Source organism: Sinohyriopsis cumingii, chromosome 12, assembly GCF_028554795.1.
Source record: "Sinohyriopsis cumingii isolate HCF-2022 chromosome 12, ASM2855479v2, whole genome shotgun sequence".
Classification (NCBI taxonomy): Eukaryota; Metazoa; Mollusca; class Bivalvia; order Unionida; family Unionidae; genus Sinohyriopsis; species Sinohyriopsis cumingii.
This window is the reverse complement of record NC_142972.1, coordinates 83,099,661-83,171,749: the sequence shown is the minus strand read 5'-3', so window position 1 is coordinate 83,171,749 and position 72,089 is coordinate 83,099,661. Positions and strand designations below refer to the sequence as shown.

The following is a 72,089-nucleotide window of genomic DNA, read 5'->3' as shown; positions in this document are numbered from 1 at the left end:
TACTGTTCATTTGTATTATTCATCTTATTAATTTTTAATAGGCTTTTCTTAATTTTCTTGATATTTTTCTTCTTGTAGTTATCCCTGAGTACCAAAAGTTGGGGGGTCATTATGTCTTATCTTTGTGTTTTTATTGTGTTTCCTTTTTTTTGATAGCTAATTTAATTTTCATTATTTTCATTATTATTATTATTATTATTATATCCATTACCCTGTTCGCTTGATCTTCAGTATATCTCTTCGATATAGAGAATCTTGGAGGGTGGTGGTCTTAGTTATTATTAAGAACTATTTCTCAACGTGGCGGTACTAGTACTAGTCCCCTCTCGCTCGGGTCTGATTTATTTATACGTTTTCATCTTTATCGTTTTTTATTTCTGCATTGTGGCCATTTTGGGTCTATATTGACTGCTCGATGAACTATAATTTGGGTTATTATGTTTAAAGTGTGGGTTCTATTTGTTTATCTAATTTATATTCCCCCCGTTTCTTGACCTTCCTTCTGTCTCTTTGACATTGCGAATCTTAGGTTCATTAGGTTAAGTAAAAATGGGAGAGGTCTGTATTTTTGACATAGCGATTCTTACGGTTATTAAATTGGGGTGGCTCTATATATTGTTATTAAGAATTAGTTCTCATCTCGTGGCGGTACTAATATTACCAGTCCGGGGCCGGATCAGGTCAAGTGTTGGGGGAAGTGGCAAAATTTCAAAAGGGTACTGATTTTCCTCCAAAAGACATCAAAGCCAAAGTCTTTCAATTTGTGGCAATGGAACGTGCGCGGACTAGAAGCCAACGCCGACTAAATAAATATTAAACTGCTAGAATCTACGAAACTGCCAGATATAAAATGTCTTCATGAAACAAACCCGAACGGCATTACAAGGGTCCGTAATATTATAGGATATGATACAAAATATCTAAAACATGGCTTCCTCACCGCTAAGAGCCATGCGACCTGGAAATTGAAGCAATTAAAATCCACACACAGAATCTCACTGTAGTCATCTTCACCATATATGAAAGAACTGATGTATACAATTCTACAATGGAAGACGTAACTAAAATAACAAATAATCTCGACGAATGTGTAATAATATGCGGGAATTTCAAAACCCACAAAGAACTATAGAGAAGTATAAAGCTGACTAAAGAGGCATGACTATCGAAAAATGGCCTAAACATACAGCATGGTCATCATAAATAGCGCGGCTCCAACACCAGTATCGACCATATTACAGGTTAAACTCAGATACAGACCTGTCACTTTGTGCACCCAAAATAGCATAAATAAACGATTGCAAGTCGATGATACTGATACTAAGGGAGCGACCACTTTTCCATAAAAGTACAACACAAAGCCACCACCACTACCACCTCCTATCGATACGTCACTCCCGTCAAGGTGGGCTGCGAACAAGCAAACTGGAAACAGCTTAGGGGAAACAATCGGCATCAGACTAATATACAATCAGGACACCGACATCCTTAATGACAACCTAATCGAAACCTTAGTTATATTAGCAAAAGCTGCAATACCCCAAATAAAAGGGTCAATTGACAAACCATCCATGCTGTGGTTTAATAAAGAATGTCATGTAACGACTAAATATTTATATAAAAAATAAGCCCAAAGAACTAAAAATGCCGTTGACTTCACAACTGACAAAGAAGAAAACGCAGCTTAAACCATAATTCAAGTAGCAAACACAAAATCCCAGAGAGAGAGAGAGAGAGAGAGAGACAGACCACTGCTCAAAATTGTATTTCAACACTAACTCGACGGGGTGGGTATGGCAACGCAATAAATAAATGAGAGGAAAAACGAGTCGACTACCCCGAAGATACTTGGAAATAATAACAAAACTAAAGTAGTCCAATCAGTGTTGTATTAAGAGTAACTGGCGCCCGGGTCGACGATCAAGGCCAAAAGGAGATTCTGGCCCCTAAATAACTTTGGCGCATATGGTTTTGGCACTGCAAGATATCTGGCACCCGTCCCCCCCCCCTCATTTGTAAGCTACTGAATCTAGAACGAGTATCAACGATAAAATTAAATACGTCTTTAAAAGGCACAAAAAAATGAATAAGGCATTTACAATGGTATTTACTTGTCTGGGAACACTAGCAGTCCATTGAACCTACGATTTGTAAAAGCCGAATGGTCCAAGGCCTTAAACGGCAATGCCTTCTCCTACATTCCCTGAAGAAGTTATACTAGGCCACGAGATACAGAAAAATGTACCCAACAACCTCGTAATAGTGTTATGAAATAATTTTCGTCATAACTTAAGAAAAGGCGTCACTCCTAACGGTGCAGATGCGTCTACATCTTGGGGAAAATGGCGATGAGAGGTACGTAATCGCTGTAAGGAAAAACAGAGTCCTCTGATTCTCGATGAACGAATGTTATTTAAATAATTGATATATTTAGAGATACATCTATAAAACTTTATATTTTAAAATACATGAAATACATATAAAATTACACTTTTCCTTCGAGCTTACCAACTTCATACATTTGTATAATTTCTGCCTTTTAGAATACAATACAGCTAATTAGATCTCGACTAAATTCATGATAGCCAAAGAGTATACAATTCAATAGCTGTGATATAATGCAACAATCGTTTTGAATAAATGTATTTTCCTAAATTTAACATAGAATACTAATTTGGAATAGGTTACTGAAACATCATTCTTTTATTACTTCAAAAGTCTTTTATTTCCAAATTAAATCTAAACATGAAGTTTGTAGCGAATTCGTCATTTCCGATGGTATATACCATAAACACAAACGAATATAAATTCTTTGAAACGATTAAACATTCCATTACATTATAATATAAAATAGAAAGAACTCACAAAAATGTTACACAAATATCAAGACTAGATTGAAATTTGTCGTGAAAATGTCAACATTAAAAAGTCCTTATACTTTAAAGAAGTTTACGAACACAGACGATTCTTACTTGTAAGAAAAGAAAGAGTCCTCTAATTCTCGATAGAGGAATTGATTTTGCGCAAGCTTGCTCTGAATTTATACGCAGTACTTCTGTACGTCCATTTCGAATCAGAACAAGGCTCTCGTCCTTTCCCACGGGAAACGCGTGAATCATCTAGCGTGCTAATCCATTAGGAAATTAGAAATTTACCTGTTCAGCAGCTTCCCACCAAGTCTAAAATTTGCTGACCTTTGGATACTAGAGAAATGTATTTTATGGGGTTTTGCACTTGCTTGTAAAAGCAAAATCTTTATTAAAATAGTATACAGTAGTAGTACAGAAATAGATCAAATTAATCTCAATATATTTTAGTGGGAAATTACTTTCAATATAATTTAATGAAAAATTACTTTTAATACAATTTATAGAAAACTTCAATCTTAATACTTTTACTCAAAAATTCTGACCTAATATAGTAATTGACCTTAATAAGAAAATCTGGGACACAGACAAAATCCCGAAAAGTTCGAAAAATAAGAGACTTTCTTAGGTATGTTACTCAGTGAAGTGCAAATCGCGACCAACATCAAAGAACTCATAAAACGGTACAATCGAGATGTCAACTTGTTCCGCAACCTTGGAGGGGCTAACTTTTGGGCCATCTCCCTCCTCATGAAACTGTTAAGAGTCAAACTTAACTATCACATTTAGTTAAATGCTAGACGAAACTTCATTTTGGCCACAAACATCCAAAGTTCACCCTGAATCACTTGGGCCTTTATCCAACACAACAGTGCCATCTTCCGGCAACTCACCTCCCGCACCAAGTCCAGACATGTCAAATCGTAAACATGTGATGCATACAGAAATGGTCGTGTAGTTTCTCCTGTTTCCCAGTAAATAAACAGTTCAAAGTGCGCACAAAGAGATCCCCGAAATGGGTGCTCTTTAAGGCACATTAATTAAGGGTAAAATCTTGTTAAGTGCTGGCTCTATCCCCCATGGTTAAACGACCGCACACGTTAATGATGCAAGCTCATTCAGGGAGCGATTCGCGCAGCCTTCCTACAATCCTTGGTATCCGACGAATAAAAAAAAAAGCACACCCAATATGATAACTCAGGCCAGATATAAACGTAAACAAATATGGCAATTCCATTTCTTTTAAAATTGAACTCGATGAAAAGTTGATCCCTTCCCACATCCTAATTCCGGGAAATGAAAAAGTTGACACCGAGGCGAAAAGCAACCTCAACGAACTCGTTCTCAAAAACTTTGCCTACAGCGTCACAGAAATAAATAACACCGTCCGCCCTTCTGATCAATAACGCAGCCATTTATATACTATCAGTACTACTAATCACCTGCTATAGATTAAATGCTAGTTATCCCGATATAATAAAATATGACGTCTAACCATGCTATCTTTAATTTGTTAAGAGTTAAGTCCCTTACGTTCACCATGAAACAATTGTCATTCGTAATATTTGCTCATTATCGTTACCATTTCAAAGGCAAGTGCAGAAACATGATGTGTTTAACTTTACAAATGTCGTTATCAACAATGAATTTTTGGAAAATGACGATTTATTAGAGTATGTGTAAAACAACACGAAATAAATTGATAACTCTATTTTTGAAACACCTTGAAAAATCAGGAAATTATTTGATATAGTCTGGTGAAAATCATTAAATTGTTAAGATCATACTCTTAGGGATCATTTCTATAGTATGATGCGCCAGGTCGTCGGGTAAAACTGACGAGAGCGAAAACCATGAGGAGGAGATATAGCGTCCCCTTCTGAGCGTGAAGCGGGTAAGAACCAGTACACCCAGCCGGGGGTGTCAAGTTCTTACTATTGATGACCGTTCCTCTGCTCCCTAAGTGGAGAGTTGGAGGAAGGGGACGCATTCTGAGTGGTTTTCCTCTATACAAACAAACGAAAATTAATAAATGATAGTAAAGCAGGAATTCCAAAGACGCGGCCAGCGTATTGTGACCGAAAAACAATTGGTGTCACAAGATGTCGAGAGATAACCAAGGTAGTGCAGGACATGGGCCAGCGAAAATGTCCTCAGGGTGGTTGGAGTTTGAGACCCTTGGTGTAAAAAGTGTGGCTACTAAAGTAGATAACTTCCATTACTAGTAATAACTGAATATAACAAACTGGGAAACTTCTACAATTTATAATATGCAATACATTTATTGATGAAAGTGCTTTAAGCGGCCCATTTCTTCGTCTTTCAGAAACATTCTAATGTAACAAAAACCCCTTACAACATTAAATTACATACATGAACTATTCATTTTACAGTATTCATTCCATTTATGCCGTTCTTCATTTGCGTAAACATCCATATAAGTCACTTCAGATAAACCCAAGCGACCTAACCTTGATGATGGTTAACAAACCTTCTGATAAACTGGTAACTAGTGAGTACGTATTAGTGCAGTTGTAATTTGTGGTAATGTTTATATTGGCAATGAGTGTCATCGAAAAGGAGAAAACCGCTGAGAACTTCCTCAAGCTTTGCACGTCCTAGAATAAATATAACTAAATTTAACTAAACAAATGTAATAGAAAATGTATAACTCTTGATCAACAGGACAGAAAAGTAAAGAGAAAAAAATCTTTTTTCTATTACCCACTCTCTAAGTATTATACAACCTGATCAACACTTAACAAGCTGTAACATCTAGGCTGTCATTATTACATTTACAACGGGTAATTAACGAATGACTAGGAAAGTTCAGATCAGGGTCAGCTAATGCATACAACATTGTTACAGAAGCTATTCAGCTTATTGTATATTCAAAGAAATTTAGGATTCTACTCGATTTTTCCGTGACTAACAGCTCTCTGCCCGTTGGATAGTTTTATAGTTTTGCCCTTCCTCTGGGTTTATCGTTGAAAATCATTCCAGATGATCAAAAGTGCAAATATAGGATATCTGCTTCCAGTACTACACGACTTCTTTGATCTATGCCTAATTATGCAAGTGATAAGTACAAAACGGACTTCATTCTTTTATGATTATATGACAAGAGAAATCGTTATTGATATAGCTGATACAGATGGAGTAAAGAAACGTATGTGATCAACAATGAGTATTCAGATATATAGGCAGAAAAAGAGACGTATATGCACACGCAATGTATATTTATCTTGTTTCTGATGCACGTATGAATATTTAGAAGTATCGATTAAACTGTTTCCTCTTCTAGAGACTTGCACGTTTGACAACCTGGCGTTCCATTATGCAGTTAGTAAATGTACCTAAATGATCTTCACGGTATGATTATATATGGTGTTACAAATTTGCGAATAGACAAATTTTGTACTAGAGTTCATTTAAATCGATATATGAAATATTTTTTTTTTTATCTTATCATAATTGTCAGTCCAACTGTTAGGAACAATAAGGCTTCCAACAGAAAACGATATTTTAGGGACAAAACTGTAATCTTAACAAATCTTGGTGAAAATAAATCCATATTTGTAATCTCTTGCTGCATGCACACTCATCCAAAACACCTGTTTACCACTCTTTTTCTTTGAACTGAAACAGTGTGGTTGCATAGTCTTTCCCTTCTGCTGCTTTCAATTAAGGTTGCTTTGCGCCTGTCGGCATGCAAGTCCGTTTAAAATCACTCTTAGTCTTCATTGCCTCCTTCCGCCTTCCAGCTGGTTGTTATGCCAAATCTATGCCCATTCGTCTATATTGCGTCGTCACTCCTTATCCTAACATCGAACAATGCAGTGGTTACATGCCCTGATCCAATAACTGAGCATCTTCGCTAACCAAGGTTCTGATATGATAACCCTATCTGCATAATTTATCATATCGGAACCTTGTCTAGCGTATATGATAGCAGTGAGTTTTAAATTTTCCTATCGGTCAGTTTGTTTTAATGTACTTGTTTACCAAAACATTACCAATGAAGATGACTCATGTTGACCGCATGATTTTTATGATCTTTATTTGGTTTTCGCGTCGCCGTTACTTCACGACACCAGCATGCTGATCCGGTTAGTCTTTTCAGGGCCCTAATTTTCGCCTAGAGAGGGCGTTCTTGGGTGAGAACGAAAGTCCTATTTGATGATTGTGTTGTGTTTGCCATATTTGTTTAAAGTGGGGTAGGGGCGGTACATGTACTGCTATGTTTTGCATGTGGGTGACATAAGGTGTGTAAGCTATAGATGTATATTTTCTTTCCTGGGTGCCATGTTATGTGTGCTATACTATGCGTGAATTGTAGATAAGTATGATTCACTTGGGTTCCAAGGTGGGGGATGGGTAGATTATTTCCCATGTATGGGGTTTGGGCATTGCACTTTTTTCTTCTTTTGGGTAGAGTATTTGGGATGGCAATTTCCTTTTGCTTTATTCCTAAGATAGACTTTAGACTCATCTTTTTACTTGGTGTTGTCTTTCCCGATGTTCATTCTGTTTTCGTTATTAGTTGTCATCTCCCATCTTCTTCCCTTGTGGGGTTCATTTTTGTCTCCCCAATAGCTTCGTTATTCTCTTCCCTGGTGGCCTCTAGACTTGTGATTTATCCGTATTGATCTTCGTTATTTATGTTCTTTGTCGCCTTGTTTGCCTCTTTTTCCAGCGTTATTGTTATCTGTGTTTCCTTCTCGTTACTGTTCATTTGTATTATTCATCTTATTAATTTTTAATAGGCTTTTCTTAATTTTCTTGATATTTTTCTTCTTGTAGTTATCCCTGAGTACCAAAAGTTGGGGGGTCATTATGTCTTATCTTTGTGTTTTTATTGTGTTTCCTTTTTTTTGATAGCTAATTTAATTTTCATTATTTTCATTATTATTATTATTATTATTATTATTATTATATCCATTACCCTGTTCGCTTGATCTTCAGTATATCTCTTCGATATAGAGAATCTTGGAGGGTGGTGGTCTTAGTTATTATTAAGAACTATTTCTCAACGTGGCGGTACTAGTACTAGTCCCCTCTCGCTCGGGTCTGATTTATTTATACGTTTTCATCTTTATCGTTTTTTATTTCTGCATTGTGGCCATTTTGGGTCTATATTGACTGCTCGATGAACTATAATTTGGGTTATTATGTTTAAAGTGTGGGTTCTATTTGTTTATCTAATTTATATTCCCCCCGTTTCTTGACCTTCGTTCTGTCTCTTTGACATTGCGAATCTTAGGTTCATTAGGTTAAGTAAAAATGGGAGAGGTCTGTATTTTTGACATAGCGATTCTTACGGTTATTAAATTGGGGTGGCTCTATATATTGTTATTAAGAATTAGTTCTCATCTCGTGGCGGTACTAATATTACCAGTCCGGGGCCGGATCAGGTCAAGTGTTGGGGGAAGTGGCAAAATTTCAAAAGGGTACTGATTTTCCTCCAAAAGACATCAAAGCCAAAGTCTTTCAATTTGTGGCAATGGAACGTGCGCGGACTAGAAGCCAACGCCGACTAAATAAATATTAAACTGCTAGAATCTACGAAACTGCCAGATATAAAATGTCTTCATGAAACAAACCCGAACGGCATTACAAGGGTCCGTAATATTATAGGATATGATACAAAATATCTAAAACATGGCTTCCTCACCGCTAAGAGCCATGCGACCTGGAAATTGAAGCAATTAAAATCCACACACAGAATCTCACTGTAGTCATCTTCACCATATATGAAAGAACTGATGTATACAATTCTACAATGGAAGACGTAACTAAAATAACAAATAATCTCGACGAATGTGTAATAATATGCGGGAATTTCAAAACCCACAAAGAACTATAGAGAAGTATAAAGCTGACTAAAGAGGCATGACTATCGAAAAATGGCCTAAACATACAGCATGGTCATCATAAATAGCGCGGCTCCAACACCAGTATCGACCATATTACAGGTTAAACTCAGATACAGACCTGTCACTTTGTGCACCCAAAATAGCATAAATAAACGATTGCAAGTCGATGATACTGATACTAAGGGAGCGACCACTTTTCCATAAAAGTACAACACAAAGCCACCACCACTACCACCTCCTATCGATACGTCACTCCCGTCAAGGTGGGCTGCGAACAAGCAAACTGGAAACAGCTTAGGGGAAACAATCGGCATCAGACTAATATACAATCAGGACACCGACATCCTTAATGACAACCTAATCGAAACCTTAGTTATATTAGCAAAAGCTGCAATACCCCAAATAAAAGGGTCAATTGACAAACCATCCATGCTGTGGTTTAATAAAGAATGTCATGTAACGACTAAATATTTATATAAAAAATAAGCCCAAAGAACTAAAAATGCCGTTGACTTCACAACTGACAAAGAAGAAAACGCAGCTTAAACCATAATTCAAGTAGCAAACACAAAATCCCAGAGAGAGAGAGAGAGAGAGAGACAGACCACTGCTCAAAATTGTATTTCAACACTAACTCGACGGGGTGGGTATGGCAACGCAATAAATAAATGAGAGGAAAAACGAGTCGACTACCCCGAAGATACTTGGAAATAATAACAAAACTAAAGTAGTCCAATCAGTGTTGTATTAAGAGTAACTGGCGCCCGGGTCGACGATCAAGGCCAAAAGGAGATTCTGGCCCCTAAATAACTTTGGCGCATATGGTTTTGGCACTGCAAGATATCTGGCACCCGTCCCCCCCCCCCCTCATTTGTAAGCTACTGAATCTAGAACGAGTATCAACGATAAAATTAAATACGTCTTTAAAAGGCACAAAAAAATGAATAAGGCATTTACAATGGTATTTACTTGTCTGGGAACACTAGCAGTCCATTGAACCTACGATTTGTAAAAGCCGAATGGTCCAAGGCCTTAAACGGCAATGCCTTCTCCTACATTCCCTGAAGAAGTTATACTAGGCCACGAGATACAGAAAAATGTACCCAACAACCTCGTAATAGTGTTATGAAATAATTTTCGTCATAACTTAAGAAAAGGCGTCACTCCTAACGGTGCAGATGCGTCTACATCTTGGGGAAAATGGCGATGAGAGGTACGTAATCGCTGTAAGGAAAAACAGAGTCCTCTGATTCTCGATGAACGAATGTTATTTAAATAATTGATATATTTAGAGATACATCTATAAAACTTTATATTTTAAAATACATGAAATACATATAAAATTACACTTTTCCTTCGAGCTTACCAACTTCATACATTTGTATAATTTCTGCCTTTTAGAATACAATACAGCTAATTAGATCTCGACTAAATTCATGATAGCCAAAGAGTATACAATTCAATAGCTGTGATATAATGCAACAATCGTTTTGAATAAATGTATTTTCCTAAATTTAACATAGAATACTAATTTGGAATAGGTTACTGAAACATCATTCTTTTATTACTTCAAAAGTCTTTTATTTCCAAATTAAATCTAAACATGAAGTTTGTAGCGAATTCGTCATTTCCGATGGTATATACCATAAACACAAACGAATATAAATTCTTTGAAACGATTAAACATTCCATTACATTATAATATAAAATAGAAAGAACTCACAAAAATGTTACACAAATATCAAGACTAGATTGAAATTTGTCGTGAAAATGTCAACATTAAAAAGTCCTTATACTTTAAAGAAGTTTACGAACACAGACGATTCTTACTTGTAAGAAAAGAAAGAGTCCTCTAATTCTCGATAGAGGAATTGATTTTGCGCAAGCTTGCTCTGAATTTATACGCAGTACTTCTGTACGTCCATTTCGAATCAGAACAAGGCTCTCGTCCTTTCCCACGGGAAACGCGTGAATCATCTAGCGTGCTAATCCAGTAGGAAATTAGAAATTTACCTGTTCAGCAGCTTCCCACCAAGTCTAAAATTTGCTGACCTTTGGATACTAGAGAAATGTATTTTATGGGGTTTTGCACTTGCTTGTAAAAGCAAAATCTTTATTAAAATAGTATACAGTAGTAGTACAGAAATAGATCAAATTAATCTCAATATATTTTAGTGGGAAATTACTTTCAATATAATTTAATGAAAAATTACTTTTAATACAATTTATAGAAAACTTCAATCTTAATACTTTTACTCAAAAATTCTGACCTAATATAGTAATTGACCTTAATAAGAAAATCTGGGACACAGACAAAATCCCGAAAAGTTCGAAAAATAAGAGACTTTCTTAGGTATGTTACTCAGTGAAGTGCAAATCGCGACCAACATCAAAGAACTCATAAAACGGTACAATCGAGATGTCAACTTGTTCCGCAACCTTGGAGGGGCTAACTTTTGGGCCATCTCCCTCCTCATGAAACTGTTAAGAGTCAAACTTAACTATCACATTTAGTTAAATGCTAGACGAAACTTCATTTTGGCCACAAACATCCAAAGTTCACCCTGAATCACTTGGGCCTTTATCCAACACAACAGTGCCATCTTCCGGCAACTCACCTCCCGCACCAAGTCCAGACATGTCAAATCGTAAACATGTGATGCATACAGAAATGGTCGTGTAGTTTCTCCTGTTTCCCAGCAAATAAACAGTTCACGGTGCGCACAAAGAGATCCCCGAAATGGGTGCTCTTTAAGGCACATTAATTAAGGGTAAAATCTTGTTAAGTGCTGGCTCTATCCCCCATGGTTAAACGACCGCACACGTTAATGATGCAAGCTCATTCAGGGAGCGATTCGCGCAGCCTTCCTACAATCCTTGGTATCCGACGAATAAAAAAAAAAGCACACCCAATATGATAACTCAGGCCAGATATAAACGTAAACAAATATGGCAATTCCATTTCTTTTAAAATTGAACTCGATGAAAAGTTGATCCCTTCCCACATCCTAATTCCGGGAAATGAAAAAGTTGACACCGAGGCGAAAAGCAACCTCAACGAACTCGTTCTCAAAAACTTTGCCTACAGCGTCACAGAAATAAATAACACCGTCCGCCCTTCTGATCAATAACGCAGCCATTTATATACTATCAGTACTACTAATCACCTGCTATAGATTAAATGCTAGTTATCCCGATATAATAAAATATGACGTCTAACCATGCTATCTTTAATTTGTTAAGAGTTAAGTCCCTTACGTTCACCATGAAACAATTGTCATTCGTAATATTTGCTCATTATCGTTACCATTTCAAAGGCAAGTGCAGAAACATGATGTGTTTAACTTTACAAATGTCGTTATCAACAATGAATTTTTGGAAAATGACGATTTATTAGAGTATGTGTAAAACAACACGAAATAAATTGATAACTCTATTTTTGAAACACCTTGAAAAATCAGGAAATTATTTGATATAGTCTGGTGAAAATCATTAAATTGTTAAGATCATACTCTTAGGGATCATTTCTATAGTATGATGCGCCAGGTCGTCGGGTAAAATTGACGAGAGCGAAAACCATGAGGAGGAGATATAGAGTCCCCTTCTGAGCGTGAAGCGGGTAAGAACCAGTACACCCAGCCGGGGGTGTCAATTTCTTACTATTGATGACCGTTCCTCTGCTCCCTAAGTGGAGAGTTGGAGGAAGGGGACGCATTCTGAGTGGTTTTCCTCTATACAAACAAACGAAAATTAATAAATGATAGTAAAGCAGGAATTCCAAAGACGCGGCCAGCGTATTGTGACCGAAAAACAATTGGTGTCACAAGATGTCGAGAGATAACCAAGGTAGTGCAGGACATGGGCCAGCGAAAATGTCCTCAGGGTGGTTGGAGTTTGAGACCCCTGGTGGAAAAAGTGTGGCTACTAAAGTAGATAACTTCCATTACTAGTAATAACTGAATATAACAAACTGGGAAACTTCTACAATTTATAATATGCAATACATTTATTGATGAAAGTGCTTTAAGCGGCCCATTTCTTCGTCTTTCAGAAACATTCTAATGTAACAAAAACCCCTTACAACATTAAATTACATACATGAACTATTCATTTTACAGTATTCATTCCATTTATGCCGTTCTTCATTTGCGTAAACATCCATATAAGTCACTTCAGATAAACCCAAGCAACCTAACCTTGATGATGGTTAACAAACCTTCTGATAAACTGGTAACTAGTGAGTACGTATTAGTGCAGTTGTAATTTGTGGTAATGTTTATATTGGCAATGAGTGTCATCGAAAAGGAGAAAACCGCTGAGAACTTCCTCAAGCTTTGCACGTCCTAGAATAAATATAACTAAATTTAACTAAACAAATGTAATAGAAAATGTATAACTCTTGATCAACAGGACAGAAAAGTAAAGAGAAAAAAATCTTTTTTCTATTACCCACTCTCTAAGTATTATACAACCTGATCAACACTTAACAAGCTGTAACATCTAGGCTGTCATTATTACATTTACAACGGGTAATTAACGAATGACTAGGAAAGTTCAGATCAGGGTCAGCTAATGCATACAACATTGTTACAGAAGCTATTCAGCTTATTGTATATTCAAAGAAATTTAGGATTCTACTCGATTTTTCCGTGACTAACAGCTCTCTGCCCGTTGGATAGTTTTATAGTTTTGCCCTTCCTCTGGGTTTATCGTTGAAAATCATTCCAGATGATCAAAAGTGCAAATATAGGATATCTGCTTCCAGTACTACACGACTTCTTTGATCTATGCCTAATTATGCAAGTGATAAGTACAAAACGGACTTCATTCTTTTATGATTATATGACAAGAGAAATCGTTATTGATATAGCTGATACAGATGGAGTAAAGAAACGTATGTGATCAACAATGAGTATTCAGATATATAGGCAGAAAAAGAGACGTATATGCACACGCAATGTATATTTATCTTGTTTCTGATGCACGTATGAATATTTAGAAGTATCGATTAAACTGTTTCCTCTTCTAGAGACTTGCACGTTTGACAACCTGGCGTTCCATTATGCAGTTAGTAAATGTACCTAAATGATCTTCACGGTATGATTATATATGGTGTTACAAATTTGCGAATAGACAAATTTTGTACTAGATTTCATTTAAATCGATATATGAAATATTTTTTTTTTATCTTATCATAATTGTCAGTCCAACTGTTAGGAACAATAAGGCTTCCAACAGAAAACGATATTTTAGGGACAAAACTGTAATCTTAACAAATCTTGGTGAAAATAAATCCATATTTGTAATCTCTTGCTGCATGCACACTCATCCAAAACACCTGTTTACCACTCTTTTTCTTTGAACTGAAACAGTGTGGTTGCATAGTCTTTCCCTTCTGCTGCTTTCAATTAAGGTTGCTTTGCGCCTGTCGGCATGCAAGTCCGTTTAAAATCACTCTTAGTCTTCATTGCCTCCTTCCGCCTTCCAGCTGGTTGTTGTGCCAAATCTATGCCCATTCGTCTATATTGCGTCGTCACTCCTTATCCTAACATCGAACAATGCAGTGGTTACATGCCCTGATCCAATAACTGAGCATCTTCGCTAACCAAGGTTCTGATATGATAACCCTATCTGCATAATTTATCATATCGGAACCTTGTCTAGCGTATATGATAGCAGTGAGTTTTAAATTTTCCTATCGGTCAGTTTGTTTTAATGTACTTGTTTACCAAAACATTACCAATGAAGATAACTCATGTTGACCGCATGATTTTTATGATCTTTATTTGGTTTTCGCGTCGCCGTTACTTCACGACACCAGCATGCTGATCCGGTTAGTCTTTTCAGGGCCCTAATTTTCGCCTAGAGAGGGCGTTCTTGGGTGAGAACGAAAGTCCTATTTGATGATTGTGTTGTGTTTGCCATATTTGTTTAAAGTGGGGTAGGGGCGGTACATGTACTGCTATGTTTTGCATGTGGGTGACATAAGGTGTGTAAGCTATAGATGTATATTTTCTTTCCTGGGTGCCATGTTATGTGTGCTATACTATGCGTGAATTGTAGATAAGTATGATTCACTTGGGTTCCAAGGTGGGGGATGGGTAGATTATTTCCCATGTATGGGGTTTGGGCATTGCACTTTTTTCTTCTTTTGGGTAGAGTATTTGGGATGGCAATTTCCTTTTGCTTTATTCCTAAGATAGACTTTAGACTCATCTTTTTACTTGGTGTTGTCTTTCCCGATGTTCATTCTGTTTTCGTTATTAGTTGTCATCTCCCATCTTCTTCCCTTGTGGGGTTCATTTTTGTCTCCCCAATAGCTTCGTTATTCTCTTCCCTGGTGGCCTCTAGACTTGTGATTTATCCGTATTGATCTTCGTTATTTATGTTCTTTGTCGCCTTGTTTGCCTCTTTTTCCAGCGTTATTGTTATCTGTGTTTCCTTCTCGTTACTGTTCATTTGTATTATTCATCTTATTAATTTTTAATAGGCTTTTCTTAATTTTCTTGATATTTTTCTTCTTGTAGTTATCCCTGAGTACCAAAAGTTGGGGGGTCATTATGTCTTATCTTTGTGTTTTTATTGTGTTTCCTTTTTTTGATAGCTAATTTAATTTTCATTATTTTCATTATTATTATTATTATTATTATTATTATATCCATTACCCTGTTCGCTTGATCTTCAGTATATCTCTTCGATATAGAGAATCTTGGAGGGTGGTGGTCTTAGTTATTATTAAGAACTATTTCTCAACGTGGCGGTACTAGTACTAGTCCCCTCTCGCTCGGGTCTGATTTATTTATACGTTTTCATCTTTATCGTTTTTTATTTCTGCATTGTGGCCATTTTGGGTCTATATTGACTGCTCGATGAACTATAATTAGGGTTATTATGTTTAAAGTGTGGGTTCTATTTGTTTATCTAATTTATATTCCCCCGTTGCTTGACCTTCCTTCTGTCTCTTTGACATTGCGAATCTTAGGTTCATTAGGTTAAGTAAAAATGGGAGAGCAATGTATTTTTGACATAGCGATTCTTACGGTTATTAAATTGGGGTGGCTCTATATATTGTTATTAAGAATTAGTTCTCATCTCGTGGCGGTACTAATATTACCAGTCCGGGGCCGGATCAGGTCAAATGTTGGGGGAAGTGGCAAAATTTCAAAAGGGTACTGATTTTCCTCCAAAAGACATCAAAGCCAAAGTCTTTCAATTTGTGGCAATGGAACGTGCGCGGACTAGAAGCCAACGCCGACTAAATAAATATTAAACTGCTAGCATCTACGAAACTGCCAGATATAAAATGTCTTCATGAAACAAACCCGAACGGCATTACAAGGGTCCGTAATATTATAGGATATGATACAAAATATCTAAAACATGGCTTCCTCACCGCTAAGAGCCATGCGACCTGGAAATTGAAGCAATTAAAATCCACATACAGAATCTCACTGTAGTCATCTTCACCATATATGAAAGAACTGATGTATACAATTCTACAATGGAAGACGTAACTAAAATAACAAATAACCTCGACGAATGTGTAATAATATGCGGGAATTTCAAAGCCCACAAAGAACTATAGAGAAGTATAAAGCTGACTAAAGAGGCATGACTATCGAAAAATGGCCTAAACATACAGCATGGTCATCATAAATAGCGCGGCTCCAACACCAGTATCGACCATATTACAGGTTAAACTCAGATACAGACCTGTCACTTTGTGCACCCAAAATAGCATAAATAAACGATTGCAAGTCGATGATACTGATACTAAGGGAGCGACCACTTTTCCATAAAAGTACAACACAAAGCCACCACCACTACCACCTCCTATCGATACGTCACTCCCGTCAAGGTGGGCTGCGAACAAGCAAACTGGAAACAGCTTAGGGGAAACAATCGGCATCAGACTAATATACAATCAGGACACCGACATCCTTAATGACAACCTAATCGAAACCCTAGTCATATTAGCAAAAGCTGCAATACCCCAAATAAAAGGATCAATTGACAAACCATCCATGCTGTGGTTTAATAAAGAATGTCAAGTAACGACTAAATATTTATAATAAAAAAAAGCCCAAAGAACTAAAAATGCCGTTGACTTCACAACTGACAAAGAAGAAAACGCAGCTAAAACCATAATTCAAGTAGCAAACACAAAATCCCAGAGAGAGAGAGAGACAGACAGACCACTGCTCAAAATTGTATTTCAACACTAACTCGACGGGGTGGGTATGGCAACGCAATAAATAAATGAGAGGAAAAACGAGTCGACTACCCCGAAGATACTTGGAAATAATAACAAAACTAAAGTAGTCCAGTCAGTGTTGTATTAAGAGTAACTGGCGCCCGGGTCGACGATCAAGGCCAAAAGGAGATTCTGGCCCCTAAATAACTTTGGCGCATATGGTTTTGGCACTGCAAGATATCTGGCACCCGTCCCCCCACCCCATTTGTAAGCTACTGAATCTAGAACGAGTATCAACGATAAAATTAAATACGTCTTTAAAAGCCACAAAAAAATGAATAAGGCATTTACAATGGTATTTACTTGCCTGGGAACACTAGCAGTCCATTGAACCTACGATTTGTAAAAGCCGAATGGTCCAAGGCCTTAAACGGCAATGCCTTCTCCTGCATTCCCTGAAGAAGTTATACTAGGCCACGAGATACAGAAAAATGTACCCAACAACCTCGTAATAGTGTTATGAAATAATTTTCGTCATAACTTAAGAAAAGGCGTCACTCCTAACGGTGCAGATGCGTCTACATCTTGGGGAAAATGGCGATGAGAGGTACGTAATCGCTGTAAGGAAAAACAGAGTCCTCTGATTCTCGATGAACGAATGTTATTTAAATAATTGATATATTTAGAGATACATCTATAAAACTTTATATTTTAAAATACATGAAATACATATAAAATTACACTTTTCCTTCGAGCTTACCAACTTCATACATTTGTATAATTTCTGCCTTTTAGAATACAATACAGCTAATTAGATCTCGACTAAATTCATGATAGCCAAAGAGTATACAATTCAATAGCTGTGATATAATGCAACAATCGTTTTGAATAAATGTATTTTCCTAAATTTAACATAGAATACTAATTTGGAATAGGTTACTGAAACATCATTCTTTTATTACTTCAAAAGTCTTTTATTTCCAAATTAAATCTAAACATGAAGTTTGTAGCGAATTCGTCATTTCCGATGGTATATACCATAAACACAAACGAATATAAATTCTTTGAAACGATTAAACATTCCATTACATTATAATATAAAATAGAAAGAACTCACAAAAATGTTACACAAATATCAAGACTAGATTGAAATTTGTCGTGAAAATGTCAACATTAAAAAGTCCTTATACTTTAAAGAAGTTTACGAACACAGACGATTCTTACTTGTAAGAAAAGAAAGAGTCCTCTAATTCTCGATAGAGGAATTGATTTTGCGCAAGCTTGCTCTGAATTTATACGCAGTACTTCTGTACGTCCATTTCGAATCAGAACAAGGCTCTCGTCCTTTCCCACGGGAAACGCGTGAATCATCTAGCGTGCTAATCCAGTAGGAAATTAGAAATTTACCTGTTCAGCAGCTTCCCACCAAGTCTAAAATTTGCTGACCTTTGGATACTAGAGAAATGTATTTTATGGGGTTTTGCACTTGCTTGTAAAAGCAAAATCTTTATTAAAATAGTATACAGTAGTAGTACAGAAATAGATCAAATTAATCTCAATATATTTTAGTGGGAAATTACTTTCAATATAATTTAATGAAAAATTACTTTTAATACAATTTATAGAAAACTTCAATCTTAATACTTTTACTCAAAAATTCTGACCTAATATAGTAATTGACCTTAATAAGAAAATCTGGGACACAGACAAAATCCCGAAAAGTTCGAAAAATAAGAGACTTTCTTAGGTATGTTACTCAGTGAAGTGCAAATCGCGACCAACATCAAAGAACTCATAAAACGGTACAATCGAGATGTCAACTTGTTCCGCAACCTTGGAGGGGCTAACTTTTGGGCCATCTCCCTCCTCATGAAACTGTTAAGAGTCAAACTTAACTATCACATTTAGTTAAATGCTAGACGAAACTTCATTTTGGCCACAAACATCCAAAGTTCACCCTGAATCACTTGGGCCTTTATCCAACACAACAGTGCCATCTTCCGGCAACTCACCTCCCGCACCAAGTCCAGACATGTCAAATCGTAAACATGTGATGCATACAGAAATGGTCGTGTAGTTTCTCCTGTGTCCCAGTAAATAAACAGTTCACGGTGCGCACAAAGAGATCCCCGAAATGGGTGCTCTTTAAGGCACATTAATTAAGGGTAAAATCTTGTTAAGTGCTGGCTCTATCCCCCATGGTTAAACGACCGCACACGTTAATGATGCAAGCTCATTCAGGGAGCGATTCGCGCAGCCTTCCTACAATCCTTGGTATCCGACGAATAAAAAAAAAAGCACACCCAATATGATAACTCAGGCCAGATATAAACGTAAACAAATATGGCAATTCCATTTCTTTTAAAATTGAACTCGATGAAAAGTTGATCCCTTCCCACATCCTAATTCCGGGAAATGAAAAAGTTGACACCGAGGCGAAAAGCAACCTCAACGAACTCGTTCTCAAAAACTTTGCCTACAGCGTCACAGAAATAAATAACACCGTCCGCCCTTCTGATCAATAACGCAGCCATTTATATACTATCAGTACTACTAATCACCTGCTATAGATTAAATGCTAGTTATCCCGATATAATAAAATATGACGTCTAACCATGCTATCTTTAATTTGTTAAGAGTTAAGTCCCTTACGTTCACCATGAAACAATTGTCATTCGTAATATTTGCTCATTATCGTTACCATTTCAAAGGCAAGTGCAGAAACATGATGTGTTTAACTTTACAAATGTCGTTATCAACAATGAATTTTTGGAAAATGACGATTTATTAGAGTATGTGTAAAACAACACGAAATAAATTGATAACTCTATTTTTGAAACACCTTGAAAAATCAGGAAATTATTTGATATAGTCTGGTGAAAATCATTAAATTGTTAAGATCATACTCTTAGGGGTCATTTCTATAGTATGATGCGCCAGGTCGTCGGGTAAAACTGACGAGAGCGAAAACCATGAGGAGGAGATATAGCGTCCCCTTCTGAGCGTGAAGCGGGTAAGAACCATTACACCCAGCCGGGGGTGTCAAGTTCTTACTATTGATGACCGTTCCTCTGCTTCCCTAAGTGGAGAGTTGGAGGAAGGGGACGCATTCTAAGTGGTTTTCCTCTATACAAACAAACGAAAATTAATAAATGATAGTAAAGCAGGAATTCCAAAGACGCGGCCAGCGTATTGTGACCGAAAAACAATTGGTGTCACAAGATGTCGAGAGATAACCAAGGTAGTGCAGGACATGGGCCAGCGAAAATGTCCTCAGGGTGGTTGGAGTTTGAGACCCCTGGTATAAAAAGTGTGGCTACTAAAGTAGATAACTTCCATTACTAGTAATAACTGAATATAACAAACTGGGAAACTTCTACAATTTATAATATGCAATACATTTATTGATGAAAGTGCTTTAAGCGGCCCATTTCTTCGTCTTTCAGAAACATTCTAATGTAACAAAAACCCCTTACAACATTAAATTACATACATGAACTATTCATTTTACAGTATTCATTCCATTTATGCCGTTCTTCATTTGCGTAAACATCCATATAAGTCACTTCAGATAAACCCAAGCAACCTAACCTTGATGATGGTTAACAAACCTTCTGATAAACTGGTAACTAGTGAGTACGTATTAGTGCAGTTGTAATTTGTGGTAATGTTTATATTGGCAATGAGTGTCATCGAAAAGGAGAAAACCGCTGAGAACTTCCTCAAGCTTTGCACGTGCTAGAATAAATATAACTAAATTTAACTAAACAAATGTAATAGAAAATGTATAACTCTTGATCAACAGGACAGAAAAGTAAAGAGAAAAAAATCTTTTTTCTATTACCCACTCTCTAAGTATTATACAACCTGATCAACACTTAACAAGCTGTAACATCTAGGCTGTCATTATTACATTTACAACGGGTAATTAACGAATGACTAGGAAAGTTCAGATCAGGGTCAGCTAATGCATACAACATTGTTACAGAAGCTATTCAGCTTATTGTATATTCAAAGAAATTTAGGATTCTACTCGATTTTTCCGTGACTAACAGCTCTCTGCCCGTTGGATAGTTTTATAGTTTTGCCCTTCCTCTGGGTTTATCGTTGAAAATCATTCCAGATGATCAAAAGTGCAAATATAGGATATCTGCTTCCAGTACTACACGACTTCTTTGATCTATGCCTAATTATGCAAGTGATAAGTACAAAACGGACTTCATTCTTTTATGATTATATGACAAGAGAAATCATTATTGATATAGCTGATACAGATGGAGTAAAGAAACGCATGTGATCAACAATGAGTATTCAGATATATAGGCAGAAAAAGAGACGTATATGCACACGCAATGTATATTTATCTTGTTTCTGATGCACGTATGAATATTTAGAAGTATCGATTAAACTGTTTCCTCTTCTAGAGACTTGCACGTTTGACAACCTGGCGTTCCATTATGCAGTTAGTAAATGTACCTAAATGATCTTCACGGTATGATTATATATGGTGTTACAAATTTGCGAATAGACAAATTTTGTACTAGATTTCATTTAAATCGATATATGAAATATTTTTTTTTTTATCTTATCATAATTGTCAGTCCAACTGTTAGGAACAATAAGGCTTCCAACAGAAAACGATATTTTAGGGACAAAACTGTAATCTTAACAAATCTTGGTGAAAATAAATCCATATTTGTAATCTCTTGCTGCATGCACACTCATCCAAAACACCTGTTTACCACTCTTTTTCTTTGAACTGAAACAGTGTGGTTGCATAGTCTTTCCCTTCTGCTGCTTTCAATTAAGGTTGCTTTGCGCCTGTCGGCATGCAAGTCCGTTTAAAATCACTCTTAGTCTTCATTGCCTCCTTCCGCCTTCCAGCTGGTTGTTATGCCAAATCTATGCCCATTCGTCTATATTGCGTCGTCACTCCTTATCCTAACATCGAACAATGCAGTGGTTACATGCCCTGATCCAATAACTGAGCATCTTCGCTAACCAAGGTTCTGATATGATAACCCTATCTGCATAATTTATCATATCGGAACCTTGTCTAGCGTATATGATAGCAGTGAGTTTTAAATTTTCCTATCGGTCAGTTTGTTTTAATGTACTTGTTTACCAAAACATTACCAATGAAGATGACTCATGTTGACCGCATGATTTTTATGATCTTTATTTGGTTTTCGCGTCGCCGTTACTTCACGACACCAGCATGCTGATCCGGTTAGTCTTTTCAGGGCCCTAATTTTCGCCTAGAGAGGGCGTTCTTGGGTGAGAACGAAAGTCCTATTTGATGATTGTGTTGTGTTTGCCATATTTGTTTAAAGTGGGGTAGGGGCGGTACATGTACTGCTATGTTTTGCATGTGGGTGACATAAGGTGTGTAAGCTATAGATGTATATTTTCTTTCCTGGGTGCCATGTTATGTGTGCTATACTATGCGTGAATTGTAGATAAGTATGATTCACTTGGGTTCCAAGGTGGGGGATGGGTAGATTATTTCCCATGTATGGGGTTTGGGCATTGCACTTTTTTCTTCTTTTGGGTAGAGTATTTGGGATGGCAATTTCCTTTTGCTTTATTCCTAAGATAGACTTTAGACTCATCTTTTTACTTGGTGTTGTCTTTCCCGATGTTCATTCTGTTTTCGTTATTAGTTGTCATCTCCCATCTTCTTCCCTTGTGGGGTTCATTTTTGTCTCCCCAATAGCTTCGTTATTCTCTTCCCTGGTGGCCTCTAGACTTGTGATTTATCCGTATTGATCTTCGTTATTTATGTTCTTTGTCGCCTTGTTTGCCTCTTTTTCCAGCGTTATTGTTATCTGTGTTTCCTTCTCGTTACTGTTCATTTGTATTATTCATCTTATTAATTTTTAATAGGCTTTTCTTAATTTTCTTGATATTTTTCTTCTTGTAGTTATCCCTGAGTACCAAAAGTTGGGGGGTCATTATGTCTTATCTTTGTGTTTTTATTGTGTTTCCTTTTTTTGATAGCTAATTTAATTTTCATTATTTTCATTATTATTATTATTATTATTATTATTATATCCATTACCCTGTTCGCTTGATCTTCAGTATATCTCTTCGATATAGAGAATCTTGGAGGGTGGTGGTCTTAGTTATTATTAAGAACTATTTCTCAACGTGGCGGTACTAGTACTAGTCCCCTCTCGCTCGGGTCTGATTTATTTATACGTTTTCATCTTTATCGTTTTTTATTTCTGCATTGTGGCCATTTTGGGTCTATATTGACTGCTCGATGAACTATAATTAGGGTTATTATGTTTAAAGTGTGGGTTCTATTTGTTTATCTAATTTATATTCCCCCCGTTTCTTGACCTTCGTTCTGTCTCTTTGACATTGCGAATCTTAGGTTCATTAGGTTAAGTAAAAATGGGAGAGGTCTGTATTTTTGACATAGCGATTCTTACGGTTATTAAATTGGGGTGGCTCTATATATTGTTATTAAGAATTAGTTCTCATCTCGTGGCGGTACTAATATTACCAGTCCGGGGCCGGATCAGGTCAAGTGTTGGGGGAAGTGGCAAAATTTCAAAAGGGTACTGATTTTCCTCCAAAAGACATCAAAGCCAAAGTCTTTCAATTTGTGGCAATGGAACGTGCGCGGACTAGAAGCCAACGCCGACTAAATAAATATTAAACTGCTAGAATCTACGAAACTGCCAGATATAAAATGTCTTCATGAAACAAACCCGAACGGCATTACAAGGGTCCGTAATATTATAGGATATGATACAAAATATCTAAAACATGGCTTCCTCACCGCTAAGAGCCATGCGACCTGGAAATTGAAGCAATTAAAATCCACACACAGAATCTCACTGTAGTCATCTTCACCATATATGAAAGAACTGATGTATACAATTCTACAATGGAAGACGTAACTAAAATAACAAATAATCTCGACGAATGTGTAATAATATGCGGGAATTTCAAAACCCACAAAGAACTATAGAGAAGTATAAAGCTGACTAAAGAGGCATGACTATCGAAAAATGGCCTAAACATACAGCATGGTCATCATAAATAGCGCGGCTCCAACACCAGTATCGACCATATTACAGGTTAAACTCAGATACAGACCTGTCACTTTTGTGCACCCAAAATAGCATAAATAAACGATTGCAAGTCGATGATACTGATACTAAGGGAGCGACCACTTTTCCATAAAAGTACAACACAAAGCCACCACCACTACCACCTCCTATCGATACGTCACTCCCGTCAAGGTGGGCTGCGAACAAGCAAACTGGAAACAGCTTAGGGGAAACAATCGGCATCAGACTAATATACAATCAGGACACCGACATCCTTAATGACAACCTAATCGAAACCCTAGTTATATTAGCAAAAGCTGCAATACCCCAAATAAAAGGGTCAATTGACAAACCATCCATGCTGTGGTTTAATAAAGAATGTCATGTAACGACTAAATATTTATATAAAAAATAAGCCCAAAGAACTAAAAATGCCGTTGACTTCACAACTGACAAAGAAGAAAACGCAGCTTAAACCATAATTCAAGTAGCAAACACAAAATCCCAGAGAGAGAGAGAGAGAGAGAGACAGACCACTGCTCAAAATTGTATTTCAACACTAACTCGACGGGGTGGGTATGGCAACGCAATAAATAAATGAGAGGAAAAACGAGTCGACTACCCCGAAGATACTTGGAAATAATAACAAAACTAAAGTAGTCCAATCAGTGTTGTATTAAGAGTAACTGGCGCCCGGGTCGACGATCAAGGCCAAAAGGAGATTCTGGCCCCTAAATAACTTTGGCGCATATGGTTTTGGCACTGCAAGATATCTGGCACCCGTCCCCCCCCCCCCTCATTTGTAAGCTACTGAATCTAGAACGAGTATCAACGATAAAATTAAATACGTCTTTAAAAGCCACAAAAAAATGAATAAGGCATTTACAATGGTATTTACTTGTCTGGGAACACTAGCAGTCCATTGAACCTACGATTTGTAAAAGCCGAATGGTCCAAGGCCTTAAACGGCAATGCCTTCTCCTACATTCCCTGAAGAAGTTATACTAGGCCACGAGATACAGAAAAATGTACCCAACAACCTCGTAATAGTGTTATGAAATAATTTTCGTCATAACTTAAGAAAAGGCGTCACTCCTAACGGTGCAGATGCGTCTACATCTTGGGGAAAATGGCGATGAGAGGTACGTAATCGCTGTAAGGAAAAACAGAGTCCTCTGATTCTCGATGAACGAATGTTATTTAAATAATTGATATATTTAGAGATACATCTATAAAACTTTATATTTTAAAATACATGAAATACATATAAAATTACACTTTTCCTTCGAGCTTACCAACTTCATACATTTGTATAATTTCTGCCTTTTAGAATACAATACAGCTAATTAGATCTCGACTAAATTCATGATAGCCAAAGAGTATACAATTCAATAGCTGTGATATAATGCAACAATCGTTTTGAATAAATGTATTTTCCTAAATTTAACATAGAATACTAATTTGGAATAGGTTACTGAAACATCATTCTTTTATTACTTCAAAAGTCTTTTATTTCCAAATTAAATCTAAACATGAAGTTTGTAGCGAATTCGTCATTTCCGATGGTATATACCATAAACACAAACGAATATAAATTCTTTGAAACGAGTAAACATTCCATTACATTATAATATAAAATAGAAAGAACTCACAAAAATGTTACACAAATATCAAGACTAGATTGAAATTTGTCGTGAAAATGTCAACATTAAAAAGTCCTTATACTTTAAAGAAGTTTACGAACATAGACGATTCTTACTTGTAAGAAAAGAAAGAGTCCTCTAATTCTCGATAGAGGAATTGATTTTGCGCAAGCTTGCTCTGAATTTATACGCAGTACTTCTGTACGTCCATTTCGAATCAGAACAAGGCTCTCGTCCTTTCCCACGGGAAACGCGTGAATCATCTAGCGTGCTAATCCAGTAGGAAATTAGAAATTTACCTGTTCAGCAGCTTCCCACCAAGTCTAAAATTTGCTGACCTTTGGATACTAGAGAAATGTATTTTATGGGGTTTTGCACTTGCTTGTAAAAGCAAAATCTTTATTAAAATAGTATACAGTAGTAGTACAGAAATAGATCAAATTAATCTCAATATATTTTAGTGGGAAATTACTTTCAATATAATTTAATGAAAAATTACTTTTAATACAATTTATAGAAAACTTCAATCTTAATACTTTTACTCAAAAATTCTGACCTAATATAGTAATTGACCTTAATAAGAAAATCTGGGACACAGACAAAATCCCGAAAAGTTCGAAAAATAAGAGACTTTCTTAGGTATGTTACTCAGTGAAGTGCAAATCGCGACCAACATCAAAGAACTCATAAAACGGTACAATCGAGATGTCAACTTGTTCCGCAACCTTGGAGGGGCTAACTTTTGGGCCATCTCCCTCCTCATGAAACTGTTAAGAGTCAAACTTAACTATCACATTTAGTTAAATGCTAGACGAAACTTCATTTTGGCCACAAACATCCAAAGTTCACCCTGAATCACTTGGGCCTTTATCCAACACAACAGTGCCATCTTCCGGCAACTCACCTCCCGCACCAAGTCCAGACATGTCAAATCGTAAACATGTGATGCATACAGAAATGGTCGTGTAGTTTCTCCTGTTTCCCAGCAAATAAACAGTTCACGGTGCGCACAAAGAGATCCCCGAAATGGGTGCTCTTTAAGGCACATTAATTAAGGGTAAAATCTTGTTAAGTGCTGGCTCTATCCCCCATGGTTAAACGACCGCACACGTTAATGATGCAAGCTCATTCAGGGAGCGATTCGCGCAGCCTTCCTACAATCCTTGGTATCCGACGAATAAAAAAAAAAGCACACCCAATATGATAACTCAGGCCAGATATAAACGTAAACAAATATGGCAATTCCATTTCTTTTAAAATTGAACTCGATGAAAAGTTGATCCCTTCCCACATCCTAATTCCGGGAAATGAAAAAGTTGACACCGAGGCGAAAAGCAACCTCAACGAACTCGTTCTCAAAAACTTTGCCTACAGCGTCACAGAAATAAATAACACCGTCCGCCCTTCTGATCAATAACGCAGCCATTTATATACTATCAGTACTACTAATCACCTGCTATAGATTAAATGCTAGTTATCCCGATATAATAAAATATGACGTCTAACCATGCTATCTTTAATTTGTTAAGAGTTAAGTCCCTTACGTTCACCATGAAACAATTGTCATTCGTAATATTTGCTCATTATCGTTACCATTTCAAAGGCAAGTGCAGAAACACGATGTGTTTAACTTTACAAATGTCGTTATCAACAATGAATTTTTGGAAAATGACGATTTATTAGAGTATGTGTAAAACAACACGAAATAAATTGATAACTCTATTTTTGAAACACCTTGAAAAATCAGGAAATTATTTGATATAGTCTGGTGAAAATCATTAAATTGTTAAGATCATACTCTTAGGGATCATTTCTATAGTATGATGCGCCAGGTCGTCGGGTAAAACTGACGAGAGCGAAAACCATGAGGAGGAGATATAGCGTCCCCTTCTGAGCGTGAAGCGGGTAAGAACCAGTACACCCAGCCGGGGGTGTCAAGTTCTTACTATTGATGACCGTTCCTCTGCTCCCTAAGTGGAGAGTTGGAGGAAGGGGACGCATTCTGAGTGGTTTTTCCTCTATACAAACAAACGAAAATTAATAAATGATAGTAAAGCAGGAATTCCAAAGACGCGGCCAGCGTATTGTGACCGAAAAACAATTGGTGTCACAAGATGTCGAGAGATAACCAAGGTAGTGCAGGACATGGGCCAGCGAAAATGTCCTCAGGGTGGTTGGAGTTTGAGACCCCTGGTGTAAAAAGTGTGGCTACTAAAGTAGATAACTTCCATTATTGGTAATAACTGAATATAACAAACTGGGAAACTTCTACAATTTATAATATGCAATACATTTATTGATGAAAGTGCTTTAAGCGGCCCATTTCTTCGTCTTTCAGAAACATTCTAATGTAACAAAAACCTCTTACAACATTAAATTACATACATGAACTATTCATTTTACAGTATTCATTCCATTTATGCCGTTCTTCATTTGCGTAAACATCCATATAAGTCACTTCAGATAAACCCAAGCGACCTAACCTTGATGATGGTTAACAAACCTTCTGATAAACTGGTAACTAGTGAGTACGTATTAGTGCAGTTGTAATTTGTGGTAATGTTTATATTGGCAATGAGTGTCATCGAAAAGGAGAAAACCGCTGAGAACTTCCTCAAGCTTTGCACGTGCTAGAATAAATATAACTAAATTTAACTAAACAAATGTAATAGAAAATGTATAACTCTTGATCAACAGGACAGAAAAGTAAAGAGAAAAAAATCTTTTTTCTATTACCCACTCTCTAAGTATTATACAACCTGATCAACACTTAACAAGCTGTAACATCTAGGCTGTCATTATTACATTTACAACGGGTAATTAACGAATGACTAGGAAAGTTCAGATCAGGGTCAGCTAATGCATACAACATTGTTACAGAAGCTATTCAGCTTATTGTATATTCAAAGAAATTTAGGATTCTACTCGATTTTTCCGTGACTAACAGCTCTCTGCCCGTTGGATAGTTTTATAGTTTTGCCCTTCCTCTGGGTTTATCGTTGAAAATCATTCCAGATGATCAAAAGTGCAAATATAGGATATCTGCTTCCAGTACTACACGACTTCTTTGATCTATGCCTAATTATGCAAGTGATAAGTACAAAACGGACTTCATTCTTTTATGATTATATGACAAGAGAAATCATTATTGATATAGCTGATACAGATGGAGTAAAGAAACGCATGTGATCAACAATGAGTATTCAGATATATAGGCAGAAAAAGAGACGTATATGCACACGCAATGTATATTTATCTTGTTTCTGATGCACGTATGAATATTTAGAAGTATCGATTAAACTGTTTCCTCTTCTAGAGACTTGCACGTTTGACAACCTGGCGTTCCATTATGCAGTTAGTAAATGTACCTAAATGATCTTCACGGTATGATTATATATGGTGTTACAAATTTGCGAATAGACAAATTTTGTACTAGATTTCATTTAAATCGATATATGAAATATTTTTTTTTTTATCTTATCATAATTGTCAGTCCAACTGTTAGGAACAATAAGGCTTCCAACAGAAAACGATATTTTAGGGACAAAACTGTAATCTTAACAAATCTTGGTGAAAATAAATCCATATTTGTAATCTCTTGCTGCATGCACACTCATCCAAAACACCTGTTTACCACTCTTTTTCTTTGAACTGAAACAGTGTGGTTGCATAGTCTTTCCCTTCTGCTGCTTTCAATTAAGGTTGCTTTGCGCCTGTCGGCATGCAAGTCCGTTTAAAATCACTCTTAGTCTTCATTGCCTCCTTCCGCCTTCCAGCTGGTTGTTATGCCAAATCTATGCCCATTCGTCTATATTGCGTCGTCACTCCTTATCCTAACATCGAACAATGCAGTGGTTACATGCCCTGATCCAATAACTGAGCATCTTCGCTAACCAAGGTTCTGATATGATAACCCTATCTGCATAATTTATCATATCGGAACCTTGTCTAGCGTATATGATAGCAGTGAGTTTTAAATTTTCCTATCGGTCAGTTTGTTTTAATGTACTTGTTTACCAAAACATTACCAATGAAGATGACTCATGTTGACCGCATGATTTTTATGATCTTTATTTGGTTTTCGCGTCGCCGTTACTTCACGACACCAGCATGCTGATCCGGTTAGTCTTTTCAGGGCCCTAATTTTCGCCTAGAGAGGGCGTTCTTGGGTGAGAACGAAAGTCCTATTTGATGATTGTGTTGTGTTTGCCATATTTGTTTAAAGTGGGGTAGGGGCGGTACATGTACTGCTATGTTTTGCATGTGGGTGACATAAGGTGTGTAAGCTATAGATGTATATTTTCTTTCCTGGGTGCCATGTTATGTGTGCTATACTATGCGTGAATTGTAGATAAGTATGATTCACTCGGGTTCCAAGGTGGGGGATGGGTAGATTATTTCCCATGTATGGGGTTTGGGCATTGCACTTTTTTCTTCTTTTGGGTAGAGTATTTGGGATGGCAATTTCCTTTTGCTTTATTCCTAAGATAGACTTTAGACTCATCTTTTTACTTGGTGTTGTCTTTCCCGATGTTCATTCTGTTTTCGTTATTAGTTGTCATCTCCCATCTTCTTCCCTTGTGGGGTTCATTTTTGTCTCCCCAATAGCTTCGTTATTCTCTTCCCTGGTGGCCTCTAGACTTGTGATTTATCCGTATTGATCTTCGTTATTTATGTTCTTTGTCGCCTTGTTTGCCTCTTTTTCCAGCGTTATTGTTATCTGTGTTTCCTTCTCGTTACTGTTCATTTGTATTATTCATCTTATTAATTTTTAATAGGCTTTTCTTAATTTTCTTGATATTTTTCTTCTTGTAGTTATCCCTGAGTACCAAAAGTTGGGGGGTCATTATGTCTTATCTTTGTGTTTTTATTGTGTTTCCTTTTTTTGATAGCTAATTTAATTTTCATTATTTTCATTATTATTATTATTATTATTATTATTATTATTATTATATCCATTACCCTGTTCGCTTGATCTTCAGTATATCTCTTCGATATAGAGAATCTTGGAGGGTGGTGGTCTTAGTTATTATTAAGAACTATTTCTCAACGTGGCGGTACTAGTACTAGTCCCCTCTCGCTCGGGTCTGATTTATTTATACGTTTTCATCTTTATCGTTTTTTATTTCTGCATTGTGGCCATTTTGGGTCTATATTGACTGCTCGATGAACTATAATTAGGGTTATTATGTTTAAAGTGTGGGTTCTATTTGTTTATCTAATTTATATTCCCCCCGTTTCTTGACCTTCGTTCTGTCTCTTTGACATTGCGAATCTTAGGTTCATTAGGTTAAGTAAAAATGGGAGAGGTCTGTATTTTTGACATAGCGATTCTTACGGTTATTAAATTGGGGTGGCTCTATATATTGTTATTAAGAATTAGTTCTCATCTCGTGGCGGTACTAATATTACCAGTCCGGGGCCGGATCAGGTCAAGTGTTGGGGGAAGTGGCAAAATTTCAAAAGGGTACTGATTTTCCTCCAAAAGACATCAAAGCCAAAGTCTTTCAATTTGTGGCAATGGAACGTGCGCGGACTAGAAGCCAACGCCGACTAAATAAATATTAAACTGCTAGAATCTACGAAACTGCCAGATATAAAATGTCTTCATGAAACAAACCCGAACGGCATTACAAGGGTCCGTAATATTATAGGATATGATACAAAATATCTAAAACATGGCTTCCTCACCGCTAAGAGCCATGCGACCTGGAAATTGAAGCAATTAAAATCCACACACAGAATCTCACTGTAGTCATCTTCACCATATATGAAAGAACTGATGTATACAATTCTACAATGGAAGACGTAACTAAAATAACAAATAATCTCGACGAATGTGTAATAATATGCGGGAATTTCAAAACCCACAAAGAACTATAGAGAAGTATAAAGCTGACTAAAGAGGCATGACTATCGAAAAATGGCCTAAACATACAGCATGGTCATCATAAATAGCGCGGCTCCAACACCAGTATCGACCATATTACAGGTTAAACTCAGATACAGACCTGTCACTTTTGTGCACCCAAAATAGCATAAATAAACGATTGCAAGTCGATGATACTGATACTAAGGGAGCGACCACTTTTCCATAAAAGTACAACACAAAGCCACCACCACTACCACCTCCTATCGATACGTCACTCCCGTCAAGGTGGGCTGCGAACAAGCAAACTGGAAACAGCTTAGGGGAAACAATCGGCATCAGACTAATATACAATCAGGACACCGACATCCTTAATGACAACCTAATCGAAACCCTAGTTATATTAGCAAAAGCTGCAATACCCCAAATAAAAGGGTCAATTGACAAACCATCCATGCTGTGGTTTAATAAAGAATGTCATGTAACGACTAAATATTTATATAAAAAATAAGCCCAAAGAACTAAAAATGCCGTTGACTTCACAACTGACAAAGAAGAAAACGCAGCTTAAACCATAATTCAAGTAGCAAACACAAAATCCCAGAGAGAGAGAGAGAGAGAGAGACAGACCACTGCTCAAAATTGTATTTCAACACTAACTCGACGGGGTGGGTATGGCAACGCAATAAATAAATGAGAGGAAAAACGAGTCGACTACCCCGAAGATACTTGGAAATAATAACAAAACTAAAGTAGTCCAATCAGTGTTGTATTAAGAGTAACTGGCGCCCGGGTCGACGATCAAGGCCAAAAGGAGATTCTGGCCCCTAAATAACTTTGGCGCATATGGTTTTGGCACTGCAAGATATCTGGCACCCGTCCCCCCCCCCTCATTTGTAAGCTACTGAATCTAGAACGAGTATCAACGATAAAATTAAATACGTCTTTAAAAGCCACAAAAAAATGAATAAGGCATTTACAATGGTATTTACTTGTCTGGGAACACTAGCAGTCCATTGAACCTACGATTTGTAAAAGCCGAATGGTCCAAGGCCTTAAACGGCAATGCCTTCTCCTACATTCCCTGAAGAAGTTATACTAGGCCACGAGATACAGAAAAATGTACCCAACAACCTCGTAATAGTGTTATGAAATAATTTTCGTCATAACTTAAGAAAAGGCGTCACTCCTAACGGTGCAGATGCGTCTACATCTTGGGGAAAATGGCGATGAGAGGTACGTAATCGCTGTAAGGAAAAACAGAGTCCTCTGATTCTCGATGAACGAATGTTATTTAAATAATTGATATATTTAGAGATACATCTATAAAACTTTATATTTTAAAATACATGAAATACATATAAAATTACACTTTTCCTTCGAGCTTACCAACTTCATACATTTGTATAATTTCTGCCTTTTAGAATACAATACAGCTAATTAGATCTCGACTAAATTCATGATAGCCAAAGAGTATACAATTCAATAGCTGTGATATAATGCAACAATCGTTTTGAATAAATGTATTTTCCTAAATTTAACATAGAATACTAATTTGGAATAGGTTACTGAAACATCATTCTTTTATTACTTCAAAAGTCTTTTATTTCCAAATTAAATCTAAACATGAAGTTTGTAGCGAATTCGTCATTTCCGATGGTATATACCATAAACACAAACGAATATAAATTCTTTGAAACGATTAAACATTCCATTACATTATAATATAAAATAGAAAGAACTCACAAAAATGTTACACAAATATCAAGACTAGATTGAAATTTGTCGTGAAAATGTCAACATTAAAAAGTCCTTATACTTTAAAGAAGTTTACGAACACAGACGATTCTTACTTGTAAGAAAAGAAAGAGTCCTCTAATTCTCGATAGAGGAATTGATTTTGCGCAAGCTTGCTCTGAATTTATACGCAGTACTTCTGTACGTCCATTTCGAATCAGAACAAGGCTCTCGTCCTTTCCCACGGGAAACGCGTGAATCATCTAGCGTGCTAATCCAGTAGGAAATTAGAAATTTACCTGTTCAGCAGCTTCCCACCAAGTCTAAAATTTGCTGACCTTTGGATACTAGAGAAATGTATTTTATGGGGTTTTGCACTTGCTTGTAAAAGCAAAATCTTTATTAAAATAGTATACAGTAGTAGTACAGAAATAGATCAAATTAATCTCAATATATTTTAGTGGGAAATTACTTTCAATATAATTTAATGAAAAATTACTTTTAATACAATTTATAGAAAACTTCAATCTTAATACTTTTACTCAAAAATTCTGACCTAATATAGTAATTGACCTTAATAAGAAAATCTGGGACACAGACAAAATCCCGAAAAGTTCGAAAAATAAGAGACTTTCTTAGGTATGTTACTCAGTGAAGTGCAAATCGCGACCAACATCAAAGAACTCATAAAACGGTACAATCGAGATGTCAACTTGTTCCGCAACCTTGGAGGGGCTAACTTTTGGGCCATCTCCCTCCTCATGAAACTGTTAAGAGTCAAACTTAACTATCACATTTAGTTAAATGCTAGACGAAACTTCATTTTGGCCACAAACATCCAAAGTTCACCCTGAATCACTTGGGCCTTTATCCAACACAACAGTGCCATCTTCCGGCAACTCACCTCCCGCACCAAGTCCAGACATGTCAAATCGTAAACATGTGATGCATACAGAAATGGTCGTGTAGTTTCTCCTGTTTCCCAGCAAATAAACAGTTCACGGTGCGCACAAAGAGATCCCCGAAATGGGTGCTCTTTAAGGCACATTAATTAAGGGTAAAATCTTGTTAAGTGCTGGCTCTATCCCCCATGGTTAAACGACCGCACACGTTAATGATGCAAGCTCATTCAGGGAGCGATTCGCGCAGCCTTCCTACAATCCTTGGTATCCGACGAATAAAAAAAAAAGCACACCCAATATGATAACTCAGGCCAGATATAAACGTAAACAAATATGGCAATTCCATTTCTTTTAAAATTGAACTCGATGAAAAGTTGATCCCTTCCCACATCCTAATTCCGGGAAATGAAAAAGTTGACACCGAGGCGAAAAGCAACCTCAACGAACTCGTTCTCAAAAACTTTGCCTACAGCGTCACAGAAATAAATAACACCGTCCGCCCTTCTGATCAATAACGCAGCCATTTATATACTATCAGTACTACTAATCACCTGCTATAGATTAAATGCTAGTTATCCCGATATAATAAAATATGACGTCTAACCATGCTATCTTTAATTTGTTAAGAGTTAAGTCCCTTACGTTCACCATGAAACAATTGTCATTCGTAATATTTGCTCATTATCGTTACCATTTCAAAGGCAAGTGCAGAAACATGATGTGTTTAACTTTACAAATGTCGTTATCAACAATGAATTTTTGGAAAATGACGATTTATTAGAGTATGTGTAAAACAACACGAAATAAATTGATAACTCTATTTTTGAAACACCTTGAAAAATCAGGAAATTATTTGATATAGTCTGGTGAAAATCATTAAATTGTTAAGATCATACTCTTAGGGATCATTTCTATAGTATGATGCGCCAGGTCGTCGGGTAAAATTGACGAGAGCGAAAACCATGAGGAGGAGATATAGAGTCCCCTTCTGAGCGTGAAGCGGGTAAGAACCAGTACACCCAGCCGGGGGTGTCAATTTCTTACTATTGATGACCGTTCCTCTGCTCCCTAAGTGGAGAGTTGGAGGAAGGGGACGCATTCTGAGTGGTTTTCCTCTATACAAACAAACGAAAATTAATAAATGATAGTAAAGCAGGAATTCCAAAGACGCGGCCAGCGTATTGTGACCGAAAAACAATTGGTGTCACAAGATGTCGAGAGATAACCAAGGTAGTGCAGGACATGGGCCAGCGAAAATGTCCTCAGGGTGGTTGGAGTTTGAGACCCCTGGTGGAAAAAGTGTGGCTACTAAAGTAGATAACTTCCATTACTAGTAATAACTGAATATAACAAACTGGGAAACTTCTACAATTTATAATATGCAATACATTTATTGATGAAAGTGCTTTAAGCGGCCCATTTCTTCGTCTTTCAGAAACATTCTAATGTAACAAAAACCCCTTACAACATTAAATTACATACATGAACTATTCATTTTACAGTATTCATTCCATTTATGCCGTTCTTCATTTGCGTAAACATCCATATAAGTCACTTCAGATAAACCCAAGCGACCTAACCTTGATGATGGTTAACAAACCTTCTGATAAACTGGTAACTAGTGAGTACGTATTAGTGCAGTTGTAATTTGTGGTAATGTTTATATTGGCAATGAGTGTCATCGAAAAGGAGAAAACCGCTGAGAACTTCCTCAAGCTTTGCACGTCCTAGAATAAATATAACTAAATTTAACTAAACAAATGTAATAGAAAATGTATAACTCTTGATCAACAGGACAGAAAAGTAAAGAGAAAAAAATCTTTTTTCTATTACCCACTCTCTAAGTATTATACAACCTGATCAACACTTAACAAGCTGTAACATCTAGGCTGTCATTATTACATTTACAACGGGTAATTAACGAATGACTAGGAAAGTTCAGATCAGGGTCAGCTAATGCATACAACATTGTTACAGAAGCTATTCAGCTTATTGTATATTCAAAGAAATTTAGGATTCTACTCGATTTTTCCGTGACTAACAGCTCTCTGCCCGTTGGATAGTTTTATAGTTTTGCCCTTCCTCTGGGTTTATCGTTGAAAATCATTCCAGATGATCAAAAGTGCAAATATAGGATATCTGCTTCCAGTACTACACGACTTCTTTGATCTATGCCTAATTATGCAAGTGATAAGTACAAAACGGACTTCATTCTTTTATGATTATATGACAAGAGAAATCGTTATTGATATAGCTGATACAGATGGAGTAAAGAAACGTATGTGATCAACAATGAGTATTCAGATATATAGGCAGAAAAAGAGACGTATATGCACACGCAATGTATATTTATCTTGTTTCTGATGCACGTATGAATATTTAGAAGTATCGATTAAACTGTTTCCTCTTCTAGAGACTTGCACGTTTGACAACCTGGCGTTCCATTATGCAGTTAGTAAATGTACCTAAATGATCTTCACGGTATGATTATATATGGTGTTACAAATTTGCGAATAGACAAATTTTGTACTAGAGTTCATTTAAATCGATATATGAAATATTTTTTTTTTTATCTTATCATAATTGTCAGTCCAACTGTTAGGAACAATAAGGCTTCCAACAGAAAACGATATTTTAGGGACAAAACTGTAATCTTAACAAATCTTGGTGAAAATAAATCCATATTTGTAATCTCTTGCTGCATGCACACTCATCCAAAACACCTGTTTACCACTCTTTTTCTTTGAACTGAAACAGTGTGGTTGCATAGTCTTTCCCTTCTGCTGCTTTCAATTAAGGTTGCTTTGCGCCTGTCGGCATGCAAGTCCGTTTAAAATCACTCTTAGTCTTCATTGCCTCCTTCCGCCTTCCAGCTGGTTGTTGTGCCAAATCTATGCCCATTCGTCTATATTGCGTCGTCACTCCTTATCCTAACATCGAACAATGCAGTGGTTACATGCCCTGATCCAATAACTGAGCATCTTCGCTAACCAAGGTTCTGATATGATAACCCTATCTGCATAATTTATCATATCGGAACCTTGTCTAGCGTATATGATAGCAGTGAGTTTTAAATTTTCCTATCGGTCAGTTTGTTTTAATGTACTTGTTTACCAAAACATTACCAATGAAGATAACTCATGTTGACCGCATGATTTTTATGATCTTTATTTGGTTTTCGCGTCGCCGTTACTTCACGACACCAGCATGCTGATCCGGTTAGTCTTTTCAGGGCCCTAATTTTCGCCTAGAGAGGGCGTTCTTGGGTGAGAACGAAAGTCCTATTTGATGATTGTGTTGTGTTTGCCATATTTGTTTAAAGTGGGGTAGGGGCGGTACATGTACTGCTATGTTTTGCATGTGGGTGACATAAGGTGTGTAAGCTATAGATGTATATTTTCTTTCCTGGGTGCCATGTTATGTGTGCTATACTATGCGTGAATTGTAGATAAGTATGATTCACTTGGGTTCCAAGGTGGGGGATGGGTAGATTATTTCCCATGTATGGGGTTTGGGCATTGCACTTTTTTCTTCTTTTGGGTAGAGTATTTGGGATGGCAATTTCCTTTTGCTTTATTCCTAAGATAGACTTTAGACTCATCTTTTTACTTGGTGTTGTCTTTCCCGATGTTCATTCTGTTTTCGTTATTAGTTGTCATCTCCCATCTTCTTCCCTTGTGGGGTTCATTTTTGTCTCCCCAATAGCTTCGTTATTCTCTTCCCTGGTGGCCTCTAGACTTGTGATTTATCCGTATTGATCTTCGTTATTTATGTTCTTTGTCGCCTTGTTTGCCTCTTTTTCCAGCGTTATTGTTATCTGTGTTTCCTTCTCGTTACTGTTCATTTGTATTATTCATCTTATTAATTTTTAATAGGCTTTTCTTAATTTTCTTGATATTTTTCTTCTTGTAGTTATCCCTGAGTACCAAAAGTTGGGGGGTCATTATGTCTTATCTTTGTGTTTTTATTGTGTTTCCTTTTTTTGATAGCTAATTTAATTTTCATTATTTTCATTATTATTATTATTATTATTATTATTATATCCATTACCCTGTTCGCTTGATCTTCAGTATATCTCTTCGATATAGAGAATCTTGGAGGGTGGTGGTCTTAGTTATTATTAAGAACTATTTCTCAACGTGGCGGTACTAGTACTAGTCCCCTCTCGCTCGGGTCTGATTTATTTATACGTTTTCATCTTTATCGTTTTTTATTTCTGCATTGTGGCCATTTTGGGTCTATATTGACTGCTCGATGAACTATAATTAGGGTTATTATGTTTAAAGTGTGGGTTCTATTTGTTTATCTAATTTATATTCCCCCGTTGCTTGACCTTCCTTCTGTCTCTTTGACATTGCGAATCTTAGGTTCATTAGGTTAAGTAAAAATGGGAGAGCAATGTATTTTTGACATAGCGATTCTTACGGTTATTAAATTGGGGTGGCTCTATATATTGTTATTAAGAATTAGTTCTCATCTCGTGGCGGTACTAATATTACCAGTCCGGGGCCGGATCAGGTCAAATGTTGGGGGAAGTGGCAAAATTTCAAAAGGGTACTGATTTTCCTCCAAAAGACATCAAAGCCAAAGTCTTTCAATTTGTGGCAATGGAACGTGCGCGGACTAGAAGCCAACGCCGACTAAATAAATATTAAACTGCTAGCATCTACGAAACTGCCAGATATAAAATGTCTTCATGAAACAAACCCGAACGGCATTACAAGGGTCCGTAATATTATAGGATATGATACAAAATATCTAAAACATGGCTTCCTCACCGCTAAGAGCCATGCGACCTGGAAATTGAAGCAATTAAAATCCACATACAGAATCTCACTGTAGTCATCTTCACCATATATGAAAGAACTGATGTATACAATTCTACAATGGAAGACGTAACTAAAATAACAAATAACCTCGACGAATGTGTAATAATATGCGGGAATTTCAAAGCCCACAAAGAACTATAGAGAAGTATAAAGCTGACTAAAGAGGCATGACTATCGAAAAATGGCCTAAACATACAGCATGGTCATCATAAATAGCGCGGCTCCAACACCAGTATCGACCATATTACAGGTTAAACTCAGATACAGACCTGTCACTTTGTGCACCCAAAATAGCATAAATAAACGATTGCAAGTCGATGATACTGATACTAAGGGAGCGACCACTTTTCCATAAAAGTACAACACAAAGCCACCACCACTACCACCTCCTATCGATACGTCACTCCCGTCAAGGTGGGCTGCGAACAAGCAAACTGGAAACAGCTTAGGGGAAACAATCGGCATCAGACTAATATACAATCAGGACACCGACATCCTTAATGACAACCTAATCGAAACCCTAGTCATATTAGCAAAAGCTGCAATACCCCAAATAAAAGGATCAATTGACAAACCATCCATGCTGTGGTTTAATAAAGAATGTCAAGTAACGACTAAATATTTATAATAAAAAAAAGCCCAAAGAACTAAAAATGCCGTTGACTTCACAACTGACAAAGAAGAAAACGCAGCTAAAACCATAATTCAAGTAGCAAACACAAAATCCCAGAGAGAGAGAGAGAGAGACAGACCACTGCTCAAAATTGTATTTCAACACTAACTCGACGGGGTGGGTATGGCAACGCAATAAATAAATGAGAGGAAAAACGAGTCGACTACCCCGAAGATACTTGGAAATAATAACAAAACTAAAGTAGTCCAATCAGTGTTGTATTAAGAGTAACTGGCGCCCGGGTCGACGATCAAGGCCAAAAGGAGATTCTGGCCCCTAAATAACTTTGGCGCATATGGTTTTGGCACTGCAAGATATCTGGCACCCGTCCCCCCACCCCATTTGTAAGCTACTGAATCTAGAACGAGTATCAACGATAAAATTAAATACGTCTTTAAAAGCCACAAAAAAATGAATAAGGCATTTACAATGGTATTTACTTGCCTGGGAACACTAGCAGTCCATTGAACCTACGATTTGTAAAAGCCGAATGGTCCAAGGCCTTAAACGGCAATGCCTTCTCCTGCATTCCCTGAAGAAGTTATACTAGGCCACGAGATACAGAAAAATGTACCCAACAACCTCGTAATAGTGTTATGAAATAATTTTCGTCATAACTTAAGAAAAGGCGTCACTCCTAACGGTGCAGATGCGTCTACATCTTGGGGAAAATGGCGATGAGAGGTACGTAATCGCTGTAAGGAAAAACAGAGTCCTCTGATTCTCGATGAACGAATGTTATTTAAATAATTGATATATTTAGAGATACATCTATAAAACTTTATATTTTAAAATACATGAAATACATATAAAATTACACTTTTCCTTCGAGCTTACCAACTTCATACATTTGTATAATTTCTGCCTTTTAGAATACAATACAGCTAATTAGATCTCGACTAAATTCATGATAGCCAAAGAGTATACAATTCAATAGCTGTGATATAATGCAACAATCGTTTTGAATAAATGTATTTTCCTAAATTTAACATAGAATACTAATTTGGAATAGGTTACTGAAACATCATTCTTTTATTACTTCAAAAGTCTTTTATTTCCAAATTAAATCTAAACATGAAGTTTGTAGCGAATTCGTCATTTCCGATGGTATATACCATAAACACAAACGAATATAAATTCTTTGAAACGATTAAACATTCCATTACATTATAATATAAAATAGAAAGAACTCACAAAAATGTTACACAAATATCAAGACTAGATTGAAATTTGTCGTGAAAATGTCAACATTAAAAAGTCCTTATACTTTAAAGAAGTTTACGAACACAGACGATTCTTACTTGTAAGAAAAGAAAGAGTCCTCTAATTCTCGATAGAGGAATTGATTTTGCGCAAGCTTGCTCTGAATTTATACGCAGTACTTCTGTACGTCCATTTCGAATCAGAACAAGGCTCTCGTCCTTTCCCACGGGAAACGCGTGAATCATCTAGCGTGCTAATCCAGTAGGAAATTAGAAATTTACCTGTTCAGCAGCTTCCCACCAAGTCTAAAATTTGCTGACCTTTGGATACTAGAGAAATGTATTTTATGGGGTTTTGCACTTGCTTGTAAAAGCAAAATCTTTATTAAAATAGTATACAGTAGTAGTACAGAAATAGATCAAATTAATCTCAATATATTTTAGTGGGAAATTACTTTCAATATAATTTAATGAAAAATTACTTTTAATACAATTTATAGAAAACTTCAATCTTAATACTTTTACTCAAAAATTCTGACCTAATATAGTAATTGACCTTAATAAGAAAATCTGGGACACAGACAAAATCCCGAAAAGTTCGAAAAATAAGAGACTTTCTTAGGTATGTTACTCAGTGAAGTGCAAATCGCGACCAACATCAAAGAACTCATAAAACGGTACAATCGAGATGTCAACTTGTTCCGCAACCTTGGAGGGGCTAACTTTTGGGCCATCTCCCTCCTCATGAAACTGTTAAGAGTCAAACTTAACTATCACATTTAGTTAAATGCTAGACGAAACTTCATTTTGGCCACAAACATCCAAAGTTCACCCTGAATCACTTGGGCCTTTATCCAACACAACAGTGCCATCTTCCGGCAACTCACCTCCCGCACCAAGTCCAGACATGTCAAATCGTAAACATGTGATGCATACAGAAATGGTCGTGTAGTTTCTCCTGTGTCCCAGTAAATAAACAGTTCACGGTGCGCACAAAGAGATCCCCGAAATGGGTGCTCTTTAAGGCACATTAATTAAGGGTAAAATCTTGTTAAGTGCTGGCTCTATCCCCCATGGTTAAACGACCGCACACGTTAATGATGCAAGCTCATTCAGGGAGCGATTCGCGCAGCCTTCCTACAATCCTTGGTATCCGACGAATAAAAAAAAAAGCACACCCAATATGATAACTCAGGCCAGATATAAACGTAAACAAATATGGCAATTCCATTTCTTTTAAAATTGAACTCGATGAAAAGTTGATCCCTTCCCACATCCTAATTCCGGGAAATGAAAAAGTTGACACCGAGGCGAAAAGCAACCTCAACGAACTCGTTCTCAAAAACTTTGCCTACAGCGTCACAGAAATAAATAACACCGTCCGCCCTTCTGATCAATAACGCAGCCATTTATATACTATCAGTACTACTAATCACCTGCTATAGATTAAATGCTAGTTATCCCGATATAATAAAATATGACGTCTAACCATGCTATCTTTAATTTGTTAAGAGTTAAGTCCCTTACGTTCACCATGAAACAATTGTCATTCGTAATATTTGCTCATTATCGTTACCATTTCAAAGGCAAGTGCAGAAACATGATGTGTTTAACTTTACAAATGTCGTTATCAACAATGAATTTTTGGAAAATGACGATTTATTAGAGTATGTGTAAAACAACACGAAATAAATTGATAACTCTATTTTTGAAACACCTTGAAAAATCAGGAAATTATTTGATATAGTCTGGTGAAAATCATTAAATTGTTAAGATCATACTCTTAGGGGTCATTTCTATAGTATGATGCGCCAGGTCGTCGGGTAAAACTGACGAGAGCGAAAACCATGAGGAGGAGATATAGCGTCCCCTTCTGAGCGTGAAGCGGGTAAGAACCATTACACCCAGCCGGGGGTGTCAAGTTCTTACTATTGATGACCGTTCCTCTGCTTCCCTAAGTGGAGAGTTGGAGGAAGGGGACGCATTCTAAGTGGTTTTCCTCTATACAAACAAACGAAAATTAATAAATGATAGTAAAGCAGGAATTCCAAAGACGCGGCCAGCGTATTGTGACCGAAAAACAATTGGTGTCACAAGATGTCGAGAGATAACCAAGGTAGTGCAGGACATGGGCCAGCGAAAATGTCCTCAGGGTGGTTGGAGTTTGAGACCCCTGGTATAAAAAGTGTGGCTACTAAAGTAGATAACTTCCATTACTAGTAATAACTGAATATAACAAACTGGGAAACTTCTACAATTTATAATATGCAATACATTTATTGATGAAAGTGCTTTAAGCGGCCCATTTCTTCGTCTTTCAGAAACATTCTAATGTAACAAAAACCCCTTACAACATTAAATTACATACATGAACTATTCATTTTACAGTATTCATTCCATTTATGCCGTTCTTCATTTGCGTAAACATCCATATAAGTCACTTCAGATAAACCCAAGCAACCTAACCTTGATGATGGTTAACAAACCTTCTGATAAACTGGTAACTAGTGAGTACGTATTAGTGCAGTTGTAATTTGTGGTAATGTTTATATTGGCAATGAGTGTCATCGAAAAGGAGAAAACCGCTGAGAACTTCCTCAAGCTTTGCACGTCCTAGAATAAATATAACTAAATTTAACTAAACAAATGTAATAGAAAATGTATAACTCTTGATCAACAGGACAGAAAAGTAAAGAGAAAAAAATCTTTTTTCTATTACCCACTCTCTAAGTATTATACAACCTGATCAACACTTAACAAGCTGTAACATCTAGGCTGTCATTATTACATTTACAACGGGTAATTAACGAATGACTAGGAAAGTTCAGATCAGGGTCAGCTAATGCATACAACATTGTTACAGAAGCTATTCAGCTTATTGTATATTCAAAGAAATTTAGGATTCTACTCGATTTTTCCGTGACTAACAGCTCTCTGCCCGTTGGATAGTTTTATAGTTTTGCCCTTCCTCTGGGTTTATCGTTGAAAATCATTCCAGATGATCAAAAGTGCAAATATAGGATATCTGCTTCCAGTACTACACGACTTCTTTGATCTATGCCTAATTATGCAAGTGATAAGTACAAAACGGACTTCATTCTTTTATGATTATATGACAAGAGAAATCATTATTGATATAGCTGATACAGATGGAGTAAAGAAACGCATGTGATCAACAATGAGTATTCAGATATATAGGCAGAAAAAGAGACGTATATGCACACGCAATGTATATTTATCTTGTTTCTGATGCACGTATGAATATTTAGAAGTATCGATTAAACTGTTTCCTCTTCTAGAGACTTGCACGTTTGACAACCTGGCGTTCCATTATGCAGTTAGTAAATGTACCTAAATGATCTTCACGGTATGATTATATATGGTGTTACAAATTTGCGAATAGACAAATTTTGTACTAGATTTCATTTAAATCGATATATGAAATATTTTTTTTTTTATCTTATCATAATTGTCAGTCCAACTGTTAGGAACAATAAGGCTTCCAACAGAAAACGATATTTTAGGGACAAAACTGTAATCTTAACAAATCTTGGTGAAAATAAATCCATATTTGTAATCTCTTGCTGCATGCACACTCATCCAAAACACCTGTTTACCACTCTTTTTCTTTGAACTGAAACAGTGTGGTTGCATAGTCTTTCCCTTCTGCTGCTTTCAATTAAGGTTGCTTTGCGCCTGTCGGCATGCAAGTCCGTTTAAAATCACTCTTAGTCTTCATTGCCTCCTTCCGCCTTCCAGCTGGTTGTTATGCCAAATCTATGCCCATTCGTCTATATTGCGTCGTCACTCCTTATCCTAACATCGAACAATGCAGTGGTTACATGCCCTGATCCAATAACTGAGCATCTTCGCTAACCAAGGTTCTGATATGATAACCCTATCTGCATAATTTATCATATCGGAACCTTGTCTAGCGTATATGATAGCAGTGAGTTTTAAATTTTCCTATCGGTCAGTTTGTTTTAATGTACTTGTTTACCAAAACATTACCAATGAAGATGACTCATGTTGACCGCATGATTTTTATGATCTTTATTTGGTTTTCGCGTCGCCGTTACTTCACGACACCAGCATGCTGATCCGGTTAGTCTTTTCAGGGCCCTAATTTTCGCCTAGAGAGGGCGTTCTTGGGTGAGAACGAAAGTCCTATTTGATGATTGTGTTGTGTTTGCCATATTTGTTTAAAGTGGGGTAGGGGCGGTACATGTACTGCTATGTTTTGCATGTGGGTGACATAAGGTGTGTAAGCTATAGATGTATATTTTCTTTCCTGGGTGCCATGTTATGTGTGCTATACTATGCGTGAATTGTAGATAAGTATGATTCACTTGGGTTCCAAGGTGGGGGATGGGTAGATTATTTCCCATGTATGGGGTTTGGGCATTGCACTTTTTTCTTCTTTTGGGTAGAGTATTTGGGATGGCAATTTCCTTTTGCTTTATTCCTAAGATAGACTTTAGACTCATCTTTTTACTTGGTGTTGTCTTTCCCGATGTTCATTCTGTTTTCGTTATTAGTTGTCATCTCCCATCTTCTTCCCTTGTGGGGTTCATTTTTGTCTCCCCAATAGCTTCGTTATTCTCTTCCCTGGTGGCCTCTAGACTTGTGATTTATCCGTATTGATCTTCGTTATTTATGTTCTTTGTCGCCTTGTTTGCCTCTTTTTCCAGCGTTATTGTTATCTGTGTTTCCTTCTCGTTACTGTTCATTTGTATTATTCATCTTATTAATTTTTAATAGGCTTTTCTTAATTTTCTTGATATTTTTCTTCTTGTAGTTATCCCTGAGTACCAAAAGTTGGGGGGTCATTATGTCTTATCTTTGTGTTTTTATTGTGTTTCCTTTTTTTGATAGCTAATTTAATTTTCATTATTTTCATTATTATTATTATTATTATTATTATTATTATATCCATTACCCTGTTCGCTTGATCTTCAGTATATCTCTTCGATATAGAGAATCTTGGAGGGTGGTGGTCTTAGTTATTATTAAGAACTATTTCTCAACGTGGCGGTACTAGTACTAGTCCCCTCTCGCTCGGGTCTGATTTATTTATACGTTTTCATCTTTATCGTTTTTTATTTCTGCATTGTGGCCATTTTGGGTCTATATTGACTGCTCGATGAACTATAATTAGGGTTATTATGTTTAAAGTGTGGGTTCTATTTGTTTATCTAATTTATATTCCCCCCGTTTCTTGACCTTCGTTCTGTCTCTTTGACATTGCGAATCTTAGGTTCATTAGGTTAAGTAAAAATGGGAGAGGTCTGTATTTTTGACATAGCGATTCTTACGGTTATTAAATTGGGGTGGCTCTATATATTGTTATTAAGAATTAGTTCTCATCTCGTGGCGGTACTAATATTACCAGTCCGGGGCCGGATCAGGTCAAGTGTTGGGGGAAGTGGCAAAATTTCAAAAGGGTACTGATTTTCCTCCAAAAGACATCAAAGCCAAAGTCTTTCAATTTGTGGCAATGGAACGTGCGCGGACTAGAAGCCAACGCCGACTAAATAAATATTAAACTGCTAGAATCTACGAAACTGCCAGATATAAAATGTCTTCATGAAACAAACCCGAACGGCATTACAAGGGTCCGTAATATTATAGGATATGATACAAAATATCTAAAACATGGCTTCCTCACCGCTAAGAGCCATGCGACCTGGAAATTGAAGCAATTAAAATCCACACACAGAATCTCACTGTAGTCATCTTCACCATATATGAAAGAACTGATGTATACAATTCTACAATGGAAGACGTAACTAAAATAACAAATAATCTCGACGAATGTGTAATAATATGCGGGAATTTCAAAACCCACAAAGAACTATAGAGAAGTATAAAGCTGACTAAAGAGGCATGACTATCGAAAAATGGCCTAAACATACAGCATGGTCATCATAAATAGCGCGGCTCCAACACCAGTATCGACCATATTACAGGTTAAACTCAGATACAGACCTGTCACTTTTGTGCACCCAAAATAGCATAAATAAACGATTGCAAGTCGATGATACTGATACTAAGGGAGCGACCACTTTTCCATAAAAGTACAACACAAAGCCACCACCACTACCACCTCCTATCGATACGTCACTCCCGTCAAGGTGGGCTGCGAACAAGCAAACTGGAAACAGCTTAGGGGAAACAATCGGCATCAGACTAATATACAATCAGGACACCGACATCCTTAATGACAACCTAATCGAAACCCTAGTTATATTAGCAAAAGCTGCAATACCCCAAATAAAAGGGTCAATTGACAAACCATCCATGCTGTGGTTTAATAAAGAATGTCATGTAACGACTAAATATTTATATAAAAAATAAGCCCAAAGAACTAAAAATGCCGTTGACTTCACAACTGACAAAGAAGAAAACGCAGCTTAAACCATAATTCAAGTAGCAAACACAAAATCCCAGAGAGAGAGAGAGAGAGAGAGACAGACCACTGCTCAAAATTGTATTTCAACACTAACTCGACGGGGTGGGTATGGCAACGCAATAAATAAATGAGAGGAAAAACGAGTCGACTACCCCGAAGATACTTGGAAATAATAACAAAACTAAAGTAGTCCAATCAGTGTTGTATTAAGAGTAACTGGCGCCCGGGTCGACGATCAAGGCCAAAAGGAGATTCTGGCCCCTAAATAACTTTGGCGCATATGGTTTTGGCACTGCAAGATATCTGGCACCCGTCCCCCCCCCCTCATTTGTAAGCTACTGAATCTAGAACGAGTATCAACGATAAAATTAAATACGTCTTTAAAAGCCACAAAAAAATGAATAAGGCATTTACAATGGTATTTACTTGTCTGGGAACACTAGCAGTCCATTGAACCTACGATTTGTAAAAGCCGAATGGTCCAAGGCCTTAAACGGCAATGCCTTCTCCTACATTCCCTGAAGAAGTTATACTAGGCCACGAGATACAGAAAAATGTACCCAACAACCTCGTAATAGTGTTATGAAATAATTTTCGTCATAACTTAAGAAAAGGCGTCACTCCTAACGGTGCAGATGCGTCTACATCTTGGGGAAAATGGCGATGAGAGGTACGTAATCGCTGTAAGGAAAAACAGAGTCCTCTGATTCTCGATGAACGAATGTTATTTAAATAATTGATATATTTAGAGATACATCTATAAAACTTTATATTTTAAAATACATGAAATACATATAAAATTACACTTTTCCTTCGAGCTTACCAACTTCATACATTTGTATAATTTCTGCCTTTTAGAATACAATACAGCTAATTAGATCTCGACTAAATTCATGATAGCCAAAGAGTATACAATTCAATAGCTGTGATATAATGCAACAATCGTTTTGAATAAATGTATTTTCCTAAATTTAACATAGAATACTAATTTGGAATAGGTTACTGAAACATCATTCTTTTATTACTTCAAAAGTCTTTTATTTCCAAATTAAATCTAAACATGAAGTTTGTAGCGAATTCGTCATTTCCGATGGTATATACCATAAACACAAACGAATATAAATTCTTTGAAACGATTAAACATTCCATTACATTATAATATAAAATAGAAAGAACTCACAAAAATGTTACACAAATATCAAGACTAGATTGAAATTTGTCGTGAAAATGTCAACATTAAAAAGTCCTTATACTTTAAAGAAGTTTACGAACATAGACGATTCTTACTTGTAAGAAAAGAAAGAGTCCTCTAATTCTCGATAGAGTAATTGATTTTGCGCAAGCTTGCTCTGAATTTATACGCAGTACTTCTGTACGTCCATTTCGAATCAGAACAAGGCTCTCGTCCTTTCCCACGGGAAACGCGTGAATCATCTAGCGTGCTAATCCAGTAGGAAATTAGAAATTTACCTGTTCAGCAGCTTCCCACCAAGTCTAAAATTTGCTGACCTTTGGATACTAGAGAAATGTATTTTATGGGGTTTTGCACTTGCTTGTAAAAGCAAAATCTTTATTAAAATAGTATACAGTAGTAGTACAGAAATAGATCAAATTAATCTCAATATATTTTAGTGGGAAATTACTTTCAATATAATTTAATGAAAAATTACTTTTAATACAATTTATAGAAAACTTCAATCTTAATACTTTTACTCAAAAATTCTGACCTAATATAGTAATTGACCTTAATAAGAAAATCTGGGACACAGACAAAATCCCGAAAAGTTCGAAAAATAAGAGACTTTCTTAGGTATGTTACTCAGTGAAGTGCAAATCGCGACCAACATCAAAGAACTCATAAAACGGTACAATCGAGATGTCAACTTGTTCCGCAACCTTGGAGGGGCTAACTTTTGGGCCATCTCCCTCCTCATGAAACTGTTAAGAGTCAAACTTAACTATCACATTTAGTTAAATGCTAGACGAAACTTCATTTTGGCCACAAACATCCAAAGTTCACCCTGAATCACTTGGGCCTTTATCCAACACAACAGTGCCATCTTCCGGCAACTCACCTCCCGCACCAAGTCCAGACATGTCAAATCGTAAACATGTGATGCATACAGAAATGGTCGTGTAGTTTCTCCTGTTTCCCAGCAAATAAACAGTTCACGGTGCGCACAAAGAGATCCCCGAAATGGGTGCTCTTTAAGGCACATTAATTAAGGGTAAAATCTTGTTAAGTGCTGGCTCTATCCCCCATGGTTAAACGACCGCACACGTTAATGATGCAAGCTCATTCAGGGAGCGATTCGCGCAGCCTTCCTACAATCCTTGGTATCCGACGAATAAAAAAAAAAGCACACCCAATATGATAACTCAGGCCAGATATAAACGTAAACAAATATGGCAATTCCATTTCTTTTAAAATTGAACTCGATGAAAAGTTGATCCCTTCCCACATCCTAATTCCGGGAAATGAAAAAGTTGACACCGAGGCGAAAAGCAACCTCAACGAACTCGTTCTCAAAAACTTTGCCTACAGCGTCACAGAAATAAATAACACCGTCCGCCCTTCTGATCAATAACGCAGCCATTTATATACTATCAGTACTACTAATCACCTGCTATAGATTAAATGCTAGTTATCCCGATATAATAAAATATGACGTCTAACCATGCTATCTTTAATTTGTTAAGAGTTAAGTCCCTTACGTTCACCATGAAACAATTGTCATTCGTAATATTTGCTCATTATCGTTACCATTTCAAAGGCAAGTGCAGAAACACGATGTGTTTAACTTTACAAATGTCGTTATCAACAATGAATTTTTGGAAAATGACGATTTATTAGAGTATGTGTAAAACAACACGAAATAAATTGATAACTCTATTTTTGAAACACCTTGAAAAATCAGGAAATTATTTGATATAGTCTGGTGAAAATCATTAAATTGTTAAGATCATACTCTTAGGGATCATTTCTATAGTATGATGCGCCAGGTCGTCGGGTAAAACTGACGAGAGCGAAAACCATGAGGAGGAGATATAGCGTCCCCTTCTGAGCGTGAAGCGGGTAAGAACCAGTACACCCAGCCGGGGGTGTCAAGTTCTTACTATTGATGACCGTTCCTCTGCTCCCTAAGTGGAGAGTTGGAGGAAGGGGACGCATTCTGAGTGGTTTTTCCTCTATACAAACAAACGAAAATTAATAAATGATAGTAAAGCAGGAATTCCAAAGACGCGGCCAGCGTATTGTGACCGAAAAACAATTGGTGTCACAAGATGTCGAGAGATAACCAAGGTAGTGCAGGACATGGGCCAGCGAAAATGTCCTCAGGGTGGTTGGAGTTTGAGACCCCTGGTGTAAAAAGTGTGGCTACTAAAGTAGATAACTTCCATTATTGGTAATAACTGAATATAACAAACTGGGAAACTTCTACAATTTATAATATGCAATACATTTATTGATGAAAGTGCTTTAAGCGGCCCATTTCTTCGTCTTTCAGAAACATTCTAATGTAACAAAAACCTCTTACAACATTAAATTACATACATGAACTATTCATTTTACAGTATTCATTCCATTTATGCCGTTCTTCATTTGCGTAAACATCCATATAAGTCACTTCAGATAAACCCAAGCGACCTAACCTTGATGATGGTTAACAAACCTTCTGATAAACTGGTAACTAGTGAGTACGTATTAGTGCAGTTGTAATTTGTGGTAATGTTTATATTGGCAATGAGTGTCATCGAAAAGGAGAAAACCGCTGAGAACTTCCTCAAGCTTTGCACGTGCTAGAATAAATATAACTAAATTTAACTAAACAAATGTAATAGAAAATGTATAACTCTTGATCAACAGGACAGAAAAGTAAAGAGAAAAAAATCTTTTTTCTATTACCCACTCTCTAAGTATTATACAACCTGATCAACACTTAACAAGCTGTAACATCTAGGCTGTCATTATTACATTTACAACGGGTAATTAACGAATGACTAGGAAAGTTCAGATCAGGGTCAGCTAATGCATACAACATTGTTACAGAAGCTATTCAGCTTATTGTATATTCAAAGAAATTTAGGATTCTACTCGATTTTTCCGTGACTAACAGCTCTCTGCCCGTTGGATAGTTTTATAGTTTTGCCCTTCCTCTGGGTTTATCGTTGAAAATCATTCCAGATGATCAAAAGTGCAAATATAGGATATCTGCTTCCAGTACTACACGACTTCTTTGATCTATGCCTAATTATGCAAGTGATAAGTACAAAACGGACTTCATTCTTTTATGATTATATGACAAGAGAAATCATTATTGATATAGCTGATACAGATGGAGTAAAGAAACGCATGTGATCAACAATGAGTATTCAGATATATAGGCAGAAAAAGAGACGTATATGCACACGCAATGTATATTTATCTTGTTTCTGATGCACGTATGAATATTTAGAAGTATCGATTAAACTGTTTCCTCTTCTAGAGACTTGCACGTTTGACAACCTGGCGTTCCATTATGCAGTTAGTAAATGTACCTAAATGATCTTCACGGTATGATTATATATGGTGTTACAAATTTGCGAATAGACAAATTTTGTACTAGATTTCATTTAAATCGATATATGAAATATTTTTTTTTTTATCTTATCATAATTGTCAGTCCAACTGTTAGGAACAATAAGGCTTCCAACAGAAAACGATATTTTAGGGACAAAACTGTAATCTTAACAAATCTTGGTGAAAATAAATCCATATTTGTAATCTCTTGCTGCATGCACACTCATCCAAAACACCTGTTTACCACTCTTTTTCTTTGAACTGAAACAGTGTGGTTGCATAGTCTTTCCCTTCTGCTGCTTTCAATTAAGGTTGCTTTGCGCCTGTCGGCATGCAAGTCCGTTTAAAATCACTCTTAGTCTTCATTGCCTCCTTCCGCCTTCCAGCTGGTTGTTATGCCAAATCTATGCCCATTCGTCTATATTGCGTCGTCACTCCTTATCCTAACATCGAACAATGCAGTGGTTACATGCCCTGATCCAATAACTGAGCATCTTCGCTAACCAAGGTTCTGATATGATAACCCTATCTGCATAATTTATCATATCGGAACCTTGTCTAGCGTATATGATAGCAGTGAGTTTTAAATTTTCCTATCGGTCAGTTTGTTTTAATGTACTTGTTTACCAAAACATTACCAATGAAGATGACTCATGTTGACCGCATGATTTTTATGATCTTTATTTGGTTTTCGCGTCGCCGTTACTTCACGACACCAGCATGCTGATCCGGTTAGTCTTTTCAGGGCCCTAATTTTCGCCTAGAGAGGGCGTTCTTGGGTGAGAACGAAAGTCCTATTTGATGATTGTGTTGTGTTTGCCATATTTGTTTAAAGTGGGGTAGGGGCGGTACATGTACTGCTATGTTTTGCATGTGGGTGACATAAGGTGTGTAAGCTATAGATGTATATTTTCTTTCCTGGGTGCCATGTTATGTGTGCTATACTATGCGTGAATTGTAGATAAGTATGATTCACTCGGGTTCCAAGGTGGGGGATGGGTAGATTATTTCCCATGTATGGGGTTTGGGCATTGCACTTTTTTCTTCTTTTGGGTAGAGTATTTGGGATGGCAATTTCCTTTTGCTTTATTCCTAAGATAGACTTTAGACTCATCTTTTTACTTGGTGTTGTCTTTCCCGATGTTCATTCTGTTTTCGTTATTAGTTGTCATCTCCCATCTTCTTCCCTTGTGGGGTTCATTTTTGTCTCCCCAATAGCTTCGTTATTCTCTTCCCTGGTGGCCTCTAGACTTGTGATTTATCCGTATTGATCTTCGTTATTTATGTTCTTTGTCGCCTTGTTTGCCTCTTTTTCCAGCGTTATTGTTATCTGTGTTTCCTTCTCGTTACTGTTCATTTGTATTATTCATCTTATTAATTTTTAATAGGCTTTTCTTAATTTTCTTGATATTTTTCTTCTTGTAGTTATCCCTGAGTACCAAAAGTTGGGGGGTCATTATGTCTTATCTTTGTGTTTTTATTGTGTTTCCTTTTTTTGATAGCTAATTTAATTTTCATTATTTTCATTATTATTATTATTATTATTATTATATCCATTACCCTGTTCGCTTGATCTTCAGTATATCTCTTCGATATAGAGAATCTTGGAGGGTGGTGGTCTTAGTTATTATTAAGAACTATTTCTCAACGTGGCGGTACTAGTACTAGTCCCCTCTCGCTCGGGTCTGATTTATTTATACGTTTTCATCTTTATCGTTTTTTATTTCTGCATTGTGGCCATTTTGGGTCTATATTGACTGCTCGATGAACTATAATTAGGGTTATTATGTTTAAAGTGTGGGTTCTATTTGTTTATCTAATTTATATTCCCCCCGTTTCTTGACCTTCGTTCTGTCTCTTTGACATTGCGAATCTTAGGTTCATTAGGTTAAGTAAAAATGGGAGAGGTCTGTATTTTTGACATAGCGATTCTTACGGTTATTAAATTGGGGTGGCTCTATATATTGTTATTAAGAATTAGTTCTCATCTCGTGGCGGTACTAATATTACCAGTCCGGGGCCGGATCAGGTCAAGTGTTGGGGGAAGTGGCAAAATTTCAAAAGGGTACTGATTTTCCTCCAAAAGACATCAAAGCCAAAGTCTTTCAATTTGTGGCAATGGAACGTGCGCGGACTAGAAGCCAACGCCGACTAAATAAATATTAAACTGCTAGAATCTACGAAACTGCCAGATATAAAATGTCTTCATGAAACAAACCCGAACGGCATTACAAGGGTCCGTAATATTATAGGATATGATACAAAATATCTAAAACATGGCTTCCTCACCGCTAAGAGCCATGCGACCTGGAAATTGAAGCAATTAAAATCCACACACAGAATCTCACTGTAGTCATCTTCACCATATATGAAAGAACTGATGTATACAATTCTACAATGGAAGACGTAACTAAAATAACAAATAATCTCGACGAATGTGTAATAATATGCGGGAATTTCAAAACCCACAAAGAACTATAGAGAAGTATAAAGCTGACTAAAGAGGCATGACTATCGAAAAATGGCCTAAACATACAGCATGGTCATCATAAATAGCGCGGCTCCAACACCAGTATCGACCATATTACAGGTTAAACTCAGATACAGACCTGTCACTTTTGTGCACCCAAAATAGCATAAATAAACGATTGCAAGTCGATGATACTGATACTAAGGGAGCGACCACTTTTCCATAAAAGTACAACACAAAGCCACCACCACTACCACCTCCTATCGATACGTCACTCCCGTCAAGGTGGGCTGCGAACAAGCAAACTGGAAACAGCTTAGGGGAAACAATCGGCATCAGACTAATATACAATCAGGACACCGACATCCTTAATGACAACCTAATCGAAACCCTAGTTATATTAGCAAAAGCTGCAATACCCCAAATAAAAGGGTCAATTGACAAACCATCCATGCTGTGGTTTAATAAAGAATGTCATGTAACGACTAAATATTTATATAAAAAATAAGCCCAAAGAACTAAAAATGCCGTTGACTTCACAACTGACAAAGAAGAAAACGCAGCTTAAACCATAATTCAAGTAGCAAACACAAAATCCCAGAGAGAGAGAGAGAGAGAGAGACAGACCACTGCTCAAAATTGTATTTCAACACTAACTCGACGGGGTGGGTATGGCAACGCAATAAATAAATGAGAGGAAAAACGAGTCGACTACCCCGAAGATACTTGGAAATAATAACAAAACTAAAGTAGTCCAATCAGTGTTGTATTAAGAGTAACTGGCGCCCGGGTCGACGATCAAGGCCAAAAGGAGATTCTGGCCCCTAAATAACTTTGGCGCATATGGTTTTGGCACTGCAAGATATCTGGCACCCGTCCCCCCCCCCTCATTTGTAAGCTACTGAATCTAGAACGAGTATCAACGATAAAATTAAATACGTCTTTAAAAGCCACAAAAAAATGAATAAGGCATTTACAATGGTATTTACTTGTCTGGGAACACTAGCAGTCCATTGAACCTACGATTTGTAAAAGCCGAATGGTCCAAGGCCTTAAACGGCAATGCCTTCTCCTACATTCCCTGAAGAAGTTATACTAGGCCACGAGATACAGAAAAATGTACCCAACAACCTCGTAATAGTGTTATGAAATAATTTTCGTCATAACTTAAGAAAAGGCGTCACTCCTAACGGTGCAGATGCGTCTACATCTTGGGGAAAATGGCGATGAGAGGTACGTAATCGCTGTAAGGAAAAACAGAGTCCTCTGATTCTCGATGAACGAATGTTATTTAAATAATTGATATATTTAGAGATACATCTATAAAACTTTATATTTTAAAATACATGAAATACATATAAAATTACACTTTTCCTTCGAGCTTACCAACTTCATACATTTGTATAATTTCTGCCTTTTAGAATACAATACAGCTAATTAGATCTCGACTAAATTCATGATAGCCAAAGAGTATACAATTCAATAGCTGTGATATAATGCAACAATCGTTTTGAATAAATGTATTTTCCTAAATTTAACATAGAATACTAATTTGGAATAGGTTACTGAAACATCATTCTTTTATTACTTCAAAAGTCTTTTATTTCCAAATTAAATCTAAACATGAAGTTTGTAGCGAATTCGTCATTTCCGATGGTATATACCATAAACACAAACGAATATAAATTCTTTGAAACGATTAAACATTCCATTACATTATAATATAAAATAGAAAGAACTCACAAAAATGTTACACAAATATCAAGACTAGATTGAAATTTGTCGTGAAAATGTCAACATTAAAAAGTCCTTATACTTTAAAGAAGTTTACGAACACAGACGATTCTTACTTGTAAGAAAAGAAAGAGTCCTCTAATTCTCGATAGAGGAATTGATTTTGCGCAAGCTTGCTCTGAATTTATACGCAGTACTTCTGTACGTCCATTTCGAATCAGAACAAGGCTCTCGTCCTTTCCCACGGGAAACGCGTGAATCATCTAGCGTGCTAATCCAGTAGGAAATTAGAAATTTACCTGTTCAGCAGCTTCCCACCAAGTCTAAAATTTGCTGACCTTTGGATACTAGAGAAATGTATTTTATGGGGTTTTGCACTTGCTTGTAAAAGCAAAATCTTTATTAAAATAGTATACAGTAGTAGTACAGAAATAGATCAAATTAATCTCAATATATTTTAGTGGGAAATTACTTTCAATATAATTTAATGAAAAATTACTTTTAATACAATTTATAGAAAACTTCAATCTTAATACTTTTACTCAAAAATTCTGACCTAATATAGTAATTGACCTTAATAAGAAAATCTGGGACACAGACAAAATCCCGAAAAGTTCGAAAAATAAGAGACTTTCTTAGGTATGTTACTCAGTGAAGTGCAAATCGCGACCAACATCAAAGAACTCATAAAACGGTACAATCGAGATGTCAACTTGTTCCGCAACCTTGGAGGGGCTAACTTTTGGGCCATCTCCCTCCTCATGAAACTGTTAAGAGTCAAACTTAACTATCACATTTAGTTAAATGCTAGACGAAACTTCATTTTGGCCACAAACATCCAAAGTTCACCCTGAATCACTTGGGCCTTTATCCAACACAACAGTGCCATCTTCCGGCAACTCACCTCCCGCACCAAGTCCAGACATGTCAAATCGTAAACATGTGATGCATACAGAAATGGTCGTGTAGTTTCTCCTGTTTCCCAGCAAATAAACAGTTCACGGTGCGCACAAAGAGATCCCCGAAATGGGTGCTCTTTAAGGCACATTAATTAAGGGTAAAATCTTGTTAAGTGCTGGCTCTATCCCCCATGGTTAAACGACCGCACACGTTAATGATGCAAGCTCATTCAGGGAGCGATTCGCGCAGCCTTCCTACAATCCTTGGTATCCGACGAATAAAAAAAAAAGCACACCCAATATGATAACTCAGGCCAGATATAAACGTAAACAAATATGGCAATTCCATTTCTTTTAAAATTGAACTCGATGAAAAGTTGATCCCTTCCCACATCCTAATTCCGGGAAATGAAAAAGTTGACACCGAGGCGAAAAGCAACCTCAACGAACTCGTTCTCAAAAACTTTGCCTACAGCGTCACAGAAATAAATAACACCGTCCGCCCTTCTGATCAATAACGCAGCCATTTATATACTATCAGTACTACTAATCACCTGCTATAGATTAAATGCTAGTTATCCCGATATAATAAAATATGACGTCTAACCATGCTATCTTTAATTTGTTAAGAGTTAAGTCCCTTACGTTCACCATGAAACAATTGTCATTCGTAATATTTGCTCATTATCGTTACCATTTCAAAGGCAAGTGCAGAAACACGATGTGTTTAACTTTACAAATGTCGTTATCAACAATGAATTTTTGGAAAATGACGATTTATTAGAGTATGTGTAAAACAACACGAAATAAATTGATAACTCTATTTTTGAAACACCTTGAAAAATCAGGAAATTATTTGATATAGTCTGGTGAAAATCATTAAATTGTTAAGATCATACTCTTAGGGATCATTTCTATAGTATGATGCGCCAGGTCGTCGGGTAAAACTGACGAGAGCGAAAACCATGAGGAGGAGATATAGCGTCCCCTTCTGAGCGTGAAGCGGGTAAGAACCAGTACACCCAGCCGGGGGTGTCAAGTTCTTACTATTGATGACCGTTCCTCTGCTCCCTAAGTGGAGAGTTGGAGGAAGGGGACGCATTCTGAGTGGTTTTTCCTCTATACAAACAAACGAAAATTAATAAATGATAGTAAAGCAGGAATTCCAAAGACGCGGCCAGCGTATTGTGACCGAAAAACAATTGGTGTCACAAGATGTCGAGAGATAACCAAGGTAGTGCAGGACATGGGCCAGCGAAAATGTCCTCAGGGTGGTTGGAGTTTGAGACCCCTGGTGTAAAAAGTGTGGCTACTAAAGTAGATAACTTCCATTATTGGTAATAACTGAATATAACAAACTGGGAAACTTCTACAATTTATAATATGCAATACATTTATTGATGAAAGTGCTTTAAGCGGCCCATTTCTTCGTCTTTCAGAAACATTCTAATGTAACAAAAACCCCTTACAACATTAAATTACATACATGAACTATTCATTTTACAGTATTCATTCCATTTATGCCGTTCTTCATTTGCGTAAACATCCATATAAATCACTTCAGATAAACCCAAGCGACCTAACCTTGATGATGGTTAACAAACCTTCTGATAAACTGGTAACTAGTGAGTACGTATTAGTGCAGTTGTAATTTGTGGTAATGTTTATATTGGCAATGAGTGTCATCGAAAAGGAGAAAACCGCTGAGAACTTCCTCAAGCTTTGCACGTGCTAGAATAAATATAACTAAATTTAACTAAACAAATGTAATAGAAAATGTATAACTCTTGATCAACAGGACAGAAAAGTAAAGAGAAAAAAATCTTTTTTCTATTACCCACTCTCTAAGTATTATACAACCTGATCAACACTTAACAAGCTGTAACATCTAGGCTGTCATTATTACATTTACAACGGGTAATTAACGAATGACTAGGAAAGTTCAGATCAGGGTCAGCTAATGCATACAACATTGTTACAGAAGCTATTCAGCTTATTGTATATTCAAAGAAATTTAGGATTCTACTCGATTTTTCCGTGACTAACAGCTCTCTGCCCGTTGGATAGTTTTAAAGTTTTGCCCTTCCTCTGGGTTTATCGTTGAAAATCATTCCAGATGATCAAAAGTGCAAATATAGGATATCTGCTTCCAGTACTACACGACTTCTTTGATCTATGCCTAATTATGCAAGTGATAAGTACAAAACGGACTTCATTCTTTTATGATTATATGACAAGAGAAATCATTATTGATATAGCTGATACAGATGGAGTAAAGAAACGCATGTGATCAACAATGAGTATTCAGATATATAGGCAGAAAAAGAGACGTATATGCACACGCAATGTATATTTATCTTGTTTCTGATGCACGTATGAATATTTAGAAGTATCGATTAAACTGTTTCCTCTTCTAGAGACTTGCACGTTTGACAACCTGGCGTTCCATTATGCAGTTAGTAAATGTACCTAAATGATCTTCACGGTATGATTATATATGGTGTTACAAATTTGCGAATAGACAAATTTTGTACTAGAGTTCATTTAAATCGATATATGAAATATTTTTTTTTTATCTTATCATAATTGTCAGTCCAACTGTTAGGAACAATAAGGCTTCCAACAGAAAACGATATTTTAGGGACAAAACTGTAATCTTAACAAATCTTGGTGAAAATAAATCCATATTTGTAATCTCTTGCTGCATGCACACTCATCCAAAACACCTGTTTACCACTCTTTTTCTTTGAACTGAAACAGTGTGGTTGCATAGTCTTTCCCTTCTGCTGCTTTCAATTAAGGTTGCTTTGCGCCTGTCGGCATGCAAGTCCGTTTAAAATCACTCTTAGTCTTCATTGCCTCCTTCCGCCTTCCAGCTGGTTGTTGTGCCAAATCTATGCCCATTCGTCTATATTGCGTCGTCACTCCTTATCCTAACATCGAACAATGCAGTGGTTACATGCCCTGATCCAATAACTGAGCATCTTCGCTAACCAAGGTTCTGATATGATAACCCTATCTGCATAATTTATCATATCGGAACCTTGTCTAGCGTATATGATAGCAGTGAGTTTTAAATTTTCCTATCGGTCAGTTTGTTTTAATGTACTTGTTTACCAAAACATTACCAATGAAGATAACTCATGTTGACCGCATGATTTTTATGATCTTTATTTGGTTTTCGCGTCGCCGTTACTTCACGACACCAGCATGCTGATCCGGTTAGTCTTTTCAGGGCCCTAATTTTCGCCTAGAGAGGGCGTTCTTGGGTGAGAACGAAAGTCCTATTTGATGATTGTGTTGTGTTTGCCATATTTGTTTAAAGTGGGGTAGGGGCGGTACATGTACTGCTATGTTTTGCATGTGGGTGACATAAGGTGTGTAAGCTATAGATGTATATTTTCTTTCCTGGGTGCCATGTTATGTGTGCTATACTATGCGTGAATTGTAGATAAGTATGATTCACTCGGGTTCCAAGGTGGGGGATGGGTAGATTATTTCCCATGTATGGGGTTTGGGCATTGCACTTTTTTCTTCTTTTGGGTAGAGTATTTGGGATGGCAATTTCCTTTTGCTTTATTCCTAAGATAGACTTTAGACTCATCTTTTTACTTGGTGTTGTCTTTCCCGATGTTCATTCTGTTTTCGTTATTAGTTGTCATCTCCCATCTTCTTCCCTTGTGGGGTTCATTTTTGTCTCCCCAATAGCTTCGTTATTCTCTTCCCTGGTGGCCTCTAGACTTGTGATTTATCCGTATTGATCTTCGTTATTTATGTTCTTTGTCGCCTTGTTTGCCTCTTTTTCCAGCGTTATTGTTATCTGTGTTTCCTTCTCGTTACTGTTCATTTGTATTATTCATCTTATTAATTTTTAATAGGCTTTTCTTAATTTTCTTGATATTTTTCTTCTTGTAGTTATCCCTGAGTACCAAAAGTTGGGGGGTCATTATGTCTTATCTTTGTGTTTTTATTGTGTTTCCTTTTTTTGATAGCTAATTTAATTTTCATTATTTTCATTATTATTATTATTATTATTATTATTATTATTATTATATCCATTACCCTGTTCGCTTGATCTTCAGTATATCTCTTCGATATAGAGAATCTTGGAGGGTGGTGGTCTTAGTTATTATTAAGAACTATTTCTCAACGTGGCGGTACTAGTACTAGTCCCCTCTCGCTCGGGTCTGATTTATTTATACGTTTTCATCTTTATCGTTTTTTATTTCTGCATTGTGGCCATTTTGGGTCTATATTGACTGCTCGATGAACTATAATTAGGGTTATTATGTTTAAAGTGTGGGTTCTATTTGTTTATCTAATTTATATTCCCCCCGTTTCTTGACCTTCGTTCTGTCTCTTTGACATTGCGAATCTTAGGTTCATTAGGTTAAGTAAAAATGGGAGAGGTCTGTATTTTTGACATAGCGATTCTTACGGTTATTAAATTGGGGTGGCTCTATATATTGTTATTAAGAATTAGTTCTCATCTCGTGGCGGTACTAATATTACCAGTCCGGGGCCGGATCAGGTCAAATGTTGGGGGAAGTGGCAAAATTTCAAAAGGGTACTGATTTTCCTCCAAAAGACATCAAAGCCAAAGTCTTTCAATTTGTGGCAATGGAACGTGCGCGGACTAGAAGCCAACGCCGACTAAATAAATATTAAACTGCTAGCATCTACGAAACTGCCAGATATAAAATGTCTTCATGAAACAAACCCGAACGGCATTACAAGGGTCCGTAATATTATAGGATATGATACAAAATATCTAAAACATGGCTTCCTCACCGCTAAGAGCCATGCGACCTGGAAATTGAAGCAATTAAAATCCACATACAGAATCTCACTGTAGTCATCTTCACCATATATGAAAGAACTGATGTATACAATTCTACAATGGAAGACGTAACTAAAATAACAAATAATCTCGACGAATGTGTAATAATATGCGGGAATTTCAAAGCCCACAAAGAACTATAGAGAAGTATAAAGCTGACTAAAGAGGCATGACTATCGAAAAATGGCCTAAACATACAGCATGGTCATCATAAATAGCGCGGCTCCAACACCAGTATCGACCATATTACAGGTTAAACTCAGATACAGACCTGTCACTTTGTGCACCCAAAATAGCATAAATAAACGATTGCAAGTCGATGATACTGATACTAAGGGAGCGACCACTTTTCCATAAAAGTACAACACAAAGCCACCACCACTACCACCTCCTATCGATACGTCACTCCCGTCAAGGTGGGCTGCGAACAAGCAAACTGGAAACAGCTTAGGGGAAACAATCGGCATCAGACTAATATACAATCAGGACACCGACATCCTTAATGACAACCTAATCGAAACCCTAGTCATATTAGCAAAAGCTGCAATACCCCAAATAAAAGGATCAATTGACAAACCATCCATGCTGTGGTTTAATAAAGAATGTCAAGTAACGACTAAATATTTATAATAAAAAAAAGCCCAAAGAACTAAAAATGCCGTTGACTTCACAACTGACAAAGAAGAAAACGCAGCTAAAACCATAATTCAAGTAGCAAACACAAAATCCCAGAGAGAGAGAGAGAGACAGACCACTGCTCAAAATTGTATTTCAACACTAACTCGACGGGGTGGGTATGGCAACGCAATAAATAAATGAGAGGAAAAACGAGTCGACTACCCCGAAGATACTTGGAAATAATAACAAAACTAAAGTAGTCCAATCAGTGTTGTATTAAGAGTAACTGGCGCCCGGGTCGACGATCAAGGCCAAAAGGAGATTCTGGCCCCTAAATAACTTTGGCGCATATGGTTTTGGCACTGCAAGATATCTGGCACCCGTCCCCCCACCCCATTTGTAAGCTACTGAATCTAGAACGAGTATCAACGATAAAATCAAATACGTCTTTAAAAGCCACAAAAAAATGAATAAGGCATTTACAATGGTATTTACTTGCCTGGGAACACTAGCAGTCCATTGAACCTACGATTTGTAAAAGCCGAATGGTCCAAGGCCTTAAACGGCAATGCTTTCTCCTACATTCCCTGAAGAAGTTATACTAGGCCACGAGATACAGAAAAATGTACCCAACAACCTCGTAATAGTGTTATGAAATAATTTTCGTCATAACTTAAGAAAAGGCGTCACTCCTAACGGTGCAGATGCGTCTACATCTTGGGGAAAATGGCGATGAGAGGTACGTAATCGCTGTAAGGAAAAACAGAGTCCTCTGATTCTCGATGAACGAATGTTATTTAAATAATTGATATATTTAGAGATACATCTATAAAACTTTATATTTTAAAATACATGAAATACATATAAAATTACACTTTTCCTTCGAGCTTACCAACTTCATACATTTGTATAATTTCTGCCTTTTAGAATACAATACAGCTAATTAGATCTCGACTAAATTCATGATAGCCAAAGAGTATACAATTCAATAGCTGTGATATAATGCAACAATCGTTTTGAATAAATGTATTTTCCTAAATTTAACATAGAATACTAATTTGGAATAGGTTACTGAAACATCATTCTTTTATTACTTCAAAAGTCTTTTATTTCCAAATTAAATCTAAACATGAAGTTTGTAACGAATTCGTCATTTCCGATGGTATATACCATAAACACAAACGAATATAAATTCTTTGAAACGATTAAACATTCCATTACATTATAATATAAAATAGAAAGAACTCACAAAAATGTTACACAAATATCAAGACTAGATTGAAATTTGTCGTGAAAATGTCAACATTAAAAAGTCCTTATACTTTAAAGAAGTTTACGAACACAGACGATTCTTACTTGTAAGAAAAGAAAGAGTCCTCTAATTCTCGATAGAGGAATTGATTTTGCGCAAGCTTGCTCTGAATTTATACGCAGTACTTCTGTACGTCCATTTCGAATCAGAACAAGGCTCTCGTCCTTTCCCACGGGAAACGCGTGAATCATCTAGCGTGCTAATCCAGTAGGAAATTAGAAATTTACCTGTTCAGCAGCTTCCCACCAAGTCTAAAATTTGCTGACCTTTGGATACTAGAGAAATGTATTTTATGGGGTTTTGCACTTGCTTGTAAAAGCAAAATCTTTATTAAAATAGTATACAGTAGTAGTACAGAAATAGATCAAATTAATCTCAATATATTTTAGTGGGAAATTACTTTCAATATAATTTAATGAAAAATTACTTTTAATACAATTTATAGAAAACTTCAATCTTAATACTTTTACTCAAAAATTCTGACCTAATATAGTAATTGACCTTAATAAGAAAATCTGGGACACAGACAAAATCCCGAAAAGTTCGAAAAATAAGAGACTTTCTTAGGTATGTTACTCAGTGAAGTGCAAATCGCGACCAACATCAAAGAACTCATAAAACGGTACAATCGAGATGTCAACTTGTTCCGCAACCTTGGAGGGGCTAACTTTTGGGCCATCTCCCTCCTCATGAAACTGTTAAGAGTCAAACTTAACTATCACATTTAGTTAAATGCTAGACGAAACTTCATTTTGGCCACAAACATCCAAAGTTCACCCTGAATCACTTGGGCCTTTATCCAACACAACAGTGCCATCTTCCGGCAACTCACCTCCCGCACCAAGTCCAGACATGTCAAATCGTAAACATGTGATGCATACAGAAATGGTCGTGTAGTTTCTCCTGTTTCCCAGCAAATAAACAGTTCACGGTGCGCACAAAGAGATCCCCGAAATGGGTGCTCTTTAAGGCACATTAATTAAGGGTAAAATCTTGTTAAGTGCTGGCTCTATCCCCCATGGTTAAACGACCGCACACGTTAATGATGCAAGCTCATTCAGGGAGCGATTCGCGCAGCCTTCCTACAATCCTTGGTATCCGACGAATAAAAAAAAAAGCACACCCAATATGATAACTCAGGCCAGATATAAACGTAAACAAATATGGCAATTCCATTTCTTTTAAAATTGAACTCGATGAAAAGTTGATCCCTTCCCACATCCTAATTCCGGGAAATGAAAAAGTTGACACCGAGGCGAAAAGCAACCTCAACGAACTCGTTCTCAAAAACTTTGCCTACAGCGTCACAGAAATAAATAACACCGTCCGCCCTTCTGATCAATAACGCAGCCATTTATATACTATCAGTACTACTAATCACCTGCTATAGATTAAATGCTAGTTATCCCGATATAATAAAATATGACGTCTAACCATGCTATCTATAATTTGTTAAGAGTTAAGTCCCTTACGTTCACCATGAAACAATTGTCATTCGTAATATTTGCTCATTATCGTTACCATTTCAAAGGCAAGTGCAGAAACATGATGTGTTTAACTTTACAAATGTCGTTATCAACAATGAATTTTTGGAAAATGACGATTTATTAGAGTATGTGTAAAACAACACGAAATAAATTGATAACTCTATTTTTGAAACACCTTGAAAAATCAGGAAATTATTTGATATAGTCTGGTGAAAATCATTAAATTGTTAAGATCATACTCTTAGGGGTCATTTCTATAGTATGATGCGCCAGGTCGTCGGGTAAAACTGACGAGAGCGAAAACCATGAGGAGGAGATATAGCGTCCCCTTCTGAGCGTGAAGCGGGTAAGAACCAGTACACCCAGCCGGGGGTGTCAAGTTCTTACTATTGATGACCGTTCCTCTGCTCCCTAAGTGGAGAGTTGGAGGAAGGGGACGCATTCTGAGTGGTTTTCCTCTATACAAACAAACGAAAATTAATAAATGATAGTAAAGCAGGAATTCCAAAGACGCGGCCAGCGTATTGTGACCGAAAAACAATTGGTGTCACAAGATGTCGAGAGATAACCAAGGTAGTGCAGGACATGGGCCAGCGAAAATGTCCTCAGGGTGGTTGGAGTTTGAGACCCCTGGTGTAAAAAGTGTGGCTACTAAAGTAGATAACTTCCATTACTAGTAATAACTGAATATAACAAACTGGGAAACTTCTACAATTTATAATATGCAATACATTTATTGATGAAAGTGCTTTAAGCGGCCCATTTCTTCGTCTTTCAGAAACATTCTAATGTAACAAAAACCCCTTACAACATTAAATTACATACATGAACTATTCATTTTACAGTATTCATTCCATTTATGCCGTTCTTCATTTGCGTAAACATCCATATAAGTCACTTCAGATAAACCCAAGCGACCTAACCTTGATGATGGTTAACAAACCTTCTGATAAACTGGTAACTAGTGAGTACGTATTAGTGCAGTTGTAATTTGTGGTAATGTTTATATTGGCAATGAGTGTCATCGAAAAGGAGAAAACCGCTGAGAACTTCCTCAAGCTTTGCACGTGCTAGAATAAATATAACTAAATTTAACTAAACAAATGTAATAGAAAATGTATAACTCTTGATCAACAGGACAGAAAAGTAAAGAGAAAAAAATCTTTTTTCTATTACCCACTCTCTAAGTATTATACAACCTGATCAACACTTAACAAGCTGTAACATCTAGGCTGTCATTATTACATTTACAACGGGTAATTAACGAATGACTAGGAAAGTTCAGATCAGGGTCAGCTAATGCATACAACATTGTTACAGAAGCTATTCAGCTTATTGTATATTCAAAGAAATTTAGGATTCTACTCGATTTTTCCGTGACTAACAGCTCTCTGCCCGTTGGATAGTTTTATAGTTTTGCCCTTCCTCTGGGTTTATCGTTGAAAATCATTCCAGATGATCAAAAGTGCAAATATAGGATATCTGCTTCCAGTACTACACGACTTCTTTGATCTATGCCTAATTATGCAAGTGATAAGTACAAAACGGACTTCATTCTTTTATGATTATATGACAAGAGAAATCGTTATTGATATAGCTGATACAGATGGAGTAAAGAAACGCATGTGATCAACAATGAGTATTCAGATATATAGGCAGAAAAAGAGACGTATATGCACACGCAATGTATATTTATCTTATTTCTGATGCACGTATGAATATTTAGAAGTATCGATTAAACTGTTTCCTCTTCTAGAGACTTGCACGTTTGACAACCTGGCGTTCCATTATGCAGTTAGTAAATGTACCTAAATGATCTTCACGGTATGATTATATATGGTGTTACAAATTTGCGAATAGACAAATTTTGTACTAGAGTTCATTTAAATCGATATATGAAATATTTTTTTTTTATCTTATCATAATTGTCAGTCCAACTGTTAGGAACAATAAGGCTTCCAACAGAAAACGATATTTTAGGGACAAAACTGTAATCTTAACAAATCTTGGTGAAAATAAATCCATATTTGTAATCTCTTGCTGCATGCACACTCATCCAAAACACCTGTTTACCACTCTTTTTCTTTGAACTGAAACAGTGTGGTTGCATAGTCTTTCCCTTCTGCTGCTTTCAATTAAGGTTGCTTTGCGCCTGTCGGCATGCAAGTCCGTTTAAAATCACTCTTAGTCTTCATTGCCTCCTTCCGCCTTCCAGCTGGTTGTTATGCCAAATCTATGCCCATTCGTCTATATTGCGTCGTCACTCCTTATCCTAACATCGAACAATGCAGTGGTTACATGCCCTGATCCAATAACTGAGCATCTTCGCTAACCAAGGTTCTGATATGATAACCCTATCTGCATAATTTATCATATCGGAACCTTGTCTAGCGTATATGATAGCAGTGAGTTTTAAATTTTCCTATCGGTCAGTTTGTTTTAATGTACTTGTTTACCAAAACATTACCAATGAAGATGACTCATGTTGACCGCATGATTTTTATGATCTTTATTTGGTTTTCGCGTCGCCGTTACTTCACGACACCAGCATGCTGATCCGGTTAGTCTTTTCAGGGCCCTAATTTTCGCCTAGAGAGGGCGTTCTTGGGTGAGAACGAAAGTCCTATTTGATGATTGTGTTGTGTTTGCCATATTTGTTTAAAGTGGGGTAGGGGCGGTACATGTACTGCTATGTTTTGCATGTGGGTGACATAAGGTGTGTAAGCTATAGATGTATATTTTCTTTCCTGGGTGCCATGTTATGTGTGCTATACTATGCGTGAATTGTAGATAAGTATGATTCACTTGGGTTCCAAGGTGGGGGATGGGTAGATTATTTCCCATGTATGGGGTTTGGGCATTGCACTTTTTTCTTCTTTTGGGTAGAGTATTTGGGATGGCAATTTCCTTTTGCTTTATTCCTAAGATAGACTTTAGACTCATCTTTTTACTTGGTGTTGTCTTTCCCGATGTCCATTCTGTTTTCGTTATTAGTTGTCATCTCCCATCTTCTTCCCTTGTGGGGTTCATTTTTGTCTCCCCAATAGCTTCGTTATTCTCTTCCCTGGTGGCCTCTAGACTTGTGATTTATCCGTATTGATCTTCGTTATTTATGTTCTTTGTCGCCTTGTTTGCCTCTTTTTCCAGCGTTATTGTTATCTGTGTTTCCTTCTCGTTACTGTTCATTTGTATTATTCATCTTATTAATTTTTAATAGGCTTTTCTTAATTTTCTTGATATTTTTCTTCTTGTAGTTATCCCTGAGTACCAAAAGTTGGGGGGTCATTATGTCTTATCTTTGTGTTTTTATTGTGTTTCCTTTTTTTGATAGCTAATTTAATTTTCATTATTTTCATTATTATTATTATTATTATTATTATTATTATATCCATTACCCTGTTCGCTTGATCTTCAGTATATCTCTTCGATATAGAGAATCTTGGAGGGTGGTGGTCTTAGTTATTATTAAGAACTATTTCTCAACGTGGCGGTACTAGTACTAGTCCCCTCTCGCTCGGGTCTGATTTATTTATACGTTTTCATCTTTATCGTTTTTTATTTCTGCATTGTGGCCATTTTGGGTCTATATTGACTGCTCGATGAACTATAATTAGGGTTATTATGTTTAAAGTGTGGGTTCTATTTGTTTATCTAATTTATATTCCCCCCGTTTCTTGACCTTCGTTCTGTCTCTTTGACATTGCGAATCTTAGGTTCATTAGGTTAAGTAAAAATGGGAGAGGTCTGTATTTTTGACATAGCGATTCTTACGGTTATTAAATTGGGGTGGGTCTATATATTGTTATTAAGAATTAGTTCTCATCTCGTGGCGGTACTAATATTACCAGTCCGGGGCCGGATCAGGTCAAATGTTGGGGGAAGTGGCAAAATTTCAAAAGGGTACTGATTTTCCTCCAAAAGACATCAAAGCCAAAGTCTTTCAATTTGTGGCAATGGAACGTGCGCGGACTAGAAGCCAACGCCGACTAAATAAATATTAAACTGCTAGCATCTACGAAACTGCCAGATATAAAATGTCTTCATGAAACAAACCCGAACGGCATTACAAGGGTCCGTAATATTATAGGATATGATACAAAATATCTAAAACATGGCTTCCTCACCGCTAAGAGCCATGCGACCTGGAAATTGAAGCAATTAAAATCCACACACAGAATCTCACTGTAGTCATCTTCACCATATATGAAAGAACTGATGTATACAATTCTACAATGGAAGACGTAACTAAAATAACAAATAATCTCGACGAATGTGTAATAATATGCGGGAATTTCAAAGCCCACAAAGAACTATAGAGAAGTATAAAGCTGACTAAAGAGGCATGACTATCGAAAAATGGCCTAAACATACAGCATGGTCATCATAAATAGCGCGGCTCCAACACCAGTATCGACCATATTACAGGTTAAACTCAGATACAGACCTGTCACTTTGTGCACCCAAAATAGCATAAATAAACGATTGCAAGTCGATGATACTGATACTAAGGGAGCGACCACTTTTCCATAAAAGTACAACACAAAGCCACCACCACTACCACCTCCTATCGATACGTCACTCCCGTCAAGGTGGGCTGCGAACAAGCAAACTGGAAACAGCTTAGGGGAAACAATCGGCATCAGACTAATATACAATCAGGACACCGACATCCTTAATGACAACCTAATCGAAACCCTAGTTATATTAGCAAAAGCTGCAATACCCCAAATAAAAGGGTCAATTGACAAACCATCCATGCTGTGGTTTAATAAAGAATGTCATGTAACGACTAAATATTTATATAAAAAATAAGCCCAAAGAACTAAAAATGCCGTTGACTTCACAACTGACAAAGAAGAAAACGCAGCTTAAACCATAATTCAAGTAGCAAACACAAAATCCCAGAGAGAGAGAGAGAGAGAGACAGACCACTGCTCAAAATTGTATTTCAACACTAACTCGACGGGGTGGGTATGGCAACGCAATAAATAAATGAGAGGAAAAACGAGTCGACTACCCCGAAGATACTTGGAAATAATAACAAAACTAAAGTAGTCCAATCAGTGTTGTATTAAGAGTAACTGGCGCCCGGGTCGACGATCAAGGCCAAAAGGAGATTCTGGCCCCTAAATAACTTTGGCGCATATGGTTTTGGCACTGCAAGATATCTGGCACCCGTCCCCCCCCATTTGTAAGCTACTGAATCTAGAACGAGTATCAACGATAAAATTAAATACGTCTTTAAAAGCCACAAAAAAAAATGAATAAGGCATTTACAATGGTATTTACTTGTCTGGGAACACTAGCAGTCCATTGAACCTACGATTTGTAAAAGCCGAATGGTCCAAGGCCTTAAACGGCAATGCCTTCTCCTACATTCCCTGAAGAAGTTATACTAGGCCACGAGATACAGAAAAATGTACCCAACAACCTCGTAATAGTGTTATGAAATAATTTTCGTCATAACTTAAGAAAAGGCGTCACTCCTAACGGTGCAGATGCGTCTACATCTTGGGGAAAATGGCGATGAGAGGTACGTAATCGCTGTAAGGAAAAACAGAGTCCTCTGATTCTCGATGAACGAATGTTATTTAAATAATTGATATATTTAGAGATACATCTATAAAACTTTATATTTTAAAATACATGAAATACATATAAAATTACACTTTTCCTTCGAGCTTACCAACTTCATACATTTGTATAATTTCTGCCTTTTAGAATACAATACAGCTAATTAGATCTCGACTAAATTCATGATAGCCAAAGAGTATACAATTCAATAGCTGTGATATAATGCAACAATCGTTTTGAATAAATGTATTTTCCTAAATTTAACATAGAATACTAATTTGGAATAGGTTACTGAAACATCATTCTTTTATTACTTCAAAAGTCTTTTATTTCCAAATTAAATCTAAACATGAAGTTTGTAGCGAATTCGTCATTTCCGATGGTATATACCATAAACACAAACGAATATAAATTCTTTGAAACGATTAAACATTCCATTACATTATAATATAAAATAGAAAGAACTCACAAAAATGTTACACAAATATCAAGACTAGATTGAAATTTGTCGTGAAAATGTCAACATTAAAAAGTCCTTATACTTTAAAGAAGTTTACGAACACAGACGATTCTTACTTGTAAGAAAAGAAAGAGTCCTCTAATTCTCGATAGAGGAATTGATTTTGCGCAAGCTTGCTCTGAATTTATACGCAGTACTTCTGTACGTCCATTTCGAATCAGAACAAGGCTCTCGTCCTTTCCCACGGGAAACGCGTGAATCATCTAGCGTGCTAATCCATTAGGAAATTAGAAATTTACCTGTTCAGCAGCTTCCCACCAAGTCTAAAATTTGCTGACCTTTGGATACTAGAGAAATGTATTTTATGGGGTTTTGCACTTGCTTGTAAAAGCAAAATCTTTATTAAAATAGTATACAGTAGTAGTACAGAAATAGATCAAATTAATCTCAATATATTTTAGTGGGAAATTACTTTCAATATAATTTAATGAAAAATTACTTTTAATACAATTTATAGAAAACTTCAATCTTAATACTTTTACTCAAAAATTCTGACCTAATATAGTAATTGACCTTAATAAGAAAATCTGGGACACAGACAAAATCCCGAAAAGTTCGAAAAATAAGAGACTTTCTTAGGTATGTTACTCAGTGAAGTGCAAATCGCGACCAACATCAAAGAACTCATAAAACGGTACAATCGAGATGTCAACTTGTTCCGCAACCTTGGAGGGGCTAACTTTTGGGCCATCTCCCTCCTCATGAAACTGTTAAGAGTCAAACTTAACTATCACATTTAGTTAAATGCTAGACGAAACTTCATTTTGGCCACAAACATCCAAAGTTCACCCTGAATCACTTGGGCC

General features: G+C 36.7%; 9 non-coding genes across 9 annotated transcripts; all 9 read left to right on the top strand.

The window, feature by feature from the left end:
* The first annotated feature begins 4,644 nt into the window (after nucleotides 1-4,644).
* LOC149786858 (small nucleolar RNA U3) lies at nucleotides 4,645-4,867 on the top strand. The gene has a single exon (XR_016425292.1). It is a non-coding gene; the product is annotated as a small nucleolar RNA U3 (small nucleolar RNA).
* A 7,378-nt stretch (nucleotides 4,868-12,245) lies between these two features.
* On the top strand, nucleotides 12,246-12,468 carry LOC149786857 (small nucleolar RNA U3). The gene has a single exon (XR_016425302.1). It is a non-coding gene; the product is annotated as a small nucleolar RNA U3 (small nucleolar RNA).
* Nucleotides 12,469-19,833: 7,365 nt separating this feature from the next.
* On the top strand, nucleotides 19,834-20,057 carry LOC149786856 (small nucleolar RNA U3). The gene has a single exon (XR_016425307.1). It is a non-coding gene; the product is annotated as a small nucleolar RNA U3 (small nucleolar RNA).
* Nucleotides 20,058-27,432: 7,375 nt separating this feature from the next.
* Nucleotides 27,433-27,655, top strand: LOC149786855 (small nucleolar RNA U3). Its single transcript, XR_016425291.1, has one exon. It is a non-coding gene; the product is annotated as a small nucleolar RNA U3 (small nucleolar RNA).
* Nucleotides 27,656-35,038: 7,383 nt separating this feature from the next.
* Nucleotides 35,039-35,261, top strand: LOC149786854 (small nucleolar RNA U3). Its single transcript, XR_016425301.1, has one exon. It is a non-coding gene; the product is annotated as a small nucleolar RNA U3 (small nucleolar RNA).
* Nucleotides 35,262-42,627: 7,366 nt separating this feature from the next.
* Nucleotides 42,628-42,851, top strand: LOC149786853 (small nucleolar RNA U3). The gene has a single exon (XR_016425306.1). It is a non-coding gene; the product is annotated as a small nucleolar RNA U3 (small nucleolar RNA).
* A 7,376-nt stretch (nucleotides 42,852-50,227) lies between these two features.
* On the top strand, nucleotides 50,228-50,450 carry LOC149786852 (small nucleolar RNA U3). The gene has a single exon (XR_016425290.1). It is a non-coding gene; the product is annotated as a small nucleolar RNA U3 (small nucleolar RNA).
* Nucleotides 50,451-57,821: 7,371 nt separating this feature from the next.
* Nucleotides 57,822-58,044, top strand: LOC149786851 (small nucleolar RNA U3). The gene has a single exon (XR_016425289.1). It is a non-coding gene; the product is annotated as a small nucleolar RNA U3 (small nucleolar RNA).
* Nucleotides 58,045-65,418: 7,374 nt separating this feature from the next.
* Nucleotides 65,419-65,641, top strand: LOC149786850 (small nucleolar RNA U3). Its single transcript, XR_016425298.1, has one exon. It is a non-coding gene; the product is annotated as a small nucleolar RNA U3 (small nucleolar RNA).
* Nucleotides 65,642-72,089: the final 6,448 nt, after the last annotated feature.